Genomic DNA, 72,089 nt, shown 5'->3' with positions numbered 1-72,089 from the left:
AGCTCCTCTTTGTATGTCTGGTAGAATTCGACTGTGAACCCATCTGGACCTGGGCTTTTTTTGGTTGGTAGGCTATTAATTGCTGCCTCAACTTTAGCCCTTGTTATTGGTCTATTCCAGGTTTCAACTTCTTCCTGGTTTAGTCTTGGGATGGTGCAAGTGTCCAGGAATTTATCCATTTCTCCCAGGTATACTGGTTTATGTGCTTACAGTTGTTTGTAGTAATCACTGATGATAGTTTGTATTTCTGTGGAATCAGTGGTGATATCTTCTTTTTCATTTTTTATTGTATCTTTTTGATTCTTCTCTATTTTCTTTTTTATTGATCTGCCTAGCAGTCTATTTTGTTAATCTTTTAAAAAAATCAGCTCCTGGATTTATTGATTTTTTTTAAGAGTTTTAGTTGTCTTGATCTCCTTCAGTTCTGCTCTGATCTTAGTTATTTCTTGTCTTCTGCTAGGTTTTGCGTTTTTTTGATCATGCTCCTCTAACTCTTTCAATTTTGATGATAGGGTGTCAATTTTAGATTTTTCCTTGCTTCTCATGTGGGCATTTATTGCTATAAATTTCCCTATAGACATGTCTTTAAATGTGTCCCAGAGATTCTGGTATGTTGTGTCTTCATTCTCATTGGTTTCAAAAAACATCTTTATTTCTGCCTTCATTTCATTGTTTATCCAGTCAACATTCAAGAGCCAGTTGTTCAGTTTCCATGAAGTTGTGCGGTTCTGAGTTAGTATCTCAATTCTGAGTTCTAATTTGATTGCACTGTGGTCTGAGAGACTGTTTGTTATGATTTCAGTTCTTTTACATTTGCTGAGGAGTGCTTTACTTCCAATTATGTGGTCAATTTTAGAGTAGGTGTGATGTGGTGCTGAGAAGAATGTATATTCTGTGGATTTGGGGTGGAGAGTTCTGTAGATGTCTATTAGGTTTTCTTGGTCCAGATCTGAGTTCAAGTCCTGGATATCCTTGTTAATTTTCTGTCTCATTGATATGTCTATGTTTAAGTCTGCTGCAGCGGAATTCAAAACCACCTTTTTCCCAGGTGTTCTGTCCTAGGAAGGTGGAGATTTATTTATAAGTTCCTGAAGTGCTGCTGCCTTTTTTCAGAGATGCCCTGCCCAACGAGGAGGTAGCCTAGTCACAGTTTGCCAGCAGAGGTGTTGCTGAGCTTCCCTGGGCTCTACCCAGCTTTTGTGTGTACTTCCTTGTGGTTTTGTTTACAGAGGTATAGTTAGAACTGCCTCGGTAATGGCAGTCTGCCTCAGTAATGGTGGACTGCCTCAGTAATGGCAGACTGCCTCGGTAATGGCAGACACCCTTCCCCCAACAGAGCTGGATTGTCCCAGGTCCAGCTGCGCTTGCTGGAAAACTCTCAACGCAGAGAGTTTCAGATTCCTGGTCTTTGTTGGGGTGGGACCCACCAAGCCAGATCACCTGGCTCCCTGTTTTAGCCCCTTTTTTTTATGGTTGAATGGGTAGCTCTGTCTCCCAGGTGTTCCAGGCGCCAGTCGAAATGGCTGCCCAGATTTGTGTGAGTTTTTGTGCAGAGACCTGCTGTACCGGCTAAAACAGCCATGCTGGAAACTCACGGCACTTTTCAGCCAAAATCTCCTGGTCTGTGGGCACCATAATCTCCAAATGAGGTAATAACTCATTTGGAAATGCGGTGATCACTCACCCTCTGCATTGTTCTCATTGGGAACTGCACTCCAGAGCTGTTCCTATTTGGCCATTTTGGATCCTCTGTTTAAAAATATTTTTTATCCAAATTTACATTTTATAAAAAATATGTTAAATTTTGTAAACCTTTTTTACGTTTTCATTTTTAATCCTTGAAACCAGAACTGCAAATTGAGCAGATTATGTGAAAATCTTGATTATATAAATGTAATACTGATCTTTCAGCTGTAAAAGCAAGAAAACTAGATGTAATAGAACAAATATATACTAACCTATAAATTATATATTTATGCTATTACTTATCCAAACACCATCAGACTATAAACAGAAGGCCAGGTGAGTAAACTAATAATTAAATTTAGTAGTTTTGGGCATTTTACTAACATTCAACATATGAAAATTATAGTTTTACACATGTTTCAATTTTACCAATATAAAGGTATATTAATCAAAGTAGGAGATAGAATGTCATTTACTTAGCTTTACATGCAACTTTTTCTGAATGTTTTAATGTAATTTTAATTAGCTTTCTTTTTGCAGATACTTATCTCTGGACTAGAAGAGAATCCTTTGCCTTGCCTGAGTGATCAAACTATTTCAATATGAAACTTTTAAATATGCATGAATATGGTACATGGGCTTCTGTTGGCATGCTTGCTCTAGACCCTGTAAATTTTTAGGATGGGCCTGGCTTTTACTGTGAGTGTGAGTGTGGAATAATTAAAAAGGGGTTTCTCAAGAGCTTCTAGAGGTAGGGGTCTCCACTTCACTCCTTGATGGAGGGGATGGGTGTAGATATTTCTGAGGCAAAGAGATAGCCCAAGAGCTCCTTCTTTGCTCCTATTTGGAAGCCAACAAATAGGTGGGCTTTGTAGGTATGTAGCTTTAAACAAGCCATAGTCCCCGGCAGGGCCAGTCCTCCCCTTATTTTCCCCCTTGCCACCTAACCCCACCACTTTTCTCATTTTCTTTCCAAGATCATGGGTCTCCAACCCAGCTTTTGATTTACGTTCCTCCACTCAAGCAAGCCTCTGGTCCCCTTTCATGCACAGAAGTCAAATTTTCAGTGACTTCTGCCTGCATTTAAAAGTGCAGCTTCACCACCAAGTATGTCTCCATTCTATTTCTGGTCCACTGAGTGGTTTATTTTTTTTCTTTTCTTTATTCGTTTTGAAACAGAGTTTCACTCTGTTATCTAGGCTGGAGTCTAGTGGCACTACATTGGCTCACTGAAACCTCCACCTCCCAGGTTCAAGCAATTCTCCTGCCTCAGCCTCCCAAATAGCTGGGATTACAGGTGTCCTTCACCATGCCTGGCTAATTTTTGTAATTTTAGTAGAGACAGGGTTTCACCATGTTGTTGCTCGAACTCCTGACCCTAAATGATCCGCCTGCCTCGGCCTCTCAAAATGCTGGGATACAGCCACGAATCATCACGCCCAGCTGAGTGGTTTATCTTTTTGAGCATAACCATGTCTTTCAAATTTTATTTTCTATTATTGTGTCTTAAACAGGGGAAAAGGAAGATTAAGGCCTAAATTTATGGTACATTTTATTTCCTAAAACATTGTTTACTAATCAAGATAAACCTTTTTGCACATTTATTTGTGTTTATATTTCTTCATTTGTAAATTTTCGGTTCATAGCCTTTGCTCAATTTTTATTGGCATGTTATTTTATGTGTATTTTTAAAACATGACTGATTTGCAAATTTTCTTTACATATTAAGCTCATTGGCCCTTTACCATATTTTTATAAAACTTTTACCCCAGATTGTCATTTGCCGTTAAATATTGTTTATTATTCATTTAGGTGGACAGATGTTTCTATTATATGCATTTATTTTTACATTATAGCCAAATTATAATATTTTCTTTTTAATTTTCTCAATTTATATTCTATATATTCTATGGTTCTACTGTTACCATCCATATTTTCTTAATGTTTCCGTTTCAATATTAAGAATCTTTAGTGTGAAATATTTTTAATGTCTTCATCCCCCTTTTAAAAAGTAGCAATAAACTAAAGAACCTATCCATTTCTACCTGGAGTGCATGTTCCAAAGCTATATAATGCAGCTGCATTATTCTGATTCCCTACTTTATGACTAATTGAATCCATATCCACAAAAACATTTTGCATAACAGCTGGAGAATTAAAATATTAAACTCTCAGTGCTGATTGCTAATTATTTTCTTTCTTTTTTGGTGAAAGAGCTCAACTCGTCAGAATGTAAAGGCAACGTACAGTACAAAGAGAAACCACATTACTGTGAATTCAATTTGCACACATCATTATTAAAGAAAGACACTAATCATAACTTACAGAAGAAAACAGTGTAGCCTGAATAATTTGCATTTAATCCTTCTTAATGCAAAGAATTTAGAAATGCTCCTGAAGTTTCCACAAAGTGCTCTCCCCATGTGAGAGTTAGCACCTATCTGTTACCTTGCTTTTGTGTGGTTCTTTCACTCAACATAAAGCAAATTACTTAGCTAAATCCAATGGTCCTCTATCAGGTTGATTTTCAGCTACATTACCGTTTCCACCTTTCAAGGTTTTATTTCTCTCTTTCCCAGATTTCCTTTCTTTTACATGGAGTATAATCCAAAAAGTACCAGAATTACAGTCAGAAATCAAGCATTAGAATCCAATTGATCAATTTCCAGCTGTGTCTACTTACATAAACCTTCTGAGCTTTAGTAAAACCACAAAGTTGTTAGAATTTAATTATATGAGATAACATATATAAAAACACTGAGTCTAAAATACTGGGTAATCAGTTGGATTAAAATGTGAATTGCTATTGACTTTTGGAAGGCGCCAGAGTTCAGTCCTAAGCCCTCTGAAATACCTCTTCAAAATCTAACTAGCACCTCTATCCTTCATTACTTCCACCAGAGGGTTCCACCTTTACTAGGAACCCAACTTGGAACAAAATCAACCTGCATTTGGTTTTTTTGTGTTTGTTTTGTTTTGTTTTTGAGATGGAGTATCACTCTGTTGCTCAGGCTAGACTACAGTGGTGCTATCTCAGCTCACTGCAACCTCCACCTCCTGAGTTCAAGCGATTCTCCTGCCTCAGCCTCCTGAGTAGCTGGGACTCCAGGTGCATGCCACCACGCCCAGCTAATTTTTGTATTTTTAGTAGACAGGATTTTGCCATGTTGACCAGGCTGGCTAGTCTTGAACTCCTGACCTCAGGTGATTGACCCATCATGGCCTCCCAAAGTGTTGGAATTACTGGACTGAGCCACCATGCCCAGCTTTTGCATTTGTTGATATTTTGCTTGTTAAATGCTTCTCATTGTGTATGTTCAATCACACCAATTAGATGATCAACCTTTTGAAGGCAGAGGCCATGTCTTCAGTTTTTGCAGTAGTCATTGTAAGCATAAAAGGAGTGAGATACACCATAGGATGCAACATTTTCATTGTTATTTCTTAAATAAATGCTGCAGCATTTTCTTTCCATTTGCAGATTTGATTTAACTGATAAGACAACTTCATCAATCAAAGTCAATTCTGCTTTTTCAAAAACGATTCTGCTTTTTCACTAGCTTCATCAACGTAAAAGTGTACTTTTCATTCTGTGACTACTCAGGGAAAGGGCTAGGCAGACTACGGAGGGGAAGCAGGAGACTGGAAGTAAACCAACCTAGTGAGAGATTGCTAGTGAGCAATGAATGAGAAAAGAGTCAAACAAGCTGTGGAAGGTAAATGGTATATAGGGAATTGGAAGCTGTACCTATTTTTACAGTTCTAATAAATAAGTGACAGCACTCATACTCATTTGCTGATATATCCACATTTTTCTCTATGCAAATTTATATTTTGACCTCTGCACTATATAGGTAGGCCTTCACCCTGCTGTTTTACCACCTGTTGCTTTAGCAGCTGCTAATAAGCAGGAATTTCAGCTTCTATAGCAGCAAGTCAGGGAAGAGAGTAGCAAGAAGAAAGGAAGGAACCAAGAGAAGGGGGTAGGTAGAAAGAAGAAGGGATCTATGGAAAAAGATCGAGGGTAAAGTCAAGGAGAGAAGACTAGAAAGTGTAAGGGAGAATGGGGTAACTGGGGAGTTGGAAAAGTTAAGACTATAAGCATTTTAAAGATCTTTTATTTTGGATTCATAAATTAGTCGCTTTTCAGAGCTACCTACAGTGGTTGAAGGTGACCTCTACCCAAAGTCTGATCAACTCCTTTATATGGAGATAGGTAATACTACAGGAGGTCTTCCAGAAAATAGATTAAAAGGCTGAGGAGTTTCTTCTCCATCATACCCTTGCCCTCTTCTCTACCTGCTGATCTCTCGCCATCCTTTTTCTCTTCCACTTCTCTCCTCAACTCTGCATTTAACCAGGAAGACAAATGCAATGTATTCTTCCTCTCACCCATGACCATTTTCTGAGTTTGAGCACTGAATAAATATATCATAGGGTGAGCTATATTGGGCATAAGCTGTGTAACATACATCCAACTTCCAAGCACTCAAAATCCACATAGTTTGTCCAGGACAAGAGTGGTGAGGGTTGAGGTGGAAATCCATCCACTCTGATTATAAAAGTCAAACCTACTCAGAGAGAAGAGATTGGCTTATCCTGAAAAACTCAACATACACTGTATAAAGTACATATAAAATGATTAACAAAGAAAGGTATAAGAGAAACAAACTGTAAAGTGCATATATAAATAGTCACTTCCAAAGAGAAAGATTTTCCTAGTCTACTGGAAATAGGAATATTCCAAGGAATATCATTCTCAAAGCCAGTGTTACATTTTTTAATTAAAATTAGATTTTTTCCTTTGCCTCATAAGAAGCAACTACACTAGCTGATAGCAAAAATTATAGAATCTAATGCATAACAGAGTGTATACATCAAATACATGGTTATGGAGTTCATGAAATGGTCCCTTCTTTGCCCAGAAATATGAGGCCACATCAGTCAGATTTCACAGATGAACTGTAAGTGATCTAACAAATAGAAATAATAGTATAAAGTGGTAGTATTTAACATATTCTAATCTGGACATGGTAATTATTATTATGAAATACTTTATACAAATACTACAAAGGAGCAAAGTAAAAGGCAATTGATTTCCTCATGCTTAATTTATGCAAAACATCAAGTGAACCTAAATAACTGAGGCTACTTACAATTGTAAGGACTTCTAAGTGCAGAGAACACTAGGACAGTTTGCATGGAAAAACATAAACCCGAATAAAAATGCTGGTAATTTAATATGGTTGACAATTACTGAGTACTTACCCTATATCAAGCAATTTTTGAAGCACTGTGTACATATAGCACCCTTTTTCATCATCAGAATAATCTTATGTGGTAGATACTCTTGATGGCCTTATTTTATAGGTGGGAAAATTAAAGCATAGAGAGAGACTAAGTAATTTGTACAAGGCCACGCAGTAAGTGGTAAAGTCAAACATTGATAGTCTGGCTCTGGAGATCAAGTACTTAACTGCTAAGCTATAGTTCCCACAAGAGAGCTTAGAAGAAGGGGATCAGTTAAAAAGCCACAGTTTAAGAGGAAGAAATAGTGCTTGAAATAATGATAGTTGTTGTAGGAATTTAAATGATTTATAGGAGATGTTGCAAAAGAAGAATCAGTAGGCTTTGATAACTGATTATATATGAAGAGTGAGAAAGAGTTGTTTATGTTGACTGCAGTTTCAAGTAGGAGTAATTTGGTAGTGATATTAACTAACTAGGAAAAGGGAATTGTAACTTTTTTATGAAGAATGATAAGTTCAGCTTTAGCCACATGAAATTGAAATATCTTAAAGATTTACTATGTAGAAATAAAAAACCAGGAGGCAGATTAAAATACCGTCTCGAATCCCCCCTAAAAATGGTAGGTGATACAATTTGGGTGATACATACATACAGAAAATTGATTTTAGGATGGAATCTTTGAAGGGATTTATAATGAGCTGATGAAAGATGAGTCAGAAAGAAACTTTATCAGAATTTATCAGAATGGTAAGAGGAGAATCAGGAGAGCTCAGTCTTTTAGAAACCAAGAAAAAATATTCTAGCAGAAGGAGTTATTCAAAAAATACATAATGCTGCAAAGAATCTAAAGAGAATGAGTTCTGAAAAGATGCCACTGTATTGTTAGAATGGTTTGAAAGGCAGCTCTATTAAAGTGATGAGGACAGAAAACATATCACAAGTCATTGAGAAGAGAGAAATATTAGTGGAGTTAGAGATGATACACCATTTTCAAGACATTCATTTGGTAGAAAATGTGAATGATAAAGGCCAGTATTAGGAAGAAAATTAAGTTAAATAAAGACTTCTTTAAGCTACTGACCCTTTAAGCATACCTGTAGACAGAAATAAATGAGCCAGTAGAGAGGTATTAAAAATAAAATATGGAATAAGTAATTTATTTTCTTTCCTAAGAAGAAGTGAAGGCCAGTCATGGTGGCTCACACTTGTAATCCCAAAACTTTCAGAAGCCAAAGCAGAAGCGTTGCTGAGGCCAGGAGTTTGAGACCAGCCTGGACAACATAGTAAGACCTTGTCTCCATAAAAAAAAATTAAATTAGCCAGGCATGGTGGTGCACATCTGTAGTCTCAGCTATTCTGGAGGCTGAGGAGGGATAGTCACTTGAGTCCAAGAGTTCAGGGTTTCAGGAAGCGATCATCATGCCATGATAGTGCTGTGATTGTGCCACTGCACTGCACTATGTTTACAATTTGGTGAATTGGAACATATGGAACACGTGTTACTGTCACCACAATCTGAGTAATAAGCATATCTATCACCTCCAAATATTTCTTGTGTTCCTTTGGGTTTGTTATTTGTGTGTCTGTTTATTACCTGTAAAATTAGTAGAGAAAAACATAAGGGAAAACCTTCTTGACATTGGCCTGGTCAACACGTTTTTTAATATGACATCAAAAGCACAGGCAAGAAAAGCAAAACTAGACAAGTGGAATTGCATCAAACTAAGATGCTTCTGCACAGCAAAGGAAGCAATCAACAGAGTGAAAAGGCAACCTATGAAATGGGAGAAAACATTTGCAAGCCATGTATCTAAAAAGGGGTTAATTTCCAAAATATATAAGAAACTACTAAAACCCAGGAGTTTATTTAAAAATAACTGAGATTTTGGAACTCAGCCCTCACAGGTTCTAATTCATTAGGCCTTAGTTTTGGCTTAGAAATCTGTATAATGTCATATGTTATTTAACAACAGAGACAGGGTCTGGAAAATGCATTGTTAGACCATTTGTCATGGTGTGAATGCTATAGACAAACCTAAATAGCATAGCTTACCAAACCTAATCTATATGGTAGCTTATTGCTCCTAAGCTCTACAAACCTGTACAGCATGTTACTATACTGAATACTGTAGGCAATTGTAACACAATGGAAAGTATTTATGTATCTAAACCTATCTATAAAAGGTATAAATATTAAAAAGGTACAGTAAGAATATGGTATTATAACCTTATGGAATCACCATTGTGTTGATATATGCATTCTGCCATTTTCTGAAAAGTTACTATGCAATGCATGACTGTATTTAAATAGTTGCTTAAGCACCACAGTTCCACAGTTAAATAGCATTGGTCCTTACCTCTATCAGACCAATGCCTCCTTGTTTTAGCAAATATTTTGATAAATGATCTTAAAACCAAAATCATAGAAATATAGCCCATCAAAGCTGAAATTTCAGAAAGTGAATAAAATGGTTTAAATAAAACACAAAGCAGAAATGACAGGAACAGGCTTCATAATAAGATCATATGCATAAGTAACAAGGAGCCAAATGTTAATAGCCAAGACAATGGGGAAGATGTTTTCAGGGCATATCAGAGAGCTCTTTGGCAGCCCCTTCATTCACAAGCCCAGAGGCCTAGAAGGGAAAAAAAATTGTTTCACGGGTGAGGGCCAGAGCCATAGGGGAAGAGCTGCCCAAGGCTGTGGGAACCCACCTGCCGCATCACTGTCCCCTGGATGTGAGACATGAAGTAAAAGAAAATCATTTCAGAGCCTTAATATTTAATGACTGCCTGTGGCCCCTTTATTTTGGCCAATTTCTCCCATTTTAAATGGGAGCATTTACCCAATGCCTACACCCCCATTGTATCTCAGAAGTAACTAACTTGTTTTTATTTTACAGGCTTATCGGCATAAGGGACTTGCCTTGTCTCAGAGACTTTGGACTTGGACTTTTGAGCTTATGCTAGAATGAGTTAAGAGTTTGGGGGACGCTTGGGAAGGCATGATTGTGTTTTGAAATGTGAGAAATACATGAGATTTGGGAGGGGCTGGGGTGGAATAATATCGTTTGACTCTGCTCTCCACCCAAATCTCATCTCAAATTGTAATTCCCACATGTTGAGGGAAGGACCTGGGGGAAGGTGATTGGATCATATGGGCAGTTTTCCCCATGCTGTTCTCATGATAGTGAGTTCTCATGAGATCTGATGGTTTAAAAGTTTGACACTTCCCTCTTCTTTCTCTCTCTCTTGCCACCACATAAGACATGCCTTGCCTCCCCTTCACCTTCCACCATGATTGTAAATTTCCTGAGGCCTCTCCAGCCATGCAGAACTGTGCGTCAATCAAAACTCTTATCTTTATAAATTACCCAGTCTCCGGTAGCTTTTTATAGTAGTGTGAAAACATAGTAACACAGGCATCAATACAGCAAAAGACATAATGAAGTAGTTAGATCTTGTACCTACTTAAAGTAAAGACATTTGAATTTAAGATAAATACATAAGACAATACTGAATTGAATATTTCACTATTTTTTATTGATATTTGACATTTCAAAATAAGGGCTATAAAATATATCCATATGCTATGGTTGTACACAGTTTGTTTGTCTTCACCAAAGCTCATGTTGAAATTTGATTCCCAGTATGCAGGTGTTGGGAGGTGGGGCCTAGTGGAGGTTTTGGGCTATGGGCACAGATCCCTTATGAATGTCTTGGTGCTGTTCTTGTGATTGTGAGTTCTCATTCTCTTGAAAATGGATTATTTTTCACAGGAATGGATTAGTTCCTGTGAGAGAGAAATGTTAAAAAGCCAGGATGCCCCTCAAATTTTCCTCTCTTCACACATGTCCACTTCCCCTTTGAACTTCTCTATTTGTTTTGATGCAGCATGAAGCCTGGACCATGTCCTTGAACTTCTCAGCCTGCAGAACTGTAGACTAAATAAAACTCTTTTCTCTATAAATTACCCAGTCTAAGGTGTTATTTCACAGCAACAACTAACTAATGCACCATAGAATTACCATGAATGTGACAAAATTGCCATGTAAGTGACAACCACAAATGCAGATGAATATGGAGAGTTGTACTGACAACTCAAATCCCACAAATGGGCACTCACACTAATGACATGACTTTCAGAAATGGCAAACCACCCTAGATAAGTTATAAACAAAACAAAGTAAAATCTTCCCTTGGTTTGCACAGTAGTTACATTTCTGGAAAATTAAAATTGTACAAAATACTTTGCATTTATAAGAAAGTGGTTCTATAATATAGACCCAGATAATTTTAGGTTTTTCTCTATGTGAATGTCAGGGGGAAGCATTTGAAAGTCATGTGGGATATAGGGAAAAAAATCTTTGTGATGTGGGCTTGTCCAAACATATTGCAGAGTATCTAATATCCCTGGCTCCCTGCCCCCATTAAATGCCAGGGCCACATCCACCTCCAGCATTGTAACAAACAAAAAGAAAGCACTCCCCCCATTTTTGCAATCTCCCCTAAAAATGGTACTATCCACCAGGATAACTGCTTCTGCAAAAGTAAACAACAGGCTGCAAGGTCAAGGGCTCTAAGGAACCTAACAGATCACAGAAACCTGAGCAACGGATGAATATGAAAGAATAGGGTTTGGGGAGTTTGTGATGAAAAAAAGAAAATGGTCCCACCTAAAGAAAGACATTTACATTACAAAAACACCTTTTGAAAATTGTACCAGCTAAAGGAATGGCAGCAAGCTGCAGTATTTATTTTTCAAATGGATGGATTTGACTTGTAATACAAGACTAGCCTTTATTTAGCCTAGTGATACATTTGCACTTTAACAAAAAGCAGCCCTTAAACTTCAGAATTTATCATTAAAAAAAAAGGTTTACAAGCATCAGCCTAGAATGAGCTTTTCAAAATGAGGGTGCGATATTTAGGAAATTGTGATCAGCAATGTTTTAATCAATCTGATTAAAATAGATTACAATAGAAAATATCAGAGTACATAAGAGTAAATTTTGTTTTATCAAGTGTTTATTTCAATTGTGTGTGTGCATGTCTGTGCATGAGGATGTATACCAGACATGATATAAACTATCTTGATATTGTTTGGCTCTGTGTCCTCACCAAAATCTCATGTCAAATTGTAATTCCCATGTGTTGGAGAAGGGGCCTAGTGGGAGGTGATAGAATCATGGGGGTGGACATCCCCTTTGCTGTACTTGTGATAGAGTTTTCACGATATCTGGTTGTTTAAAAGTATGTAGCACTTCCCCCCACCTTCTCTCCTGCCACCATGTGAAGACAGCGCTTGCCTCCTCCCCTTCACCTTCTGCTATGATTGTAAGTTTCCTGAGGCCTCCCAGCCATGATTTCTGTACAGCCTGCAGAACTATGAGTCAATTAAACCTCTTTTCTTTGTAAATTACCCAGTCTCAGGTAGTTCTTTCTAGCAGTCTGAAAAAAGGGCTAATCCATATCTTCTGGGAGTCTTAGTAAAAACAACTTTGTAAAACAGAGAGATAAATGGTAAGGTGAGGATTTGGGGTATAGAAGGATCTTTCCCAATAACATTGTAGTCATCTGACATAATGGCCTTTTTTGACATATTTATTAGAAACTAACTTTGGAGTCAAAGAGACCAGGATTTCAGTTCCAGATGTACCTCTCAGGTACGTGACTATAGAAAAGCTGCTTAAACTTTCTTATTCTTTCTTGGTTTCCTTGTCTATGAAATGAAGATAATAATATGTTATAAGATTTTTGAAAATAATTAAAGGAGATAATATATGTAAAATGTATAAACCAAAATAAAATCCTAAGCTCTTCAATCGACTGAACAAACCCCCTCTGGACAAAGGAAAACTCGAATAACTGAATTCCCAGCCATGATGGGAAGGGATGTTGTACTCACCTAATTAAAGCCCCTCCCTTTTGGAGTTTAGGCACAACTGACCAGCATTAACATTGAAATAGAAATCCTAAGACTGACAGAATAGTCTTTGGCAATAAGATACCAAATTGCAACCTGACTCTGGTACAGCATCACATGACAGCTAGCAGACCTTGAAGGAAATCAAAATATTTTACACCAAAATATATTTCTTTGACATATTTTGAAATAGTCTTGCAAAACTATTGTTTGTGGGGGAAATTTAGCATCTATAGAAAATCTCCAGTAATGAAACTAGGCCTCTCCTAGATCTCAGAGAGATTAACTAATAAGAGTATGATAACTTTTAAGGTCCAAAAAAACACATTTGCCATCTGTTCTCTCTGAAGCCTGCTACCTGGAGGCTTCATTGTGTTATAATAAGTAGCTAGTCAGACCTGAGCAGGGTGGGAGAGCCCCCACCACTACCATCAGGAGTCTCAGGCAACCATCAGGTGATTGTCAGGTAGTTATTAAACAGTATCTCTAAAATAATCATTGGTCACAGCCAGTGCCAGGGAAAGGCAGTCTCCCAATGGATAGAAACACTTGAAACCGGTGATCAGCAGCTTCCCAATAAGATCTCAGGAATTAGGTGAGTGGGTTCAAGCATGCTCACTAAGAGGAAAAATGGCAGAGTTTAGCTGGTTTATGATTTTCTAAGAACATTCAACTGGTAAGGGAAGAACACCTCAATGAGCATGTATACAACTCCAGTAAGCACACTGCACAATGCGGCCCCTCTGAGTGCTGGCAGGACACTGTGCATGTGGACAGCCCATCCCAAGGGGAAAATCAGCGAACAAGTAATGCAGACCCTGAAGGCATGCCAACATATAAAACCCCAAGTCAAAGATGAAACCATTAACTCAACTTTCTCAAGTTGCCCACTTGACCCTCTTCCAAGTATACTTTACTTCCTTTTGTTTCTCTGAAACTCTCTTAACAAACTTTCACTCCAGCTCTAAAATTTGCCTCAGTCTCTCACTCTGTCTTATGCCCCCTCTGTCTAATTCTCTCTTCTGAACAAACAAGAATTGAGGCTGTTGCAGATCCATATGGATTCGCTGCTGGTAACAATTACGTAACAAGAACCTTGGCTTCCACAACACTCCTTATTTTAAATCAGGTATTTTTTCCTACTAACGTCAAGTCTTTAGCTTAACTCTTTGAACCAATTGTCAAACAGAAAATCTCTGAACTCACCTATGACCTGTAAGCACCTCCACTTCAAGATGCCCTGCCTTTCTGGGCTGAACCAATGCGTATCTTACATGTATTGATTTATCTTTGCCTGTAACTTCTGTCTCCCTCAAATGTATTAACAAAAGATCACCTCAGGCACTTCCTGAGGACCTCTTGAGACTATTTCCTGGGCCATGGACACTCATATTGGCTTTGAATAAACCTCTTTAACAATTTTATAGGTTTGCTTTTTCTGGTCAACAAATGCTTGGTTTACTATTTGACAAATAGTGAGGACTCAATGGATGACAGCTGAAATTCTTATTTTAGAAATCACTACTGTATAAGCTTTGTCTGGCATGCCAGTAAAATATGAAATGTAAATGTCATGCATTTAAGCTTGTACCAACTATTTCCTTCCTGTTATAGAGAAATTCTTTGAAATGTCTAAAGCTATTATATTTCTATTAGTCATCGACTGCTGTGTAACAAATTACTCTAAAGTTTAATATCTTAAAGCTGAAAACAAGTATTTTATCACATACTTTTCGAGAATCAGGAATTGGGGATCAGCTTAGCTAGGAGTTTCTGACTCAGGGTCTCCCATAAAGTGGCAGTCAAGCTGTTACCAGAGAGTCACTCTCCAAAGGGGCTGAAGTGTCCATTTACAATCACACTTATGAGACTCTTGCCAGGAGGTTTCAATTTCCTGCCATGTGGGCTTTTCCATAGAGCTGCACATGGCATGGTTTTCCCAACAGCATGTCATTTGAGAGAGAGAGAGAGAAAAAACACCAAAAACAGAAGGCTCAGACTCGTATAACTTAGTCTCTGAAATGACATAACATCACTTCTACCATATGCTGTTGGTCACAAATTCTAAGCCTCATACAATTTGTGGGGAGACTGGATAAGGGTATAAATAGCAGGAAACAGAGATCATTATTGGGGGTCATTTTTGAGGTTATCAACAATATTTATTGAATGTTCCTCCTCTTCAAAATTTTTAATGCAAACCTATGAGACTTTCCAGGCATAAGTAATTATCCCTCACTGCCTACGATGAACACTTGAGTCAACATTAACACAAATTTGAGGAGTCATCAATTTTCTTAATGATCCATGACACCAGCTTTTTTAATAAATCATGTTTAACTTTCAGGAAAATTTTGCATAATCTTAGAATGCTATGTTTCTTTAATTAAACTTTGGTAAAGGTATTTTAAATACACCTGTACATCTTCCACTAAGTAATATTTGGTTCTCTCTAGGGAAAAAAAATTGCCTCTAGTTATACTTTATTGCATTCTAAAAACCAATCTCTGAAGGCAGGCTGCTTCTTCTGAGCATGTGACCAGATAGTAATATATGGTTAAGACTTCAAAAGTAAAAATCAATGAGGATGTTCGCTTAGTATAATCCTTTTTAAAAATGATGAAAGTAGAATGTGAAATGTCAATATTCTTAATGCCAAAAATTTGATGAACTATGACAATACATTAAAATAATTGCAAAAGAGAATTTTAATCATAATATAAAAAATGTAATTCCTTATTCAAATAACAGTAATGAAAATAAATAGCCAAAATCAAACTGGAAAATCAATACTTCTCTCTTAAAAAATAAAATTTAAAAACTCACTTATATCCAAGGTGTCATTTAATTTAAAAAAAATGCTTGCACCTATTTTTCAAATTTGACTTTTATTTCTATGTAAACTATTTGTTCAATATCCGTAATTATATATTTCAAATTTGCTCCTGAGTTCATTCATATTTTTAAATTCACAGATCAGTTTTGGCCTTTGGCAAGATAATGTAATTGACCCTTCCCTAATGTAATCTGTATTCTACCCTTTCCCCATGCCTGCTCTTTTATTTTATGATCTCTAGTTTCCACAACTGCCCCATTCAAATATTTTCTGATACTTAACACAGAGGCATAAGTGACTAATAATAATTTTAAAGTGCTACACAGATGTACTACGCCAATGAGATAATACATGTACTCTCCCTCTCACAATTCTTAATGCCAAGTAGGTGATTAATAATTGGTGAGTTTCCCTTTTCTACAATGTTGTCTTTCACTGCTCTTGTAAGTCAAAGTTGCTAATAATATTAACTCATACTTTTAAATAATGCTAACTTCTTGAAAGCCCGTCCCCCCCACACCGTGAAGCACATTTATATTTGCATTATCTAATTTAATTATAACAACAACCATACAAGCTAGGTCGTATTATCATCCCCATTTTACAGATGACAAAACTGAAACTCAAACCTTGCCACAGCCAGTAACTGACAGAGCTATAATCAAGATGAGGTCTCTTTAATTTCTGGATCCATTTTCTACTTTTCTGTCCTTTATCCTGCTATTTACAGAACATCTGCCATGTATGTCTTGAGAGCTTTGCTTATTCTTTGACTCTTCTCCCCTCCTCACTCCCTACTAGTGTTCAAAGTCAACACACACAACACAAGAGCCAGTGTAACTGCAGACACAAAACGAAACAGTGCATATAGTACACCAACATTTTTCAGCCATTTCATTTTTGAAATCATTTGTTGTTTGCAAATCAGTCAACTGTCCCATTTGTGTTTTGTACATGCTCTTAAGGACGAAATAATATATCCTGAATCACAATATCAATGGAAGGGTATGCCATTTGCTGATCCCTGCTCTAGAGGATGGTAGAACAAGATGAAAAGGACCTCAGAATCCCTGAATAACTACTTGCAGCATAGCCACCAATCAGTCTGAACCACTAGTATCGGAATGTGTTGCTATGCAAGAAATTTATTTATTCTGGAAGCCACCATATTGGGGGAGTCGTTTTGTTACAGCAGCTTTAAATTTACCATAACAAATACTATAAGTGAAAGAGAAGGAGAGAATAATTACATAAAGTTTTAATGTGCAATGAAAAAATTTAAGTAAAATCATCCAGTGTGTCAGTATTTTTAGTAGTAGTTAAATAAATTTTGAAAGCCTGGCATATACCTTCCAAGCTGATTGCTACAAATGAGGAAATTAAAAAGTACTAAGAGTGAATGCAACTTCTGAATGTGGCCATCTGTACCACAGTCTCCAGAAACCTGCACTATCAGAAAATTGGAAATCACCTTCATTTATATTATTAAAAAGGATTAAGGCCTCCAGCCCTACTGCTGAATTTCAATTATCAAACAGTGAGAGAGCAGCAACATTTAGGGAAGACAACAGGACTCTCCATTCTTAACACTTAAATCAAATGACAAAAGCAGTGGCCTACTTTGCCTCTATGTGTGGCTGTCCTTGTTAATAAAAGTGTGCTAAAAGATCTCATCAACACAATTCTAGAGGTAATATGCATCAATTACACATGAGAGGGGCACATGAGTCTAGCTAAATTATAGATCTTAAATTGTACCCTTCCATGTTTGTTATTCACTCAACCAGCAAGTTGATAGATTGCTATATAGCTTCTGAATCTAGATCTGATAAATATGTAAACATATTTAATTAGCGAAGAAAATAAATGAAGCAGCCTTTCCTTCTTCATTGAGAAGGGTGCATCACAGAGCAAGTCTGCCTGCATGGCAACAGCTATTTCTTCCACCCTGATAGCATGTAGTTCTTCATGTATAGTGAATCCTAAATCTGACCATACTTCTAAATGTAAAATGCATAATTTTTCGGTATTATTTTCAAAGTTTTCATTTTAGTAAATCTAACATGGGATCTGAAAAGTTGTTTTTAAGAACTAGGTGATTTATATGTCCAATGAAGCACTTATCCCCATACCTAGTTTAGGAATCACTGATCTAGAAAATTACAGTAAATGTTACATAGATTGGCCCAAGCATGATCGTCACACAGAATATTTTCACAACGTTCCAGACAGACACTTACCTATATATAAATGTCTTTGGAAGACAATACTTAAATCAACAAAAGTAGAAAAAGTACTTAAAATTTTACTAATTCAAACCTTCTTCTTTTCCCTATTGATCCTTCACTGTTAGGTGAAGAATTAAGCCTTCAACTTCCTTGGGCTTAAACATGTTAACTTCTTTTTCCCTTGCCCTTTCCATATGAAAGGTTTCTCTAGTTTTACAGCTCAGGTACTTTGAGTTCCTAGAAAGAAGGAACTCTGATTTTTTAATCCCTTTATCTCCAGTGCCCAATTTAACATTTATACTCTCAGACAATAGGAATAATTACAATGTTTACAAGTCATATATCTGGTAAGGGCTAGTATCTGGAATCCATAAAGAACAATTATAACTCAACAATAAAAAAACTCAAATTAAAAATGGACAAATGATTTAATAGATACTTCTCCAAAGAAGATATATGAATGGCCAATAAGCACATGACAGGATACTCACCATCACCGGTTACTAGGAAAATTGAAATGCAAATAAAGCCCATAATGAGATACTACTTCATACCCACTAGGATAGCTATAATCAAAAAACAATACAGAGACAATAATAAGTGTTGACAAGAATGTGAAAAAAATTGGATCTCTTATATACATAGCTGTTGGGAAGATAAATTGATGGAGCTTCTTTGGAAAACAGTCTAGCAAGTTCTTCCAAAGGTCAAACATAGAGTTATCATATAAGTAAGCAATTTCACTCTTGGTTATACAGCCAAGATAAATAAAAATATATGTCCACAGAAAGCTTTGTACATAAATGTTCATAGCAAAATTTTCCATAATAGTCTAAAACTAAACACAGCCCAGATGTCTTTCAATGGGTGAATACTTAACCAAACTGTAGTAGATTCATACCACGGAATATTACTCAGCAATAAAAAGGAATGAAACACACAGCAACTTTCGTGAATCTCAAGGGCATTATGCTAAATAAGAAAAGACAGTGTCAAAAGGTTACATACCTATGTGATTCCATACATTTGACATTCTTTAAAAGATAAAGCTATAGTGATGGAAAACAGATCAGTGGTTGCCAGAGAATATGGATGGAGTGAGGATGTGACTATATAAGACAGTACAGGAGAATTTTTGAGATGATGGAACAATACTGTACTGATTGTGGTGGTGCTTGTACAAATACATACATGTATTAAAATTCATAAAACTGTACACTAAAATGAAAACACCAAAGTAAAAACACACTTCTGTGGATGAAGATGAAATTATTCAAAGTTTGGTTAAGAAAACCTAGAAAGAGAATACAGAAGTACCTACATGCTTGTTCCAATAACAGAAGCAGTTATTAATTGGGCCGTGAACTTGGGAGGCAAGGAACTCAGAAGTTTGAGGTTATAGTGAGCTGTGGTAGTGCCACTGCACTCCAGCCTTGGTCACAGAGTGAGAACCTATCTCAAAAAAATAAATAAATAAACATAGCCAGAGAACAAATAACACTTCAATACTTCCTGAAATAAAGAGATATTTGGAGTCTTTCTCTAAAGAGTAAATGGAGGACCAGCTTTTAGAGCAGAAAAACAGAGACAGATACTGTATAGGATAATGAAATTGCTATAAAGTATAAAAACATTGTTATAAAAAGTTCTTAACAAGGATTCTTCAAACTAGATAATGATAAATTATAAATGTTCATAAGGTGGCAGCTTGGGAACAAGTCACTGGGAATCCTTGATGCCACATTAAATTCCAAAGTAAATTACCAAGATTATGGTTCTAATCAAGATATATTCTCCATGTTTATTCATTCATTCCATTTATATTCAGCACCTATCATATGCCAAGAATTGTTCTAGACATTTGAGATATGTCTTCTATGAACAAAATAAACAAAATACCTGTTTTATATTGCTTACCTTCTAATATATAAGATTAGGGTTAGAAGAATCTGTTAGGCTTTGGTGAGAGTATTTTGGTGAGAGTATTATGTCTTTAGACACAAAATCTTTTGGAAATTAGATATAGATCCAAATTTATAGTACCCATACCTTTGGCCTAGCAGCTTTACTTTGGTGAATCTATCTTGCAGATAAACTCACACAGGATCTAAGGGTATATGATAACTAGAATTATAAGATAACCTCCAATATTCCCACATTTTGGTATACATGCCTTCTGTAATTCTCTCCCTTGAATGTGAGCAAGACCTGTGAATATAATGAGAATCACTCCCTTTTTTACATTTATAGTATCAATCAGATGACTTTAGAGTTAACCTAAAGGAAGATTATACAGATAGATCTGACATTATCACATTAGCCCTGTAAAGGGATTGAGTCTTTCCTGAAATCAAAGAGCTTCAGAGTGTGAGAAGACCTATGGAGGGCACTATGTAGCAGGAAGCTAAGAGTGGCCTCTAGGAGCTGAGCATGGTACCTGGCCAACAACCAGTAAGAAATCAAGGATTTTAGTCACAGAACCACAAAAATAATGATTCCACCATTAACCTGAAGAGGCATGGAAGCAGATCCTCCCCTAGTCAAGGCTACATGAAAACTGTGAAATAATACATCTTTCTTATTTTAAGCTGTGAATTTTGTTATAATTTACTATGCAGCAATAGAAAACTAATACAAGGTATCACAAGGAGAATGTTAAGGACAACACTATTTGTAACAGTGAAATATAAGAGATACTCTAATGTCTAAACTAATAATTTGTTAAATAAATTAGGAAATATTAAGACTATGGCATACCATGATGCCATTCTATAAAGTTCTTTACATCCAAAACATGGAAGTACTAATAAGTACTAATACATACTAACATGTTCTTGACAGTGTGTTATGTTAAAAAAAAAAAAAAAAAAAAAGAAGAGCCATTGACAGAACAACATGTTGAGGCTTACTTAGAAGATGATACCACAAAATCCAGTGCTTTGACACTGGAGGGATTCTCTCTGGAATTTCCTTATTTTACAAAAAAATTCTTTCAAATAAAAAATGCAATTGTCTTAAGACCCCCTCCCTAGGAATTGCATCAAATAACCAGAAAAGATTAACCTCTGGAGAAGAGAAGAGACTGGGAGTCATCAGCAAGTCCAGATAGACTTTTCATCTATTCTTCTGAGGGAGCTCTCTAGTGGAGATGGCGGGAAGGCAAGGGGTGAAACTTCACTGTGAACATAGGTAATACCTGGGGAACTTTATCTGCAAAATAAGGCAACCTTTGTTCACAGTGAAGTTCCACCCCTCGCCTTGTACCACCTCCCCTAGAGCTCAGAGCAACTTTGTCCCATGCCATTGTTCTTTGTGCTCATTCATTTCCCTTGAAAATCACTGATGCCTGCATCCCCAATCTCCCCTTTCCCTATGAAGAAAGGTACTTCTAGACCTCATTGTGTTATTGGGTAATCACATTTCCCACAATTTTCCCCTAGGCACATTAAATTTATTTTGTATGCCTTTTTCTCTTATTAATCTACCTTTTTTTCAGATCAGTTTCAGCAACCTTCAGAGGGAAATTTTACTTTGACCCCCAAAATATGTATCAGACATACCATATTTTGTAATAAAGTAAATATCCACGCTGAGTGTGGTGGCAGACATCTGTAGTCCCAGCTACTCAGGAGGCTGAGATAGGAGGATCACTTAAGTCCAGAAGTTTGAGTCGAGCCTTGGCAGTATAGTACAATTCTATCTCTAATTAAAAAAATAAAAGGAAAGAAAAGGACGGAAGGAAGGAAGGAAGGAAGGAAGGAAGGAAGGAAGGAAGGAAGGAAGGAAGGAAGGAAGGAAGGGAGAGAGAAAGAAGAAAGAGAAAATATCCATATACAAAATACATATTATATCCGTATATATATTTGAATGTACACAGAAAATGTCTGGGAGAAAACACATTAACTCTTTTACAATAGTTATTCCAAAAAAATAGAGCAAGTTTGGTGGGTGAGATAAGAAGTGTTTCAACTTTTATTCTGTACACTTAGGTATTGTTTGAATTTTGTTTCAAAGAATATGCATTCTTTTTGTGTTCAAGTTAGTACAAATGAATAATCTGTGATAGTAGTAGTTGTAAAAGCTACTTTTCCCCCGATATATATCTTTATCTTGGGATTTAACTGCTTTTGAGAACAGCTCACTTTAAAGTATTATGGTTTTGAATATCTGTTTAATGTTTGCAGAGAGTGTAAAGTCTATTTGGGGTCTAAAAATCTACTTTTACATATTGTGAATATGAAAAGCCTGCACTGAAGACTTCAATTACAGAACCATTATCTTTAGTTTCAGGAAAATTACTCACTGTAGCACACTAACATCATTGGTGGCAAGAAACCAAATCATAAGGAGAGTTTTTGAAGAGTGGCATACCCTTATTTGCAGCTGAAATGGAATAGATTAACCTCTAGCATGCAAAGTGTCTGACACTTCACCAATATGAGAAGATAGTAACAGTCAAGAGTCCGACAATCAGAATAATTCCTTCACTTGGGAGGAAATAAGCCTGCTGTGCTGGCACTTACCATAGTGTGCAAAAAGGGTGGGCTCAGGGGAATTGTCTAAATGGGCATTGCAAGTGAACCAAACATAGAGAGTTAAGAGATACCAGTAGGAAAGGGGACAGGAGGTTTTAAGCAATGCACAGTGATAAAGGCTAAAATTAAACCACAGATGAAAACTGAGTTATAGTTAAGCAAATGAAAATATTTCACCCCTAAATATACTTCTTCATTATATTTTGAGATGGTTGTTCCAGGTCCTGCAAATCTAAGTAGCCCTGCACAGCTATCTTTTGTCAAAAAGATTTTCATATGTAGAGAATCTGCATAGATACAGCCAGGCTTTCTCTGAGACTCTCTTTTGTCCAGATCTAGGAAAGATTAACTGAGAGTCTGTCACTTTTAATGTCTGAAAGAAACATTTACCATCTACTCTCTCTGAGGGCTGCTACTACCTTTGCTAGCCAGGCCTCTTCTCTTCTCATAACCTGTCTTACCACTACAACGTGATTTCCCAACAAAACCTGGTTTTGGCCATGTTCTAAGCCCCCATTGTATCTCTAACCTCAAGATGGCATATAAATTTCTGTCCCCCACCTGGGGTTTGAGATAATCACTCTGCAGTTCTCTCGTGCATGTTAATAAATTCGGATGTCCTCTCTCCTATTAATCTGCCTTTTGTGAGTTGATTTTTCAGTGAATCTTCACAGAACTAGGGGGATGTTTTCCCATGGCCCCTACAATAGTCAGGCCAGTGCTACTGCTGGTGCCTTTGTGCAAATTATTAAAAGGCTCCTGTTTCTCCAGGCAATAAATTCCCATGCCAGACTCCATTTCCCTCACTCATCCTAGTGCTTTAATGCCATTAAAAATCTACACAGCAAATAGGCAGTAGTCCTGAGTCGGGCCCAGGAAAGCAAGGAAGAGCTAGGATATGAGAGCCAGAATACGGAATTTAGGCTCCAGTAGGCTCTAGTAGAGTTACCTACATCTGATGCGACATTGTGCTAAGCCAGTCTGAAGCAAGATTGGGGTGAAGCAGGAGTGGTTCTTTACAAGGCCAATGAGATGCTGTATTGGTTAGGATTGACACATAAAATTGACCATCCCAGACTCTATCTGAATCTGTGAGATAATAACCATAAGGAGATAGCTCTGTTACATTTGTACAGCAGTGATTAAAGTGGCCCAAATGAACTGAACAAATGAACTAGTGTTGAACCTAAGAATATCTAGATGTTTGAAATTGTATACAAATAAAAATAAATAAAGCCTGTTTCAACAATTTAAAAAAAATACAGCTTCATCAAGTTGGATCACACTTTTTATCTTATAACTGACACTGTTATATTCCTAAAACAAAATTTTCTGCAGCATTAATGTTGATGTTGTATGCCTGCTTGTCAATAATGAGAAGATGATGAACTAAATAAAGCTTCTTCATTAATCAGACAGCCAATAACACATCCTCCAAGGCATCGAAGTGTCACATTAGTTTTTTCAAATTTGCACATAGTCCATGTCATTTTGTATCATTTTTCATGATACCACATTGATTAATCAATCATTTAATCAAGTACCTTATACGTGCCCAGAAGCATGCTAGATGTTGCAGGTCATCATAGGAAGTAGAGAAAGAAAATCCTGTTATTGAAACACTTGAAAACTAGCTGAGAAGACATAAGACTTACACACTCATAAAGTATATAAAAAATCTGTAAGTATATATTAAAGTCTATGAGGTCAAAAGCAAACAAGATTCTATTTTACAATGTATACAATAAATATTTTCAAAGAGTAAAGAAAGGAGAATTCCTCAGAAAATGTTTCACCAGGACAGATCCTAGATGGCCAATTAGGAGCAGCTCAGGATTGCAGCTCCCAGCAAAAGTACAAAGGGTGAGTGGATGCTGCATTTCCAGATGGATATTTATTGCCCACAGACCAGGAGATTCCCAGGCAAAGGAGCCCCACGGGTCACCAATGTGGCTGTTTGGGCCGGCGCAGCTGTTTTGGCTGGCACCCCGGTGCAGCGGTTCTCCATATAAAATACATGGGTCCAGGTGCCATTTTAGCTGGCTATTGGAGCTTCTAGGAGACAGAGTCGCCCATTAAACTGATTAATAAACGGGCGTGAAAACAGGAAGCCAGGCCAGGAGATTACAGGGCATAAAAGTGCCACGAATCTCAGTGCAGGTCACTGCACGAGAAATCACACAGATCACAGCGTGTTTTCAACAGGTGACTGGAATACCTGGGAGACAGAGTTGACTGTTCAACTAAAAAGAAAAAAAAAGGGGGCTCTGAGGTAGGGAGCCAGGTGATCAGGCTCGGCTGGTCCCACACCCACAAAAAAACAGCAATCTGAAATGCTCTGGATTGAGATCTTCAGAGCAAGCACAGTTGAACCCAGGACAGTCCAGCTCTTTATGGGAGGGCGTCTTCCATTACCGAGGCAGTCCACCACTACAGAGGTAGTTTATCATTGCTGAGGCAGGCCACCATTGCTGAGGAAGCCTGCCATTACAGAAAGAGTCCGTCATTGTAGAGGTGGGCCACCATTGTCGAGGCAGTTCTAACTACACCCGTATAAACAGGACTGTAGGGAAGTTCACATGGCAGCTGGGCGGAGCCCACAGCAGCTCAGCAAAGTCTCTGCAGGCAGACAGTGACTAGGCTGCCTCCTTGCTGGGCAGGGCAGCCCTGAAAAAAGGTAGCAGCACAAAAGAAACTCATAAAAAAGCCCTAACTCCCTGGGACAGAACACCTGGGAAAGTTAAAAAAAGGGGACGGTTTATAAGTTCTGCTGCAGCATACTTAAACGTACCTGCCCAGCAGCTCTGAATGAACAATGGAGCTCACAGCTCAGCACTTGAGCTCTTATAAAGGACAGACTGTCTCTATAAGCAGCTCCCTGACCCCCTTATATCCAAAGAGTCACCTCATAAAGGAGAGCTCAGACTGACATCTGGTGGGTATCTTTCTGGGACAAAGATAGCAGCAGAAGAAACTGGCAGCAACCCTTACTGTTCTGCAGCTGCTGCAGGTGATCACCAGGCAAGCGGGGACTGGAGTGAACCTCAGCAGTCCTACAGCAGAGGGGCCTGAATGTTAGAAGGAAAACTAAGAAACAGAAAGGAATAACTTCATCATCAACAAACTGGACATCCACTCAGAGACCCAATCTGAAAATCAACAACTACAAAGACGACAGGTGAATAAATCCACAAAGATGGGAAAAAAACAGCGCAAAAAGGATGAAAACACCTGAAACCAGAATGCCTCTCCTCCTACAAGGGATCACAACTCCTCACCAGCAAGAAAACAAGGCTGGCTGGAGAATGAGTGTGATGAATTGACAGAATCAGACTTCAGAAGGTGGGTAATAAGAAACTTCTGTGAGCTAAAAGAACATGTTCTAACCCAATGCAAAGAAACTAAGAACCTTGAAAAAAGATTTGACCAAATGCTATGAAGAATAAACAACTTAGAGAGGAATATAAGTGAATTGATGGCGCTGAAAAACACAACATGAGAACTTCGTGAAGCATACACAAGTTTCAATAGCCGAATTGACGAACCAGAAGAAAGAATATCAGAGGTCAAAGATCAACTCAATGATATAAAATGAGAAGGCAAGATTAGAGAAAAAAGGGTAAAAAGGAATGAATGAAGTCTCCAAGAAATATGGGACTATGTGAAAGACCTAATCTATGTTTGATAGGTGTACCTGAATGTGACGGAGAGAATGAATCCAAGCTGGAAAATACTCTTCAGGATATAATCCAGGAAAACTTCCCCAACCTAGAAAGGCAGGCCAATATTCAAGTCCAGGAAATACAGAGACCAGCACAAAGATATTCCTCAAGAAGAGCAACCCCAAGGTACATAATCATCAGATTCACCAGGGTTTAAATGAAGTAGAAAATATAAAGGCAGCCAGAGAGAAAGGTTGAGTTAACCACAAAGGGAAGCCCATCAGACTCACAGCAGATTTCTCAATAGAAACCCTACAAGCTAGAAGAGAGTGGGGACCAATATTCAACCTCCTTAAAGAAAAGAACTTTTAACCCAGAATTTCATATCCAGCCAAACTAAGCTTTGTAAGTGAAGGAAAAATAAAATCCTTTACAAACAAGCAAGTACGCAGAGATTTCATCACCACCAGGCCTGCTTTACAAGAGCTCCTGAAAGAGGCACTAAAGATAGAAAGGAACAACCAGTACAAGCCACTCCAAAAATATACCAAATGGTAAAGAGCATCAACACAATGAAGAAACTGCATTAACTAATGGGCAAAATAGCCAGCTAACATCAAAATGGCAGGATCAAATTCACACATAACAATATTAACCCTAAATGTAAATGGACTAAATGCCCCAATCAAAAGACACAGACTGGCAAACTGGATAAAACGCCAAAACCCATCAATGAACTATATCCAGGAAACCCATCTCACAGGCAAGGATACACAAAGGTTCAAAAATAAAGGAATGGAGGAAGATTTACCAAGCAAATGGAGAGCAAGAGTTACAAATCTCCTCTCTGATAAAATAGACTTTGAAGCAACAAAGATCAAATGAGACAAAGAAGGACACTACATAATGGCAAAAGGACCAATGCAACAAGAAGAGCTAACGATCCTAAATATATATGCACCCAATACAGGAGCACCCAGATACACAAAGCAAGTTCTTAATGACTTGCAAAGAGACTTAGACTCCCACACAATAATAGTGGGAGACTTTAACACCCCATTGTCAATATTAAACAGATCAACCAGACAGAAAATTAACAAGGATATACAGGAATTGAACTCAGACCTGGACAATGCAAACCTAATAGACATTTACAGAACTCTCCACCCCAAATCCACAAAATATACATTCTTCTCAGCACCACATCACACTTACTCTAAAACTGACCACATAACTAGAAGTAAATCACTCCTCAGCAAAGGCAAAAGAATGGAAATCATAACAGTCTCTCAGACCACAGTGAAATAAAGTTAGAACTCAGAATTGAGAAAGTAACTCAGAACCGCACAGCTTCATGGAAACTGAACAACTGGCTCTTGAATGTTGACTGGAAAAACAATGAAATGAAGGCAGAAATAAAGATGTCCTTCAAAACCAATAAGAATTAAGACACAACATACCAGAATCTCTGAGACACATTTAAAGCAGTCTCTAGAGGAAAATATATAGCAATAAATGCCCACATGAGTAGCAAGGAAAGTTCAAAAATCGACACCCTATCATAAAAATTGAAAGAGCTAGAAGACAAGATAAAAAAAACTCAAAACCTAGCAGAAGACAAGAAATAACTAAGATCAGAGCAGAACTGAAGGAGATTGAGACACAAAAAAACCCTTCAAAAATCAATAATTCAGGAGCTGATTTTTTTTTTTTTTTGAGACGGAGTTTCGCTCTTGTTACCCAGGCTGGAGTGCAATGGCGCGATCTCGGCTCACCGCAACCTCCGCCTCCTGGGTTCAGGCAATTCTCCTGCCTCAGCCTCCTGAGTAGCTGGGATTACAGGCACGCACCACTGTGCCCAGCTAATTTTTTGTAATTTTAGTAGAGACGGGGTTTCACCATGTTGACCAGGATGGTCTCGATCTGTTGACCTCGTGATCCACCCGCCTCGGCCTCCCAAAGTGCTGATTTTTTTAAAAGATCAACAAAATAGACCACTAGCCAGATTAATAAACAAAAAAAGAGAGAATAATCAAATAGATGCAATAAAAAATGATAAAGGGGATATCACCACAGATTCCGGAGAAATACAAACCATCATTAGAGATCATTACAAACAACTCTATGCACATAAACTAGTAAACCTGGAAGAAATGGATAAATTCCTGGACACTTGCATCCTCCCAAGCCTAAACCAGAAATAAGTCGAAATCCTGAATAGACCAATAACAAGGACTGAAGTGGAGGCAGCAATTAAGACCCTACCAACCAAAAAAAGCCCAGGCCCAGATGGGTTGACAGCTGAATTCTACCAGACATACAAAGAGGAGCTAATACCATTCCTTCTGAAACTATTCCAAACAATCCACAAAGAGGGAATCCTTCCCAAATCCTTTTATAATACCAACATCACCTTGATACCAAAACCCAGCAGAGACTCAGCAAGAAAAGAAAACTTCAGGCCAATATCCATGATGAACATAGATGCAAAAATCTTCAATAAAATACTGGCAAACAGATTGAAACAGCACATCAAAAAGCTTATCCACCATGATCAAGTAGGCTTCATCCTGGGGATGCAAGGCTGGTTCAACATATACAAGTCTATAAACATAATTCACCACATAAACAGAACCAAAGACAAAAACCACATAATTATTTCAATTGATGCAGCGAAGGCCTTTGACAAAATTCAACACCCCTTTATGCTAAAAACCCTGAATAAAACGAGGTATTGATGGAACGTATCTCAAAATAGTAAAAGCTATTTATGACAAACCAACAGCAAATATCATACTGAATGGGCAAAAACTGGAAGCATTCCCTTTGAAATATGGCACTAGACAAGGATGCCCTCAATCACAACTTCTATTCAGTATAGTACTGGAAGTTCTAGCCAGAGCAATCAGGCAAGAAAAATAAATAAAAGTTATTCAAATAGGAATGGAGGAAGTCAAATTGTCTCTATTTGCATACCACATGACTGTATATCTAGAAGACCCCATCATCTCAGCCCAAAATCTAAAACTGATAAGCAACTTCAGCAGTCTCAGGATACAAAATCAATGTGCAAAAATCACCAGCATTCCTATATCCCAATAGCAGACTTAAAGAGAGCCAAATCAAGAATGAACTACCATTCACAATTGCTACAAAGAGAATAAAATACCTAGGAATACAACTAACAGGGAACATAAAGGACCTCTTCAAGGAGAGCTACAAACCACTGCTCAACGAAATAAGAGAGGACACAAACAGATGGAGAAACATTCCATGTTCATGGTTAGGAAGAATCAATATCGTGAAAATGGCCATACTGCCAAAAGTAATTTACAGATTCAACACTATCCCCATCAGGCTACCAATGACCTTCTTCACAGAACTAGAAAAAACCAGCTTAAACTTCATATGGAACCAAAAGAGAGCCCGCATAGCCAAGTCAATTCTAAGCAAAAAGAACAAAGCAGGAGGTATCACACTACTGGACTTCAAACTATACTACCAAGCTACAGTAATCAAAACAGCATGGTACTGGCACCAAAACAGAGATATAGACCAATGGAACACAACAGAGGCCTCAGAGGCAACACCACACATCTACAACCATTGGATCTTTGACAAACCTGACAAAAATAAGCAATGGGGTAAAGAGTCCAGGTTTAATAAATGGTGTTGGGAAAACTGGCTAGCCGTGTGCTGAAAGCAGAAACTGGACCCCTTCCTGACACCTTACACTAAAATTAACTCCAGATGGATTAAAGACTTAAACATAAGACCTAACCCTATAAAAACCCTAGAAGAAAACCTAGGCAAAATCATTCAGGACATAGGCATAGGCAAGGACTTCATGACCAAAACATCAAAAGCACTGGCAACAAAAGCCAAAATAGACAAATGGGACCTAATCTAACTCCACAGCTTCTGCACAGCAAAAGAAACCATCATTAGAGTGAATCAGCAACCAACAGAATGGGAAAAAATGTTTGCAATCTAACCATCTGACAAAGGGCTAATATCCAGAAGCTACAAAGAACTAAAACAGATTTACAAGAAAAAAACAAAGAAGTCTGCTCAAAAATGGATGAAGTATATGAATGGACACTTTACAAAAGAAGACATACATGAGGCCGACAAACATATGAAAAAATGCTCATCTTCACTGGTCATTAGAGAAATGCAAATCAAAACTACATTGAGATACCATCTCATGCCAGTTAGAATGGCAATCATTAAAAAGTCTGGAGACAACAGATGCTGGAGAGGATGTGGAGAAATAGGAACACTTTTACACTGTTGGTGGGAGTGTAAATTAGTTCAACCATTGTGGAAGACAGTGTGGCAATTCCTCAAGGACCTAAAAATAGAAATTCCATTTGACCTAGCAATCCCATTACTGGGTATATATCCAAAGAATTATAAATCATTCTACTATAAGGACACGTGCACAGGTATGTTCATTGAAGCACTGTTTACAATAGCAAAGACCTGGAACCAACCCAAATGCCCATCGATGATAGACTGGACAGGGAAAATGTAGCAGATATACACCATGGAATATTATGCAGCCATCAAAAACAATGAGTTCGTGTCCTTTGTAGGGACATGGATGAACCTGGAAACCATCATTCTCGGCAAACTGACACAAGAACAGAAAATCAAACACCATATGTTCTCACTCATAGGTGGGTGTTGAACAATGAGTACACATGGACACAGGCAGGGGAGCATCACATACTGGGGTCTGTCTGGGGGAAATAGGGGAGGGACAGTGGGGGGTGGGGACTTGGGGAGATATAGCATGGGGAGAAATGCCAGATATAGGTGATGGGGACGAAGGCAGCAAATTACACTGCTATGTGTGTACCTATGCAACAATCTTGTATGTTCTTCACATGTACCCCAAAACCTAAAATGCAATTAAAAAAAAAGAAAATGTTTCACCATAGAGACAGGACTTAAACTGAGCCTTAAAGATAGTTTGGATGAGCTTCAATGCTTTGTGCTATAAGCCTTTTTGATAGCACAAAAATTGCATAGAAAACTGTATTCTTTCTGTTGTAAACAGAACGTCAGTGTAGCACTTTCATTCATAGAGAACACTAACGTGTTTCTAGCCCTCAGATGCTTTTTGAGGGAAAGAGGAGCAGGACAAGGTTTCAGCTACTGGCACAAAAGGATCACTTGTGCTTTGTTGAAGGAGACAAGTCTAGCTACCACTTCTTTTGGTCATTGAGACTTTATATCAGTCTGGTTCGTTATGGTTATGGCTACGTATGTTTAGCAATGAGATTGTTCAGATTCTCCATTTCTTTGTGACCAAGCCTTCTCTCTCATTTCTGAGGTTATATAACTCATTTAATGAAAGCCTTTGGAGTGTTTTGAAAATTCAATATGCATCCTCTTCTATCTATAATAAAAGTTCTTATTCACTATTTTTTCAAGAGGAAAATAAGACATTTTGAAAAGAATGATCAGTGTATTGCATTCTTCAATTACTTTATAAATAATTAACCCTCTCAATTCTTATATCTTATGACTTTGTAGGGGGAGGCGTGCTCCCTAATTACCTCAGGACATTTTTGCTTGATCATTAAGCAGTTGCTTAAACAAAAAGATGTGCATGTGTTAGAGACATAAATCTTGTGTTAAAATGATTACCAAGGACAATTTGTGACTTTTTATGATGTCCCACTTCTTCAGTCATGCGTTTCCATTTTCAGTGTTCTTTAGCTCTAACTGTACATGCCAGGTAAATCTATACAAAACTAGTATCTTTCTAGGGCTCACTATATGCCCATAGAAATAGAGAATATCATCATTGCAAGAAATATTAGAAATCTTCCCTCATTTTACAGAAGAAATAGATAAAGAGGAGATAACTAGTCATTGACAGAGTCAGAAATGTGAAATTCCTGTCTCTTGACAACATTACTCTACAGAATTTTTTGTTTTGTTTTTAGTAGGGAAAGTTAAATTGAGAAGAATAAAATTTTGGCAACCTAGAAAACACTGCCATTGTTCTCTCAAGCATTATCAGTGACTATAAGCTTTTCAAAACTCCAAAAACCTTGATGCCAGCTTAAGGCTGATTTTTTTTTTCACCACAGCCGAGACACTATGGAACAGTTTCTGAGAATTTTCTACACCCAAGCTCAGTGGTAGAATTCACAGGAGACAACTACATGCTCACCAGATTCTGCAGATTATTCTAAAACATGCTGTACTTCTTCTCATTCTAACTCCCAACTCAGATCCGCATTTACATCTTAATAATATTCCAACATTTTCCATTCCTTACCTACAGGGTTATTGATTAATTGTTGGGGTATACCATACAAATATCAGGGAAAAAAATCCCATAAAGGAAACCTTTAGTAACTGAATGAACACCATGGTTTATTGGCCCAGAAAGGCATTAAAGTCCTAACCATAAAGCTAGATTGAAAAACATCCGGAAAAGGAATACCAAAATTCATGCTTTATCTTAAGATCCAGTATCCAGCACAATGCTCTGTTCATAACAGGTATTCAATAAATATTTATGAACAAAAAAGAGACATTAGATTGGAACATGCACTGGAGTTTGGAGTTAGCATGATTCAAATAGGAAATTATTGAGGTGTGTGGGAGAAATGAAGAAAAATTATAAGAAAAAAACACATAAATAAAACAGCTATCAGATTAAATAAAAAGAATTGAGGATTTCTCTTAGATGGCATTTTGTTTTCTGTTTATTGTGTGTGATAAGAACACTAAATATGAGATCTGCCTTCTTAGCAAATTTCTAAGTGTAGAATACATTGCTGTTGACTATAAGTACAGTGCTGTACAGCAGCACTCTAGATCATCTTGCTTGATGCAAACTTTATGTCCATTGATTAGTAATTCCCCATTTCCCCCTCTCTTCAGCCACTGGCAACCACAATCCCACTCTTTGATTATATGAATTTGACTCTTTCAATATCGCCAATCAGTGAAATCATGCAGAATTTATCTTTCTGTGTCTGGCCTATTTCACATAGCTTAATATCTGCAAAATTTACCCATGTTGTTACACATATGGCCAAATTTCCTTCTTTTCAAAGGCTGAATAGTGTTCAATTGTATTATATAACACATTTTCTTTACCCATTTACCCGTTGATGGATATTTAGGTTCTTACAATATCTGGGCTATAATGAATAGTGCTACAAATGAACAAGAGTGTGCTAATATCTCTTTAAGATCCTGATTTCAGTTATTGGGCACAAATATCCAAAAGTGAGATTTCTGGATCATATGGTAGTTCTATTGTGAATTTTTTAGGAAACTTCATACCTTTTCAATAGTGGCTGCACCATGTTGCATTTCCACAAACAGCAAACAAGGTTTTTATTTTCTCCACATCCTCTCTGATACTTGATACTTCTTTTTTCCCCCCAGAACAGCCATCCCGGCAGGTGTGAGGTAATATCTCACTGTAGTCTTGATTTATATTTCCCTGATGATTAGTCACACTGAAGATTTTATATGACTTTTGGACATTTATATGTCTTCTTTGGAGAAGTCTTGAACTGGATTTAAGATGCTATGAGAGCATATAAACAATTACTAGTGATTGATTGAATTAGGCTATAGCACACAATCCTAGGTTACAGTTATCTAATTTCAAAGTAAGCATGATCTTTAAGAATTATATTTTAAAATAATCATAACTGCAAATGTTTATCAGCTGATACTGTGATTTTAATACATGCAAGAAATTAATTTTGTTTGCCCTTCCCACTCACTCATCATTTGTGAGATTTAGTAAGCACTCAAACCTATCGATAATGCTTCATTATCTACGTCCTTCTTTTCCTGTCCTAGGGGATACTTCTACAAGAGAGAAAGTGAAGAAATTAATGGGAAATACAGAAAATTTTCTGTCATTCATAAACATGTGAAATAATTGCTTAATTCCTAAATATAACTTCCCTAAGGGTCTGAAACAGAAGCTCAGGACATTTTGGGGCCTATTATTTTCCAACATAACACCTTTACATCACAGAAAAAAAATTAATTCAAAGGTATACGAAAGCTTTCTATATTTTAAAATAAGAGGCACATTACTATTTGTTCTGTGACTATAAAAAATTTTCATTAAGGTAGAAAATACAAATAAATCATCAGATAACTATCTCATGGAAAGACCCACCCAAACTATATCTACATTATTTTTTCTCCTCTAGCCATTTTCTCACAGTCTCAGGAATTCTATTGGATGAAGTAGACTGTGCATTTCTCCCCAGTAAGGATGTAGGAGCATTCTTAGAGGGCAGATAAAGTCAATAATGCAAGCTACCACAAGCCATGAAATCTGACCTTTCCCCTTGGCTGACAAAGTTGCTTTATCCTATCTCACAATACATAGAATAGGACTGGAAACCTAAAGAGGTAGCCAAAGGACCCTAAACCAAGCTCTTTTCAAATTTCTATGCTTAACTTTTATTCATAGACTCAATAAAATATTATTGAACACCTATTCTTTGACAGGCAGTGTGGTAGATTTTTACAATTACAATAAATATCTGTATTGAAAGACCAGCTCCCAATATATCAACATGGATTCAAGATCTCTCAAAGTGATCGAGTGGTCAGTGAAAAAGAAAAAAAAGAAAAAGAAACTTTTCTTCACAGCTGGGCCCAGGGGAGATACCACATAAGGCTGCTCCGTGAATGTCTAAAATTCCCCTGAAAAACCAGTTTTTATTAGACTTTTTCAGTAGGGGAGGGGGAGTGAGAGTGAGGCTACACAACAGTGTGGAAATGATCACATCAAAAGAATGCATTTGAAAAACTGGTGCACAAAAATCACAACATGGTGTTATAAAAGCAGAACAATGTAAAGATAACTTTCTGTGTGTCAGCATAGAAACCATACACCTTAGCAAGAATAGAGGTTAAACATAAACTTATAATTATCAGCAAGAATACATTGGGCTCACAGCTGCAGGGGAAACAGGATCTGACACAGGACAACCAGCCTGACCACAAAGCTGCAAGAGGAGGGGGCCTCCATGTAGGCCTGGAGGAGAAGTGGGAGAAGAAAGACTTTCACATCCTTATCTCCACCACAGAGGTTTTTTCTCATGACAGACGCCCCTCATGTGTCCATTTATAGGCTCTCCATAAGGGTCACATTCCCTTTCCAGGGCCATAATCAATATGCCTTTCCTGGGAAAGGAATCTAGGTAATAAGCCCCTCCATTACACATCCGTTTATAGGCAATGAGAAGCTTATTACATGCTGTCATCTGGCAGTCAGGCTACGTGGTTTGTCCCTTACACCAAGTTCCTGTTTTCACGAGACCAGCTCAGCAGAGCCAAAGTTACAAGTTACAGCTCAGCAGAGCCAAAGTTACAAGCTACGTTTTAACTTTTCACATTATTCTTCATTTTCTCAAAAATAATCAATACAGTAAGTAACAAGCATCACAAAGCAAATAACTCATTTTGGGGAAACCAAATTCTAAGAGAATTTACAAGATAAAAATCAACAACAATTTCTTCTTGTTTATTCAGATAGTTCGGGTTTTGCCAATTCTTCCAGAAGCTTGGGGTTGCTCAGCCACCGAGTGGTCCACAATGTCCCCAGCATATCTGTATAGTACTTTAGAGCAATTACTAACAAAATCAATAATGAAGGGGCAGCAGCTAGCCAAAGAAAGTTTTTTCTGTGACTCTATCAGGAAAGGAAAGAATGCTAGTCAGACTGTGCCAACCCATTTCAAATCTGCTTGCTTATATTGCTCATATCCAATTGGCCAAATTGGTGAGAACAATTCAGCTGGTCAAGCCCAATAATATTGGAGACAGAACATATTCTCTTCCAAAAGGTGGGTAGTGAGTATTTGCTGAACAATCATCTGAGCTTACTGATTGGATATCATAGTAGAATGCGAGTATAGAGACTTCTTTAGCTAGGATTGTTAGGAACAAACTCTCTAAGGAGATTTTACATATATATATATATACACACACACACATACATATATATATTTGAAACAGGGCCTTGCTCTGTCACCCAGGCTGGAGTGTAGTGGGGCGATTGTGGCTCACAACAGCCTTGGTCTCCCAGGCTCAAACAGCCCTCTCACCTCAGCCTTCCCAGTGGCAGGGACTAAAGATGTGTGCCACCATGCCTGGATAATTTTGTTCATTTTGTGTAAAGACGAGGTCTCACTATGCTGCCTGGGCTAGTCTCCAGGCTTAATCAATTCTCCCTCTTTGGCCTCCCAAAATGCTGAGATCTCAGGCACGAACCACCATGCCTGGCCTCCAAGGAGGTGATATTTGAGTTGAACTACCAATGATAAGGGGGGTGGGGGGTGGGTAACCATAGAGGAAAGAGTAAGAAGAAGAAACAATAAATTCAAATACTCTGAGACAGGAAAAAGCTGGCTGTATTCAAGAATAAAAAGGTCAGCAGAGTGGCTGAAAGGTAGTGAATTGGGGAAGGAGTAGAGACAGATGAGTGAGAGAAATAGACAATTATGTAAATCTTGTAAGATGTATAGAGAAATTTGTAATTTATTATAAGTGGATATGAGGAGTCATTGGAGATTTGTTTGTTCTTAATGAAAAATTCCAAACATACTTATAAAATGGCAAATTATATAATAACCCCCATAGAGCCATTACCCAGATTGAATAATTATCAATATTTTCTCATATTTACTTCATCTGTCATGTTTCAGTCTACTTAAGCATTTAAACTAAATCTGAGTCTTCATGGTATTTCATCTCCATATACACAATTCAGCATGCATCTCTGAAAAGTATGAATATTTTCTTACATAACCACAATGACGTTGTCACATCTAACTTAGGAAACAATGTTGTTATTGTCATCTAATAACTACACAATAATTATATCTATTTGATTATGTCACAAATACCTTTTCACTACTGCTTTATTTAAAGCAGGATCCAAACAAGTTCCATGCTTTACATTTGTTGTGATTCATTTTCTACCCGAAAGCAGTTACCCCCTCCTTTTCTTCCTGTTATTGACTTATAAAAGTATACAAGTCTATTTTCTCGGTGAATGCCCTGATATAATGGAGTCAATTAATTGTGATGCTGCTAACTTGTCCCACTAACTCCCACATTTTCTTAAATGGAAACCACCTCTTAATTGGATTCAGGTTCCACTTTTAGACAAAATTACTTTATAGACTGTACTGTGTATTCCACATTGAGGGAACACTCAGTTTCTGGGTGTCATTTTTAGTGATCTATCAGCGGGTTCATGTGGTAGCAGCCTGATCCCTCCATTGTAAAGTTCCCCGTAAGTCTTTCATTCAATGCCTCTGTTGGGGCTCAGAAAATAATACCACAAAATGAAGGCCTTAGAAGAAGCCTCGGAAGCAAGTTTTTCTTTGATCTTCTCTTGCTCTCCTGTCCCTCAGTCCCATCCTCTCCTGAGGATAGCCATAGAAACTAGACCCCTTTTTCTTATAGGTGAGTCAGAAAAACCAGAAGCTCTTTTCTCCAGCCAGCCATAAAACTTAAAAATACTGCTTTACTGTTCCCTCCATGTTTCTGTGGAAACTGGTCATAAAGAAATAATCCTACCTATCTTGTTTGGCTGTAGGTCATAAGACCCCCATTCCAGAGAGGGTTCTGCTTCACACCCAGAAGGAAGGAATGCATGCTCAGAGGCCAAGAAGAACCTAGATAGAGAGGCTTTGCTGAGTTTTCCCCTCAATCTATCAGCATTAGATCATACCCTTTTTGTTCAATCATATTTCTACATGGGTGCCCATACTTTGTTGGCATAAGCATTAAAATGGACAATTTCCTCTGTATATCTGGGTCTTCATTCTGAAGACTCCTTTGTATGCCTTTTCCCCTACTAACCTGACTTTCATGAGTTGATTTTTTAATGAACCTTCAGAGGACCAAGTCTTGGCCCCTACACTTCCATCCATCAAAGATAATTACCTAAATCAATGACCTCATAAACATGTTACACAATAGTTATTTTGTAATCTATCATTTCTTTCCCATTTTTGGCTGGAATTCTTCTGAAAAGGAGAACTTTCATTCATCAACTACAGTTACTTTAGAACCCTAAAAAACAGTCATTAGAAGGTGTTAAGCAGTAGAGTGATAAGATCTTATTTACTCTTTAGAAACATGGACTGTGGGCTGAAGGAAGGCAGGAGGTATAAAGGCAAGATGACTAATTAGAGGGCTGCAGCAAAGTCCAGGTGAGAGATGGTGGTGTTTTGGAGTAATATTTTAACATTAGAAATAATAAAAGGTGGTCATAATTAGGATGTGATCTGGAGATAAATCCAAGAAGACTTGGAGGATTGGATGTGAGCTGTGAAGGAAAGAAAAAAAATGAAGAATGTCTCATAGGTAAGCAAGTAGGTGTCAACACCAAGATCAAGAAACACAACATGACCAGCAGTACGGAAGCACACTTTGTGCTCTCTCCTGGACAGTCTTCTCATTCCCAGAGTAACTACCATCTTGAAACCTAAAGGCATATGTTGGTTCTATCTGGTTTTGCTCTTTTATTAATGAAACCATAGATAATGTATTTTGTGTCAACATTATATTTGTGAGATGCATAAATAATACCATTCATTTTCATTACTATGTCGTATCACACTGGCAAATTTTTCTCAATTTATTTATTTATTCTACTGTTCATGCAATTTTCAATCCTGGCTACTTTAGTCTTCTATAGACATTTTTGCAGTTTTTCTATTGAATATATGTATGCATTTCCATGGGTATTTACATAGGAGTGGAATTTCTGTGTTATTAGTATGCATTTATTAAGTTTTATGATTATAGTAGTCCCTTCTTTTTTGTGATTTTGTTTTCTTTAGTTCCATTTGCACGTGGTCACAGTCCAGAAACATTACATGGAAAATTACATAAATAAACAATTAATAGGTTTTAAATTGTATGCTGTTTTGAATAACTTGATAAAATCTCACATCGTCCTGCTCTATCATGCCTGGGATGTGAATCATCCCTTTGTCCAGCATATTCAAGCTATAGATGGTATCTGGCTGTTAGCCATCAACATCATCTGCTCCTGACATCCAACCATCGACACCACGATGGTTTGATAATTCAGTATTACCCCTTCTTGTGATGTATTGTCAGAAGTTCAATAGTAGCCTAACGCTATGTCAAAATACATACATCATTTACTCCACTTCATCTGATAATAATGTAGGCATTTTATCATCTCACATCATCACAAGAAGAAAAGGGATTAATATAGTACAGTAAGATATTTTGAAGAGAAACCACATTACATAACTTTTATTACAGTATATTGTTATAATTGTCCTATTTGATTATTATTGTTTTTAATCTCTTACTGTGCTTAATTTATAAATTAAACTTTGTTATACATATGTGCATATAGGAAAAATCATAGTATATGTAGTATACATAGGACTCATGTTATCCAGCATCCACTGGGGGGTCACAGAACATATTCCACCTGGGTAATGGGGGACTTCTGTACTATTAAACAGCTTTTCAAAGTGATTATATCAATTGCTATGGTTTGAATGTCCCCCCAGAGAAAGCATGTGTTGGAAACAGTCCCCAAAGCAACAGTGCTGGGAGGTTGAGCCTGATGACAGAAGATTAGGCCATGAGAGCTCTGCCCTCATGAATGGACTAATTTTGCTACCATGAGAGCAGGTTCCTTATAAAATAATGAGTCCTATCTTCTCTTGCTCTCTGTCTCTCTCTCTCTCACACACACACACACACACACACTTTGCCTTCTACCATGGAATGACACAGCAAGAAAGCCCTCACCAGGCACCAGCTTCTTAATATTGGACTTCTCAGCCTTCAGAACAGGGAGCAAATATATTTATTATTTTTCAAATTAAAAAAAATGCATTACTTAGCTCTAAGAATTCAGTAACTGCATTGTAATTAGGCAGCATGGAAAGAATAGTCAGTAATTGAAGGAGTCCTAACAATACTACCTGTAAAACTCAAAATAACTATACCCCTTTCAGGTGTAGGTGCCTGTCTTTGGTTGCAATTTTTTTTACAAATGACCAAATAGATAAGGCTGAGCAAATGCATTTCTGTTCTTCATAAATTACCCAGTCTATGGTATTCTGTTATAACAGCATAAAATGAACAAAGATGGGAATTGACACCTTTGCTAGCATAGTATGAAAACACTAGTGCTCTATATTCTTACCAGACCTTTTCTTCTGTCTTTGTTTCTGTTGTTTTGTTGTTGTTGTTTACTTTAGGTCATTCTACTCATTATTTGGTATTGTATTGTGGTTTTGATTTGCGTTCCCCAATGACTAATGAAGTTAAGCAACTTTTCTTATTTTTATTGGTCATTGGATATCCTCTATTGTAAAATATCTGTTTAAATCTTTTGCCCATTTTTCTATTTCTAGCACTCTCTTTATTAATTTGTGAGAGTTCTTTATATATTCATAATAATAGTCATTTGTTAGTTATGTTGTCTCACAAATATCTCTCATTTAGTGAGTTACTTCTTAATTCTCTGAATGGAAATTTTTAAATAAAAATTATAAATTTGAACATAGTACAATTTGTCATTTTTTTCTGGTTAGCTTCTTTAAGAAATCTTTGCCTACTTCAAGATAAAAAAGATATTTTATTTTTTCCTCTAAAACATTTCATTGATTTATCTTTCACCTATAATACATCTGGAATTGATTTTTGTGTATGGTGTAAGGAAAGAGTCAAGATTCAGTTTTTCCCACTTACATGTCTAATTGAGCTAACAACATTTATTTAAAAGAGCATCTTACCCCTAATGCACTACAGTTTCACTTTGTCATTAATCAAGTAACTGCATACAAGGAAGATTTTTTTTTTACTGTATTCTGTTCTATTGGATAGTTTATCCATTCTTATACTTGGTTTAATCACTACAGTTTTCCACTATAGTTTTATAATAGGTCCTAATATCTGATACTGTATTTCTATAACTTTGTTCTTTTTCTTTATAATTATCTTGGCTATTCCTTAGAGATGTAAATTTAAGAGTTATTGGCCTTGAAATGGTGTTGGAAGTTCTGCGACTGCTTGTAATGCCCAAGGAGACAATGATGATAGAGAAGAAGGCACAGGATACAGCCTAAGTATTTAACAGTTATAAGTCATATAAAAGAGGATGATCAAGCAAATAAGACTTGATTTGGTTATATGACTTATAACCAAAAGTACTATCAGTGTGGTAGAAAGAAACCAGGTAAATGTAGTGTCACGAAATCCAAGAGAAGAAATTGCTTCAAAAAGGAAGAAATGGTCAGTCATGGCAAATGTATTTGAAAGGATAAGATAATGGAGAACTGGCCATTGGATTTGGCAATATATAGATCTCTGATGGCTCTGATAAAAGCTGTTTCAGGAGAGCCTTGGAGATTAAAAAAAAAATTCTACTACAATTACTTGAAGAGAGAATTGGAAGCAAAATTCATATTGCTGATATTAAAATGATGTAATAAACTTAAAATCGTTAAAGAATGATTCTAATGCAAAACATAACAAATATGAAAGAGCTCAGGAAGCTCACAAACAAACTATGTATATGTTTTGTCTCACATTGAGCAAATAATAATGGTAACATTTCATATCTGGAGTGGAGCAAGAGGCCTAACCATTGGGACTCCAATATATGGAGTTAGGATATTCAGACAATAAACATCCTATGTCATACACTTATTGAATTAAACCAGTTGTTCTCAATATGTGGCCTGAGAACAACTGGTGATTATTGAGACCCTTGCAGAAGGTCTACGAAATAAAGACAATTGCCATCAAAATATTAAGGCATTATTTGTCATTTTTATTTTTGTTCGGTCACATGTGTACCATGGAGTTTTCCAGAGGCTACCTGATGTGTCGTCTATTAAGCCAGACATTGTAGAGATTTGCAAAAGTGTAAAATAATGACACTCTTCTCACTAAAATTATTTTTGTTTTGGAAAAGACAGATACTTTTTATAAAATGTGTATTTTAATATGTAATATATGTAAAAATATGATTAATATTATTTTAAAATAAATCAATTGATAGTTTTTCAAATTTCTCAACTTCAGTCTCAAATATGACATAAACTAAACAAAAGCTCTTGGGGAGTCCTCAACAATGTTAAGAGTATAAAGGAGTTCTGACATCAAAAGGACTGAGAATCACTGAGTTAACAATTTAAGTATTTTTTTAATTGAAAATATAAAGTACTAGAAGAAAACATATAATGATGAGATGGGAAAGAACTTTTAAAACAACAATACAAAAACAATATTAAACATTTGCTGATCATTAATAATGTGTTACATGTTTTATATAGTTTCTCATCAAATCTCACAAAAACCTTATGGCATATGCATAATTATTATTTCCATTAATAGATAGAAAACTAAAACATAAACAGGTTAGCCCATTGTCAGAGTTGGCAAGTGGAAGACTGGGGTTATGAACCCAGACCCACATTCCTAACTGCTATTTTACATTGCTTCTCTTTACTTTACCATTTCTCCATCCAGCATATATTTTACACATAAACAATTTAAATTTAAATCTAAAAAATGTGAGAATTTGAAGAAGATTTGCTGCCCAATCATTTTGTTTATTTGTTTGTTTATTTAATTAGAGCCAGGGTCTCATTATGCTGCCAAGTCTGGAGTGAAGTGGTTATTCACAAGAATGATACTAGTGCCTGGAACCCCTGGCTTCAAGCGATTCTCTTGCCTCACCTTCCAGACTCGCTGGGAGTAGAGGCATTAACCACTGCACCTAGTTCCATTGCCTTATCTTAAACGATAAAGCCACTCAGGCTATATCTACAGATAACTATTATCTGCAAGGGAAACATGAACAAATTGTGACATGCCTTTTGCCATGGATTCCACCTCTAAGCAACCCCTAAATACAATGCCTTCTGAATGGATTGGGTTAAAGAGGAAGAATAAAGCACATTCACATGAATAGCCCTAACTATGTCTTTACCCTGACAGATCTCAGAGAAATGAGAAATTGCTTTCATCTTTGGATCTTTTGTTATTGTTGCTGTTTTTATAGTGAAAAGGAATAAAAAGACAAGTTATATTCAATGAAAGAAGACATACTCACTCATTCATTAAACATGCTTGGAAATACAAGTCTTGATTGATCTTGTGGGCAGCAGCAAAACTAAGGAAATTGACATGGGTATGTTTACAAAGTGTTCAATGTGTGAATAGTCAGCTTAGTCCCTCAACACTATTGTGACCATAAAGTAAAGTCAAATAGTAAAGTTAGTTAAGCTACTGACACTCAATGATGAATCACTTTAGTAGTACCTTTTCTGAAACAATGGTAGAAAATATAATACAGGCCGAGCACGGTGGCTCAAGCCTGTAATTCCAGCACTTTGGGAGGCCGAGGCGGGTAGATCACAAGGTCAAGAGATCGAGACCATCCTGGTCAACATGGTGAAACCCCGTCTCTACTAAAAATACAAAAAATTAGCTGGACATGGTGGCGTGTGCCTGTAATCCCAGCTGCTCAGGAGGCTGAGGCAGGAGAATCGCCTGAACCTAGGAGGCAGAGGTTGCGGTGAGCCGAGATCGCGCCATTGCACTCCAGCCTGGGTAACAAGAGCGAAACTCCGTTTCAAAAAAAAAAAAAAAAGAAAGAAAGAAAATATAATACAATATACATACTAAAAGAATCACACTTTTTAGAGTATTTATGGTATTTTACCTTACCAAAATGATGAGGAAGTTATCAAAGATGTCTAAGCCAAACTCTGACAGTCAAATTAAGAATTTTGCATTTCTTACAGATGTATAAATAGCAGGAAGGAAAGGAAAAGGCCTTTCACCAAGGCTCTTTGCTTTCCAAAGGGAACATTTTTATATTATATTATTATTAAGATTTTTTAATCTCTAATAAATTGTTAACTATTTGTTAAAAAATAATGAGTTTTGGTATTGAAGAAGATCAGGATATACCATCCCATAATATGCCACATTGGCTTAAGAATAATTTTGAGCTGAAGGCAATTGAGAATCAACAGATGCAAGAAGATGGCTCTTCCCACCCCTTATCTAGTTAAAAGTCGGGTGTTAAATTTCTCCTCATAAAGGTGTCTCCCTCTTGTATCAAAAAAAAAAAAAAGAAGAAGAAGAAGAAAGACAGGGAGTCAATACCAAAATGGAAAAATTTCAGCGAGTTATGGCATGAGTCAAAAGTAATGAAATGAAGGAAGTATAGAATGCTCCCTTAAGAAGTGTGTTAGGGAAATGAAGACTGCCACCTAAGGGAGAAGCTGGGTCAAGCAAAGGTTTACTATTTTCTTTGCTTGCTTTATTTACTGGGGTCTGAAGGTGAATAACTTGAACTTCTTTGCTGGCTGAAAGAAAAAAGTAGAGAAAGAAGGGTAGGAGTACAGCAGACAGATTTGAAAATTGACAAATTGAGATGCTGATGAAGAGATGGGATGACTGGGTTGTTCAGAGGAAATAGGATGAAGGGAACAGATCAGCCTTGGAAAGGAATCAGGTAGGTAGAACTCTACATGAATTTGTGGAAAGGAGGGGGAGAATCACTGAGGTCCTTTGTCTTCTATGGTGCAGGAGTTTAAATAATTTTAACATATTGACATGATAGGGGTGGGAGGAAATAAGGTCCTGAACAAAGTTATAAGTTTGGAAACAACAATACTGAAGACTTGAAAAGAAAGATCGCTAAGGACAAAAAATATTTCTAGAATTCTGGCACCATGGAAAATCTGATTGTAGAGACAGTGATACCACCAAAGGATCATACTGGCTCTATAGCAATGGTCTCTAACCAAAATGGAAACTCAAAAATGACAGATAAAGAATTCAAAGCATTGATTGTAAGGAAGCTCAACAATATATAAGATAAGCTTGGAAATCAACACAAAGAAACTTCTAAGTCAATCCAAAAAATGAAGGAAGAGATAAACATTTTAAATAGAAATAAATCAGAGTTTCTTGAATTGAATAGCTGCCTTAAAAATCTGCAAAATACGGCCAGGCACTGTGGCCTATGCCTGTACTTCCAGCACCTTGGGAGGTCAAGGTAGGTCTATCACCTGAAGTCAGGAGTTCTAGACCAGCCTAGCCAACATGGTGAAAACCCGTCTCTACCAAAAATACAAAAATTAGCTGGGCATGCTGGCAGGTTCTTGTAATCCCAGCTACTCAGGAGGCTGAGGTGGGAGAATTGCTTGAACCTGGGAGGCGGAAGTTGCAGTGAGCCAAGATTGTGCCATCACACTCCAGCCTGGGAAACAGAGTGAGATTCTGTCTCAAAAAAAAAAAAATTTTTTTTCAAAATAAAATTGAAAACTTTATCAGTAGACTGTACCAAGCAGAAGAAAGAATTTCAGAACTTGAAGGCCAGTCTTTCAAACTAATCCCATTGGACAAAAATTTAAAAAGAAACGATTTTTAAAAAATGAACAGTTTTTGAGGAATATGGGATTATGCAAAGTGACCAAACCTACAAATAACTGGCATTCCTGTGAAGAAAGAGGAAAAGTAAAACACCTAGAAAACATACTTGAAAGAATAATCAAAGAAAATTTCCCTAATCTTACTAGAGAGGTAAACTTCCAGATACAAGAAATCTAGCACCTGCAATACAATATGCAAAATGAATATTACCAAGGCATATAGTCACCAGACTGTCCAAGGTCAATGATAAAGAAAAATCTTAAGGGCAGCAAGGTAAAAAGTCACACCAAATACAAATGGAACCCCACCAAGCTAACAGCAGACTTCTCAGTAGCAACTTTACAAGCCTGGAGAGATTGTGGGCCTATTTTCAGCATTTTTAAAGAAAAGAAATTCCAACAAAGAATTTGATATTCTGTCAAACTGAGCTTCATAAGTGGAGAGATAAAAACTTTCACAGACAAGCAAGTGCTAAGGGAATTTGCTATCCCCTAGACCAGCCTTACAAAAAATCCTAAAAGAATTCTAAACATGAAAACAAAAGAACAATACCTCCTACCATAAAAACACACTTAAGTACATAGCCCACAGACTCTATAAAGCTACCACACAATAGAATCTAAAAAGCAAGTGGCTAACAACTTCATGATTGGATCGAAGCCTCACATATTATTAACCTTGAATGTAAATGGTCCAAATGCCCCCACAAGGCATAGATTTGAAAGCTGGATATATAAACAAGACCCATCCATCTGCTGTCTTCAAGAGATACATCTCACATATAATGACACCTACAGGCTAAAAGTAAAGGGCTGTAGAGAGATATATCATGCAAATGGAAAAAGAAAAAAAGATCAGGGATTGCTATTCTTATATAACATAAAACAGATTTTAAACCAACAATAGTAAAAATGGACAAAAAAGGGCATTACATAATGATAAAGAGTTCACTTCAACAAGAAGAATGAACTATCTTAAATATATATTCACCAATACTGGACCACCCAGATTCATAAAACAACTACTTTTTGACCTACAAAAAGACTTAGACAGCTACACCGTAATAGTTGCAGACTTCAAAACCCCACTACCAGTGTTAGACAGATCTCCAACACGAGAAACTAACAAAGAAATTCTAGACTTAAATTCAACATTTGGTCAATTGGACCTAATAGACATCTACAGAGCATTCCACACATCAATCAGAGAATATACATTTTTTCTTATCTTCACATGGAACATAGTCAAAGATTGACCATATGCTTCCAAAGTTTTTGAATAGTGCTGCAATAAACATGGGTGTGTAGGTATGTCTTCAACATACTAATTTCCTTTCTTTGGGGTATATACCCAGCAGTGGGATTGCTGCATCATATGGTAGCTCTATTTTTAGTTTCTTGAGGAACCTCTAAACTGTTCTCTTAGTGGCTGTGTTAATTTATATTCCGACCAACAGTGTACAAGGGCTCCCCTTTATCCATATCCTCACCAGCATTTATCACTGCCTGTCTTTAGAATAAAAACAATTTTACCTGGGAGGAGATGAAAATTTGGTGTTCCTGTGAGGGAGATGATTGGTGAATGCTTCCATTCATCCATCTTACTCCACCCCCTCCACTACCAACATTTATCATTCTGGAGTGGTGAGAACATTCACAATTCTCTCTCTGGCTATTTGGAAATATACAATATAATATTGCATACTATAGTAATCTTAGTTCACAGTAGAACATCAAAACTTACTCCTCCTCTTTAACTATAATTTCATACCTTCTCACCAATCTTTCCCTATTCCCCTTCTCCATCCACTACCCAGTCTATAGAAGCCACTTTTCTACTTTCTGACTATTGAGATCAACTTTTTTAGATTCCACATGAGTGGGACCATGCAGTATTTGTCTTTTTGTGCCTGTCTTATATCACTCAACATAATATCATTCAAATCCATCCAAGTTGCCATGAATGACAGTATTTCATTCCTTTCATGACTGAGTAGTATTCAATTGTGTGTGTGTGTGTGACATTTTCTTTGTTAATTCATTTGTGATGGACACAAAGGTTGATTCCGTATTTTGACTATTATAAATAGTGCTGCAAGAAACACAGGAGTGCAGATATCTTGTGTGTGTGTGTGTGTGTGTGTGTGTGTGTGTGTGATAATGTCTCACTTTGTCACCAGGCTGGAGTGCAGTAGTGCAAACATGGCTCACTGCAGCCTTGATATCCCAGCCCAAGCAATCCTCCCACCTTAGCCCTGTCAAGTAGCTGGCATTACAGTTGCACACCCCTATGTCTGGCTTTGTTTTTTTTAAAGGTGAGGTTCGCCATGTTGCCCAGTCTGGTTTCAAACTTCTGAGCTCAGGTGATCCACCCACCTCAGTCTCCCAAAGTACTGAGATTACAGTCATAGCCACCACACTTGGCTGCAGATATCTCTTTGACATACTGATTTCATTTCCTTTGCATATATGCCCAGTGGTGAGATGGTAGTTCTCTTTTTAATATTTTGAGGAACCTCTATACAGTTTTCTCTGATGGCTACATTAATTTACATACCCACCAACCATGTATTAAGTCTTCCCTTTCCTCCACACATTAACTAGAATTTGTTATCTTTCGTAACTTTGATAATAACCATTCTAATTGAGGTAGGGTGGTAACTCACTGTGGGTTTGATTGCTTTTCCCTGATGGTTAGTGATATTAAGTATTTTTTCGTATATCTGTTGCCCCTTTGCATGTCTTCTTTTGATCAATGTCTTTTTTTCATTTTTAAATCAAATTTATTTTTGCTATTAAGTTTTTGGAGTTTCTTATATATTCTGGAATTAACTACTGGTGAGACACATAATTTACAAATGTTTTCTCTCATTCTGTATGTTGTTTCTTCACTCTGTTGACTGTTTCCTTTGCTGTATAGACGCTTTTTAACTTGATATAATTTCATTTGCCTATTTTTGCTTTTGTCACCTTTTTGAGGTCTTAGCCAAAATATTATTGCTCAGTCCAATGTCAAGAAACATTTTCCCTATTTTTTCTTTTAGCAGATTTATAGTTTCAGTCTTTAATCCATTTTGAGTTAATTTTTTATATAGTGAGAGACAAGGATCTAACTTCATTCTTCTGAATGAGAATATCCAGTTTTCCCAGCATCATTTACTGAAGAGACTATTCTTTCCTCAATGTATATTCTTGTTGCCTTTGTGGAGTATCAGTTGGCTCTAAGTGTGTGGATTTATTTATGTGTTCTGTATTTTGTTCTGTTGGTCTACATGTTTATTTTTATGCTAGTACCATGAGGTTTTAGTAACTATACCTCTTGTAGTATATTTTGAAATCAGGTAGTGTGATGCCTGAAGCTTAGTTCTTTCTGCTAAAGATTGCTTTGGCTACTCAGCATTTTTTGTGGTTCCATATGAATTTTAGAATAGTTGTTTCTACTTCTGTGAAGAATGTCATTGGTATTTTGATAGATATTGCATTGAATCTATAGATTGCTTTGAGTAATATGGCCATTTTCACAATGTTAATTATTCTTATCCATGAACATTAAATATCTTTTCATTTGTGTCCTCTTTAATTTTTTTCATCATTGTTGTATAAAATTTACTATAGAGTCATTTTATCTACTTGGTTAAGCTTATTCCTATATATCTTATTTTTGTAGTTATTTTAAATGTGATTGGTTTTCTGATTTCTTTTTCAGACACTTTGCTATTCATATATAGAAATGCTGTAAGTTTTTGAACGTTAATTCTGTATCCTATAACTTTACTAAATTTATTTATGCATTCTAACAGGTTTTTTTATTATTTTACTTTAAGTTTTGGAATACATGTGCAGAATGTGCAGGTTTATTACATAGGTATATACATGCCATGGTGGTTTGCTGCACCTATCAACCCGTCATCTATGTTTTAAGCCCCACATGCATTAGGTATTTGTCCTAATGCTCTCCCTCCCCTTGTCCCCCATCCCCCAACAGGCCCTTGTGTGTGTTGTTCCCCTCCCTGTGTTCCTGTTTTCTCATTGTTCAACTCCTACTTATGACTGAGATCATGTGGTGTTTGGTTTTCTGTTCCTGTGTTTGTTTGCTGAGAATGATGGCTTCCAGATTCATCCATGTCCAACCATTGTGGAAGATAGTGTGGCAATTTCTCAAGGATCTAGAACCAGAAATAGCATTTGACCTAACAGTGCTTTGTGTGTGTGTGTGTGGAATCTTTAGGATTTTCTGTATATAAAATTTTGTCATCTTCAAACAGGGAATATTTGACTCCTTCCTTTTGAGTTTGGACACCCTTTATTTCTTTCTCTTGCCTAATTGCTCTGGCTAGAACTTCCAGTATCATGCTGAATAAAGCTTTTGTAACTAGGCATCCTTGTTTTGTTTCACATGCTTGAAAAAATGTTTTCAAATTTCCCCATTCTGTATGATAGCGGAAGTGGGTTTGTCATATATGGCCTTTATTGTGTTAATGTACATTCTTTCTATATTTAGTTTGTTGAAAGCTTTTATTATAAAGAGATGTTGAGCTTTATCGAATGTTTTCTTTTTCTCTATCTTTTGAAATAATCATATGGGTTTTTTCTTTGATTCTGTTTATGTGATATATCATGTTTATTGATTTGCATGTGTTGAGCTATCCTTGTATCCCTGGGATGAATCCCACTTGGTCATGGTGAATATTTTTAATGTGCTGCTGAATTAGGGTTTGCTAGTATTTTGTTGAAGATTTTTACAACTTAAGAATTTCTTCCTCTTCAATTTAATTTCTTGGAACTTTGAAAAAATTGGTATTAGTTCTTTAAATGTTTGGAAGAATGCAGCAGTCAAGCCATCAGATCCTGGGCTTTTCTTTGATAAAAGACTTTTTATTACTGATTCAATCTTGTCACTTGTTATTGGTCTGTTTAAGCTTTATATTTTTTCATAGTTAAAACTTAAACGGTTGTATACGTCCAGAAATTTATCTCTGTCTTCTAAGTTGTTGGCATAACTTGGTTCACCTCTTTAGTTTGTTCATCTGCATGTCTGTATTACTTCTGGGTAAATTTATTTGACCTCTCCAGTCTCACTTTTCTCATCTATAAAATAGTCATAACAGTGGTGTTTACTCTAAGTTGTTGGAAAGACCATATGAATTATGTAAATTGCTTAATACTGTGCCTCATACATAGTATTACTTTTGAACTATTATAAAGATTATTTTAAGTTTTATTAGGAAAGGCAAAAACAAGGGTATGACATTTAAATTGGGTTGCTGGAATGTAGTAAAAGTGGTGGACTGCAAGGCTGAGGGAGGAGTTGAATAAGTGTTCTACATCATTGTTTAAATTGTCTTGTTTCACCCAAAATAATAAAGCACTTCTAGAATCAACTATTGATACCAAAATGAGTAAGTGATCATTACACTAATATAGCTAAAATTGTTAAGTTATCAGACTGTATCTAACAGGAGAATTTATTAAATGAGAGAAGAAACATTACTAGGTCATATATTTTATTTTTCCCTTTGAACTAAGCATAAACACTTTTCCATTCTTTCTCAAACATATTTACTCACACATGTAAAATTATCATATTACAATTCTATTAATATGGGCTGAAAATTAAAATCATCTGAAATCTACCTATTTATCTGGACTCACATACGTTCTTGGTAGAACCAGTGTGTATGTACTTAAAAACCATATACTTACATTAGTTAGAAAGTTCATCTTATATATCAGAGTAATAATGTTTTTTATTTATTTTAGAGACAGTGCCTCGCTATTGCCCAGGCTAGAGTGCAATGGCATGATCATAGCTCACTGCAGTCTTGAACTCCTAGGATCAAGGGATCCTCTTATCTCAGCCTCCCAGGTAGCTAGGTCTACAGGTACCTACCATCATGCCAGGCTAATTTCCTAATTTTTGTAGAGATGACGGTCTCATTATATTGCCCAGGCTGGTCTCAAACTCCTGGCCTCAAGCAATCGTCTTGCACTATTGCATCAGTCTCCCAAAGTGCTGGGATTACAGATGTGAGAAAATGCACTTGGCTCATAATAGCCTTTTAGAAGAGAGGATTAAATCTATACAGGAAAAAAGGGTTTTTAGTGATACTAATTAAGTTACTACTGCTATTTCCCTTGATTTGATAAATAGTCCATATATTATGTGAAAAGCTGATGCAGGTACTTAAATAAAGGAACATCTGCTCTATTTTATGACTAAAACAGGTAGTCATGGCAACAACAAATGTAGAAGTGCTCTAAGAGCTCAAAAGATGCACTCCAAACACGCATTTGCTCATTGCACACATCTACATACCCAACACAATGACAAACCATTAACTGACAAGTAAAAATTCTGTTTAGCTAATTATTTTTGATCATAGAGACCATCAGACACAGACTGAAATGAGCAATTTCATTTTTCTCAGTTCGTAGGCTTCATTTACAACTGAATACACCTCTATTATATATTATTACTGTGCTAATAGTTTGTATAAATAAGTAACTCATGAGAAAAATTTTTGGGTTTTTTTAATAAAAGAAAAAGAATTAACTCAGTTAGTATTTGCAGACCGTGGGTTATAATCAGTCCAAGCATTTGTCTTCTTTTTTTTTAATATTGCCATAGCATTTTTATTGCCATTATAAACAGTAGATATTTGGTTTTTGTTTGTTTTTCCATAAGTTATTGGGGTACAGCTGGTATTTGGTTACTTGAGTAAGTTCTTTAGTGGTGATTTGTGAGATCTTGGTGCGCCTATCACCTGAGCATTATACAGTGCACCTATTTGTAGTCTTTTACCCGTTGCCCCCACCACTCATCCCCGCAAATCTCCAAAGTCTGTTGTATGATTCTTATGCCTTTTCGTCCTCATAGCTTAGCTCCCACCTATCAGTGAGAACATATGATGTTTCGTTTACCATTCCTGAGCTACTTCACTTGGAGTAATAGTCTCCAGTCTCATTCAGGACACTGAAAATCCTACTTCATTCACTTTTATGGCTGAGTAGTATTTCACTCAGCCATAAAATACATACCACAGTTTCTGTATCTCCTTACTGATTGATGGGCATTTGGGTTGGTTCCATGATTTTGCCATTTTTAACTGTGCTGCTATACACATGCATGTGCAAGTTATCTTTTTCAAATAATGACTTCTTTACCTCTGGGTAGATACCCAGTACTAGGATTGCTGGATCAAATGGTAGTTCTCTTTTTAGTTCTTTAAGGAATCTACACACTGTTTTCCATAGTGGCTGTGCTAATTTAAATTCCCAACAGCATTGTAGAAGTAGTCCCTGTTCACCACATCCATGCCAACATCTACTGTTTTTTGATTTTTTTATTATGGCCATTCTCGCAGGAGTGAGGTGGTATCACGTTGTGGTTTTTATTTGCATTTCCCTGATCATTAGTGATGTTGAGCATTTTTTCATGTGTGTTGGCCATTTGTATACCTCATTTGAGAAGTGTCTACTCATTTCTTTAGCTGACTTTTTGATGAGATTGTTTTTTTCTTACTGATGTATTTCAGTTTGTTCTAGATTCTGGATATTAGTCCTTTGCCAGATATACAGACTGTGAAGATCTTCTCCCACTCTGTGGGTTGTCTGTTTACTTTGCTGATTGTTCCTTTTGCCATGCAAAAGCTCTTAGTTTAATTAGGTCCCAGCTACTTATCTTCATTTTATTGCATTTGCTTTTGGGGTTCTTGGTCATGAATTCCTTGTCTAAGCCAATGTCTAAGCCAAAATGGTCATGAAATCCTTGTCTAAGCCAAAACCCGTCGGTTTTTCCAATGTTATCATCTAGAATTTTTAGAGTTTTGGGTCTTAGTTTTAAGTCCTTTATCCACCTTGAGTTGATTTTTGTACAAGGTGAGAGATGAGGATCCAGTTTCATTCTCCTACTGGTGGCTAGCCAATTGTCCCAGCACCATTTTTTGAACAGGGTGTCCTTTTCCTGCTTCATGTTTTATTTGCTTTGTGGAAATTCAGTTGACTGTATGTATTTGGGTTTATTTCTGGGTTCTCTATTCTGTTCCATTGTTCTACTTGACTATCTTTATGCCAGTACCATGCTGTTTTGGTGGCTATGGCCTTATAGTATAGTTTGAAATCAGGTAGTATGATGCCTCCAGATTTGTTCTTTTTGTTTAGTCTTGTTTGGCTATGCAGACAGACACTTTTTGGTTCCATATGAATTTTAGAATTGTTTTTTGCTAATTCTGTGAAGAATGATGGTGGTATTTTAATGGGGATTGCATTGAATTTGTAGATTGCTTTTGGCAATATGGTCATTTTCAGAATATTGATTCTATCCATTCATGAGCATTCTAGATTTCTTTCAGCAGTGTTTTGTAGTTTTTCTTGTAAAGGTCTTTCAATTCCTTTGTTTGGTATATTCCTAAGTATTTTATTTTTTTGCAGCTATTGTAAAAAGGGTTGAGTTCTTTATTTGATTCTCTTCTTGGTCTCTGTTGGTGTATAGAAAAGTCACTCATTTCTGTACATTAATCTTGTATCTGGAAACTGCACTGAATTATTTTATCAGTTCTAGCTTTCTGGAGGAGTCCTTAGGGTTTTTAAGGGGAACGATCATATTGACAGCAAACAGTGAGAGTTAGACTTATTGTTTACCAATTTGGATGCCCTTTATTTCTTTCTCTTGTCTGATTGCTCTCGCAGTACTGTGCTTTTCCAGTACTATGTTGAAGAGGAGTGGTGAGAGTGGGCACCTGTCTTGTTCCAGTTCTCAGAGGGAATGCTTTCAACTTTTCCTCATTCAGTATTATGTTGGCTGTGGGTTTGTCATAGATGGCTTTTATTACATTAAGATATCTCCCGTGCATGCTGATTTTGCTGAGGGGTTTGATCATAAAGGACGCTGAATTTTGTTGAATGCTTTTTCAGCATCTATTGAGATGATTATGTGATTTTTGTTTTTAATTCTATTTATGTGGTGTTTCACATTTATTGACTTGTACATGTTAAACCATCCCTTTATCCTTGGTATGAAACCCATGTACTCATGGTAGATTATCTTTTTGATATATTGTTGGATTAAGTTAGCTAGTATTTTGTTAAGGATTTTAGCCTCTACATTCATCAAGGATATCAGTCTGTAGTTTTCTTTTTTTGGTTATGCACTTTCTTGGCTTGGTGATGCTGGCTTCATAGAATGAGTTAGGGAGGGTTCCTTCTTTCTCTGTCTTGTAGAATAGTGTCAAAAGGATTGGTTCCAATTCTTCTTTGAATGTATGGGAGAATTCTGCTGTGAATCAATCTGGTCCTGGATTTTTGTTTGTTGTTGTTGGTGGTGGTGGTGGCGGTAATTTTTAAATTACCGTTTCAATCTCACTGCTTGTTATTGGTCTGTTCAGGTATATAATTCTTCCTGATTTAAGCTAGGAAGGTTGCATTATTCTAGGAATTTACCCATATCTTCTAGGTTTTCTAGTTTATGTGTATAAAGGTCTTCATAGTAGCCTTGAATGATCTTTTGTATTTCAATTGTGTCAGTTGTAATATCTCCTATTTCCTTTCTCAGTGAGATTATTTGGATTTTCTCTCTTCTTTTCTTGGTTAATCTTGCTAATGGCCTATATATTTTATTTATCTTTTCAAAAAACCAGGTTTTGTTACATTTATCCATTGCATTTTTTTATTTCAATTTTGTGTAGTTCTGCTCTGATCTTGGTTATTTCCTTTCTTCTTCTGGGATTGGGTTTGGTTTATTCTTGTTTCTCCAGTTCCTTGAGGTGTGACCTTAGATTGTTTGTGCTCTTTCAGACTTTTTGATGTAGTCATTTAGGGCTATGAACTTTCCTCTTAGCACCACCTTTGCTGTATCCCAGAGGTTTTGATGGGTTGTGTTGTTATTGTCATTCAGTTCAAATAATTTTTAAATTTCCATATTGATTTTGTTTTTGATCCAATGCTCATTCAACATATGCAAATCTATAAATGTAATCCATCATACAAAGAGAACCAAAGACAAAAACCACATGATTATCTCAATAGATGCGGAGAAGGCCTTTGAAAAAATTCAACAGCCTTTATGATAAAAACCTTCAATAAACTAGGTATCAATGGAACATATCTCAAATTAATAAAAGCTATTTATGACAAACCCACAGCCAATATCATACTAAACAGGTAAAAACTAAAAGCATCAATTTTGAAATCTGGCACTAGACAGGATGCCCTCTCTTACCACTCCTATTCAATATAGTATTGGAAGTTCTGGCCAGAGCAATCAGGTAAGAAAAAGAAATAAAGGGTATTCAACTAGTAAAAGAGGAAATCATATTGTCTCTATTTGTAAATGACATGATTGTATATTTAGAAGACCCCATTATCTCAGCCGAAAATCTCCTTAAGATGATAAGCAACTTCAGCAAAGTCTCAGGATACAAAACCAATGTGCAGAAATCCCAAGCATTCCTATACACCAATAACAGACAAACAGATGGCCAAATCATGAGCGAACTCCCATTCACAATTGCTACAAAGAGAATAAAATACCTGGGAATACAACTAACAACGGATGTGAAGGACCTGTTCCAGGAGAACTACAAACCACTGCTCAAGGAAATAAGAGAAAATACAAACAGGTGGAAAAACATTCCATGCTCCTGGTGAAGAAGAATCAGTATTGTGAAAATGGCCATACTGCCCAAAGTAATTTACAGATTCAGTGCTATCCCTATCAAGCTACCTATGATCCTCTTCACAGAACTGGAAAAAACTACTTCAAACTTTATAAGTAGAGCCTGCATATCCAAGACAATCCTAAGCAAAAAGAACAAAGCTGGAAGCATTATGCTATCTGACTTCTAACTATACTACAAGGCTACAGCAATCAAAACAGCATGGCACTGGTACCAAAACAGAGATATAGACCAATGGAACAGATAGAGGCCTTGGAAGCAACACCACACATCTACAACCATGTGATCTTTGTCAAACCTGACAAAAACAAGCAATGTAGAAATGATTCCCTGTTTAATAAATGGTGTTGGAAAAACTGGCTAGCCATGTGCAAAAAAACCCCTTCCTTACACCTTACATTAAAATTAACTTCAGATGGATTAAAAACTTAAACATAAGACCTAACACCATAAATATCCTAGAAGAAAACCTAGGCAATACCATTCAGGACATAGGCATAGGCAAGGTCTTCATGACTAAAACACCATAAGTAATGGAAACAAAAGCCAAAATAGACAAATAGAATCTAATTAAACTTAAGAGTTTCTGCACAGTCAAAGAAATAATCATCAGACTGAGCCAGCAACCAACAGAATGGGAAAAATTTTTTGCAATCTACCCATCTGACAAAGGGCTCTTATCTAGAATCTACAAAGAACTAAAGCAGATTTACAAGAAAAAAACAAACCCATTCAAAAGTGGATGAAGGATATGAACAGACACTTTTCAAAAGAAGACATTTATGATGAGGCCAACAAACATATGAAAAAATGCTCATCATCACTGATCATTAGAGAAATGCAAATCAAACCCACATTGAGATATCATCTCACACCAATTCCAATGGCAATCATTAAAAAATCTGGAGAAAACAGATGCTGGAGTCAATGTGGAGAAATAGGAACACTTTTACACTGTTGGCGGAAGTGTAAATTAGTTCAACCATTGTGGAAGACAGTGTGGCAATTCTTCAAGGACCTAGAAATAGAAATTCCATTTGACCCAGCAATCCCATTACTTGGTTTATATCCAAAGGATTATAAATTGTTCTATTATAAAGACACATGCACACGTATGTTCCTTGCAGGACTGTTTACAATAGCAAAGACTTGGAACCAACCCAAATGCCCATCAATGACAGACTGGATAAAGAAAATGTGGCACATATACACCATGGAATACTATGCAGCCACAACAAATGATGAGTTCGTGTCCTTTGTAGGTACATGGATGAATCTAGAAACCATCATTCTTAGCAAACTGACTCAAGAACAGAAAAGTAAACACCACATGTTCTCACTCATAAGTGGGCGCTGAACAATGAGAACACATGGGCACAGGGAGAGGAATATCACACTTTGGAGTCTGTTGGGGGGAGGGGGACTAGAGGAGGGACAGTAGGGGGCAGGGAGGTTGGGGAGGGATACAGTGGGAGAAATGCCTGATGTAGGTGATGGGGGGATGGAGACAGCAAACCACCATCACATGTGTGTATCTATTGCAACAATCCTGCAAGATCTGCACATGTACCCCAGAACTTAAAGTACAATTTAAAAAAAAAAAGAAATCTTCATACTATTTTACATAGAGGTTTTAATAGTTCACATTTCCACCAGAAGTGTATAAGCATTCCCTTTTCACCACATCCACACTAACATCTATTGTTTTTTGACTTTTTAATAACGGTCATTCTTGCAGGGATAAAATGGTATATCATTGTGGTTTTACTTTGCATTCTTCTAATTATTAGTGATGTTGAGCATCTTTTCATATGTTTGCTGGTCATCTGTATATCTTCGTTTGAGAAATGACTATGTCATTTGCCCACTTTTTGATGGAATTGTTTTTTTCTTGCATATTTGGTTGAATTCCTTGCAGATTCTGTATATTAGTCCTGTGTCAGATAAATATTTTGTAAAGGTTTTTTCTCATTCTGTGAATTGTCGGTTTACTCTGACAATTGTTTCTTCTGCTGAACAGAAGTGTTTTAGTTTAATTAGTCCCATTCATTAATTTTATTATGTTTTCTTTTTTGCAATTGCTCTTGGGGTCTTTCGTCATAAATTATTTGCCTAGGGCAATGTCTGGAAGAATTTTTCCTAAGTTATCTTCTAGATTGCTTTTATGATTTCAGGTCTTAGTTTTAAGTTTTTACTCCCTCTTGAGTTAATTTTTGTATAAGGTGAGAGGAATCCATTTTTATTTTCCTACATGTGGCTATCTAGCTTTTCTAACACCATTTATTAAATAGGGTGTCCTTTCTATTATTTTTGTTTTTGTATGCTTTTGTGGGAATGCTCCCATGTGAGACCCCCAAGTTTTGGGTCACACCATATGGTTGAGCTTGATCCCGGATACAGGCCCCCTGTTGGAGGTAGTCGAGCTATGGGGAAGAAGGACTTCAAGAAGGCTTATGTGATATACAAAAAATAACATGAGTTATTACTCTATTGTGCTGAGGTGATGGGAGGTGAAGTCCATGTGACCAGGAAAATATAGCATTAACTATATCTTTTGCCACAGAAGAATCGTCAAGTAACTCTTTACGGGAGAAGTCAACAGCATGAATTTCTTGTTGTAATTTAAAAACATCCAGAGACAGGTTGTCATGACACCATATTCCCTGAAGATGTGCCTTGACTAATGGCCATTGCCAGGAGGAATCATTGTAAGGACCATTAGTTACACAAATATAATTATAATCCACATGACAACGAAGTGCCATACGATTCTGAATATTATAAATTTTGTCACCTAAAATGTTTACAGTTTGTTCCAAAGCATCAAGTTTTTTGTCAATGTCCAGTTGAGTACCCATAGAAAGAGAAATATTTTTAGCAAGGCAATTAACATAAGTTGCAGTCTGAACACTGTGAGCTAAACTAACAGCAGCCGTGGCAACAGTCGCAACCACAGACACAATGGCCAAAATGCTAGCAATGAATATACTAATAAAACGTTTAGGACGGACCATAAGGTCTAAGACCTGGTGTAAGATTTGCAGGCCTCTGAGTGTATTCCTTCTCAATGTGCTTCAGTTGATGAAGCATCTGACTTCTCAACCCTCCAGACTCCGTCTGTTCTTTCTTCTTCTCTTCTGCGCACCCCCCTTTCCAGGTTGGGACCCTCTTGCTGGCCAAGAGCCTCCCGGCAGATGTGCCGGCCCCACATGCTTTGACAAAGATCAGTTGGTCATACGTATTTAGCTTCATTTCTGAGTTCTTTATTCTATTCCATTGGTCTGTGTATCTAGTTTTATACCAGTACCATGCTATTTTGGTAACTGTAACCTTATAGTATAACTTTTTTTAAGCCAATAGGAACTATCTCTCTTTTTATTTTTATTGTACTGTAAGTTCTAGGGTACATAAGCAGATCTTGCAGGATTTTTGCATAGGCACACACATGCCATGGTGGTTTGCTGCCTCCATCCCCCAGTCACCTATATCAGGCATTTCTCCCAAACTCCCCACCCACTGCTGTCCCTCCCCCTAGTACAAGATCAGGCATCATACTTTAAGCATTCTTTAATCCATCTGGAGTTAATTTTAGTGTAAGATGTAAGGAAGGGGTCCAATTTCAGCTTTCTGCACATGGCAATTAGAATTTTTTTTTTTTTATTTTTTATTGCATTTTAGGTTTTGGGGTACATGAGCAGAACATGCAAGACAGTTGTGTAGGTACACACATGGCAGTGTGTTTTGCTTCCTTTCTCCCCTTCACCCACATTTGGCATTTCTCCCCAGGCTATCCCTCCCCACCTCCCCCTCCCACTGGCCCTCCCCTTTTCCCCCCAATAGACCCCAGTGTTTAGTACTCCCCTCCCTGTGTCCATGTGTTCTCATTTTTCATCACCCGCCTATGAGTGAGAATATGCGGTGTTTCATTTTCTGTTCTTGTGTCAGGTTGCTGAGGATGATGTTTTCCAGATTCATCCATGTCCCTACAAACGACACAAACTCATCATTTCTGATTGCTGCATAATATTCCATGGTGTATATGTGCCACATTTTTCCAATCCAGTCTATTATCAGTGGGCATTTGGGTTGATTCCAGGTCTTTGCTATTGTAAACGGTGCTGCAATGAACATTCGTGTACATGTGTCCTTATAGTAGAACGATTTATAGTCCTTTGGATATATACCCAGCAATGGGATTGCTGGGTCAAATGGAATTTCTATTTCTAAGGCCTTGAGGAATCGCCACACTGTCTTCCACAATGGTTGGACTAATTTACACTCCCACCAACAGTGTAAAAGTGTTCCTTTTTCTCCACATCCTCTCCAGCATCTGTTGTCTCCAGATTTTTTAATGATCGCCATTCTAACTGGCGTGAGATGGTATCTCAATGTGGTTTTGATTTGCATCTCTCTGATGACCAGTGATGATGAGCATTTTTTCATATGATTGTTGTTCTCATATATGTCTTCTTTCATAAAGTGTCTGTTCATATCCTTTGCCCACTTTTGAATGGGCTTGTTTTTTTTCCTGTAAATCTGTTTGAGTTCTTTGTAAATTCTGGATATCAGCCCTTTGTCAGATGGGTAAACTGCAAAAATTTTTTCCCATTCTGTTGGTTGCCGATCCACTCTAGTGACTGTTTCTTTTGCCATGCAGAAGCTGTGGAGTTTCATTAGGTCCCATTTATCTATTTTGGCTTTTGTTGCCAATGCTTTTGGTGTTTTGGTCATGAAGTCCTTGCCTACTCCTATGTCCTGGATTGTTTTGCCTAGATTTCCTTCTAGGGTTTTTATGGTGCCAGGTCTTATGTTTAAGTCTTTAATCCATCTGGAGTTAATTTTAGTGTAAGGTGTCAGGAAGGGGTCCAGTTTCTGCTTTCTGCACATGTCTAGCCAGTTTTCCCAACACCATTTATTAAACAGGGATTCCTTTCCCCATTGCTTGTTTTTGTCAGGTTTATCAAAGATTGTATGGTTGTAGATATGTTGTGTTGCCTCCGATGCCTCTGTTTTGTTCCATTGGTCTATATCTCTGTTTTGGTACCAGTACCATGCTGTTTTGATTACTGTAGCCTTGTAGTATAGTTTGAAATCCGGTAGTGTGATGCCCCCCGCTGTGTTCTTTTTGCTTAGAATTGACTTGGCTATGTGGGCTCTCTTTTGGTTCCATATGAAGTTCATGGTGGTTTTTTCCAGTTCTGTGAAGAAAGTCAATGGTAGCTTGATGGGGATAGCGTTGATTCTGTAAATTACTTTGGGCAGTATAGCCATTTTCACGATATTAATTCTTCCTAACCATGAACATGGAATGTTTCTCCATCTGTTTGTGTCCTCTCTTATTTCGTTGAGCAGTGGTTTGTAGTTCTCCTTAAAGAGGTCCCTTACGTTCCTTGTGAGTTGTGTTCCAAGGTATTTTATTCTTTTTGTAGCAATTGCGAATGGCAGTTCGCTCTTGATTTGGCTTTATTTAAGTCTGTTATTGGTGTAGACGAATGCTTGTGATTTTTGCACATTGATTTTATATCCTGAGACTTTGCTGAAGTTGCTTATCAGTTTCAGGAGTTTTTGGGCTGAGGCGATGGGGTCTTCTAGGTATACTATCATGTCGTCTGCAAATAGAGACAATTTGGCTTCCACCTTTCCTATTTGAATACCCTTTATTTCCTTTTCTTGCCTGATTGCTCTGGCTAGAACTTCCAGTACTATATTGAATAGGAGTGGTGAAAGAGGGCATCCTTGTCTAGTGCTGGATTTCAAAGGGAATGCTTCCAGTTTTTGCAATTAGAATTTTTAAGAGAGATTATATTTAGTCTGTATATCAATTTTGCTATTTTTTGCAATATTGAGTCTTTCAATTCATGGTGATTAGTTGTCTCTACATTTACATAGGTGTTCTTTAATTCCTTTCAATTTTTTTTATAATGTTCAGTGCATATATCTCACATACCCTTGTTTAAATTTATTTTTAAGTATTTTATTCTTTTTGATGCTATTGTAAATAGAATTGTTTTTTCATTTCATTTTTGGATTGTTCATTATTACTGTATAGAAATACAACTAATTTTGTATATTGATCTTGGATTCTGAAACTTTGCTGAACTTGTTTATCAATGCTATAGTGTTTTGTGTGTTGGGAGTATTTTTAACAATTTTCTCTGTATAAGATTATACAGAGAATGGGAATAATTTTACTTCTTCCTTTCCAATCTATATGCCTTTTGTTTCTTTTTTCTTACCAAATTGCTAAAATATATGTTTTTAAAATATACTTTAAATGTCAAACTTCGTTCAGGTAATTTGGAGACTAACTGTATTTTATAATAATGCAGGAGGGATATTTTCTCCTAATTCTGTTGAAATACTATTTTTCTCTGGTTACAGTGTACATCTATATGCTATACCTTAAATTAATACCTATGTAACTGAGACTATTTTAAACAGCTTATTTTTAATGCTTCTTCCAAGTAGTAGGTATTTAACTGTTTTAAAATGATTATCTAAAAAAATGAAAGTTATATTTGTCATTTTGATTTAAAGGATGATATTATCACAAACATAGAAACTTTTGAATATTACTGATTCAACTTCTCAGCTTGAGGCTAGACATTGATGAAGATCTCTGACCTTTAGTTTTGTGACTGAATGAGAAATCCTAATTGCCCATTTAATATGAAGAAGAAACTTCAGCACCTCCAGATGCAGTTTAGCAAATAAATAAATAAATGAATAAATAAAATAAAATTCCTTTGTAAGACAAGGTTGATACATGGATTAGGCGTCTTTCCAACTTCTTTTTATCAAGTAATTGTTTTCAATATTATAGTCCAGAAGGGGCTTTCATGTTGGCAACATACCATGTTCCTGATAAATTAGTTTAATTTTTCATTAGTAATGTAGTAAGTTAATTTTCTTAGATATGGAATTAATCGAGCAATAAATCTCCAAATAAGGTAAATTGCAACATTTATATATGCATACTTTCTTTGAGACACTTTATCAAGACCTCTGTTGAAATTATCAATTGTCAGATTATAAAACTTTCAATTCCAAGTTTGTTTATTGAGTCAAAAAATCCATTACTTGGGAAGTTCTAAAATAGCAATTTTATACCAAGTTTGTGATTACTGGGTGGGAATTACCAATTTCTAGGCCAGAAATAAAGTTTCAACAGCATCGTAATATTGAATATGTTTATTGTATACAAAAGCACCTGCATTGTGTCTTAATGGAGCTCATAAATTATTAATATATTATTCTTGGAAATGTACTTAATGTGCCTTATTATTCTCACAAAATGTTCAATTAACATAAATTCAACAATTATTATAATATGCTTACTATTCATTTCCTGTGAGCTATGATACAGTCAGTAATATATTTTTGTTATTAATAGCTTGTAGATCACAATAAAGGAGAAACCTGTGCCTAAGTAAATAAATATATATATGTGAATGTAGCATGGTCTTATTTGAAGTTTGTAATTTATTATTCATTGATGTCCAAAATAGTAAATTTAAATAATTGCTTAGAAAGATGGTATTTTAAGGACACATTACTGAACACATAATAGTTTACCTGCTGTCGTAAGTTTCATATATAATTAAATATCCAATATTGAATAGGATTAGTAAAAAATATTGCAAAATAAGCAAAATACTCTTACATACAATTAAGTTCTTAAACAAGCCAAAGATACAAGTACAAAGAAAAAGCATTACCACTACAGGTTTAGCTTATATTTCTAATATATATTATGATTTAAAACTATGTAAAGTACACATTAAATTTTTCTTCTGTGAGCATTCTTGTTCATTTATAGTATTAAAATATTTCTTAATCATATGCCTTAAATATATATTAAAACTAGAAGTTTGATTTAGAAATAAGCAAGCAGGCTTGTATTTAACTGTTCCAACAAAGTAGAACTTAGATTAAAAATGTTTAACAGAATTAAGAAAAGTTTACAAAATACATTCCTGAAATAAGTCAATCTGACATTTGATTATTAGATTTAAAATATTCTCCTGAAACGTACAATCTAATTAAGAGGAAAAAAATATTTTGACAATAGGTATATTAAAAACTCAATATGATGGCCTTCAAACTAATTTTACACTATTTTAATGAGTCAGAACTGAAGAAAAATGAATGCTAATTAAAAAAAATACTTTTGCTTATTTGCTTAGGAATGCCTTTTTCTCCAATTAGTTCAAATAAATCCTTCTAAATTTCAAGATGTAAACACCAGAGAACTTGGATGAATGCCCAGGAACAAGGGTCACCTCTAGCGCCTGAATTTATGAGGACTATGTTTATAATTCCACAGAAAAACATAGTACAAGAAAAATATATTTTGGAAAAGAAGAAAGAATCTGCTTTCAAGATAACACTTCATCTATAAATCATAAATTTTCTGTTATGAATTCAAAAATGAGCTTTAATACTTTGTGTAAATTGCTCAGATCAATTAACAAATACTTACAGGGGTTGGTGACTCTAATAATGAACAGAGACCTTAATTTAAATCAATACATGTTTTTGTCTAATCTCTGCTAAATTCTGCTTTCATCCTGATTTAATCCTATAATGAACAGCCATTAAACTGTTATACTTGACATTCAAAACTTTTTATAATGTTACAATTCTAACTATTCAATCTTTTTCTAGTCCTCAGCATACACTATTTTCTCTGACTAGACCATTAAGGTACCAGGATTGGTACTGCCTCTGCCACTGTCTTCATTTAGAGTGTTTATCTTGCTCAAATCCTACTCATCTTTCAAGTCTAGTTTAGAACTCACTTCTATGAAACTTTTCTCAATTACTCCATTCCTTATTGAGTTCATTTTTTGAATTCCAGTAGAACTTAGTGTGTAGTATATAATTTAGTCTTTTTCTATAAGGACTTATATTGGGATAATGACTTTATGTACATTCAATGAATGTTAACTGACTATGCCTCCAAAATGCACCGGCACTGTGCTAGGCACTCATGATAGAAAAGTGCATGAGATATAAACCCTTTCCTCAAGAAGCCCACAATGTCTACCCAGGGAAGGCAGGCAGACACAAAAAACGTGAGAAGTAACATTAAAGGGTTATAAGCAAAGTACTGTGACAACATAGAGGAACAATCAGTTAATTCTGCCTTACAGAAAAATGTAGAGCATGACAGAGGTATTATAGGAGATTCAACATAAGCTTGGCTAACATGGATATATAAGTTTTCTGAGTTAGTAAGAGGGGAAAAGGTAATGTACGATGATTTCTACTTCTAAGTATGACCTACCAGATGCACCCATCTTCTACCTCATGCAAAAAACAACCGTAAAACACAAACATTCAGGAAATTGCAAGTAGTCCAGTATGACAGAGCAGCATTTCGCAAAATGTGTTCCATGAGAAAGTTTTATGCAGGATGTTAAACGATTGTCTTCAAAATTTGGTTTCATATGGCAGGAGGCAGAGCAAGATACCTTTCACCAATGGTCCTCCCCATAGAAACATCAAGTTGAAAAAATGTTCACACAAAAAACCACTTCCATAAGAGCCAAAAAATCAGGTAAGCAGTCACAGTACCTGATTTTTAACTTCATATTACCAAAAGAAGACTAAAGAGGGTCAGAAAAATAGTTTTAAAATGTGGATACCACCACTCTCTCATCACCCAGCAGCGGTTATGGGGCACGGAGAAAGGATCTGTGGCACTTGGTGGAGGGAGAGCTCAGTGATTGTGAGACTTTGCATTGAAACTCAGTTCTGCCATGACACAGAGGAAAGCAACACTGGGCAGAACTCAGCCAGCACCCAAAGAAGGAGCACTTCAACTAGCCCTAGCCAGAGGGGAATCATCCATCCTAGCAGTCAGAACCTCATTTCCAGCAAGCCTCACCACCACTGACTAAAAGGTTCTGGGGTCTGAAGTAAACTTGAAAGGCAGTCTAGGCCACAGGACTGCCATCCTTGGGCAATTCCTATTGCTCTGCTGGACTTGGAACAAGTGGTCTGGATGGAAATGCAATCTAGTGAGACACCAGTTGGGGTAACAAAGAGTGTGCTGTGCTACCCCTCACCCAACCACAAGGGGCCCAGCTTGCACCTTCAGGATGGACTCAATCCCTCTGTTTGAGGAGAGGAGAGCTAAAAGTAACAAGGACTTTGTCTTGCATCTTGTATACCAGCTCAGCAACAGTAGCATAGGGCACAGGGTCCTGAGGCCTCTATTCTAAGACCTAGATCCCAGACAACATTTCTAGACACTCCCTGGGCCACAAGGGAATCTACTGCCTTGAAGTGAAGGATCCAATCCTGACACAGTTCATCACCTGCTGACTAAAGAACCCTTAGGCCCTGAATAATCAGCAGTGATATCCAGGCTGTACTTCAACTTGGGCATTCGGTAAGACTCAGAGATGTACTGATTCAAGTGCGACCCAGCACATTCTCAACTGTGGTGGCTATGGGAAGAGGCTCATGCTTTATAAAAAGAGAGAGAAGAGTAAGGGAGACATTGTCCTACAAATTAGGTACCAGCTCAGCCACAGTGAGGTAGAATATCAAGTAGGGTCTGGGGTCCTGATTCCAGGCCTTGCCTCTTGCATAGCATTTCTGGACATCTCCTGGGCCAGAGGAGAGCCCACTTTCCTGAAGCATGAGGCTCATGCCTGGCAGCATTTATCACAAACTGAAGAGCCCTTGGGACTAGAGTGAACATCAGTCGTAGTCAGGTAGTACTCACTGTGGACCTAAAGTGATAGTGACCAAGGGAAGAGACTCTTCTGCTTGTGGAAAGAGAAGAGAAGATGGGGAAGAACTTTGCCATGTGCCCTGAGTGTCATCTAAGTAGCAATACAACACAGCACCAGGTAGATTCTCAAGATTTCCATCTCCAGGCCCTGGCTCCCGGATAACATCTCTAGACCCACCTGGGACTTGTGGGGAACTCACTATTCTGAAGGGAAGGATACAAGACTGGGTGGCTTAGTGACCCACTGATTGTAGAGCAGTAGGGCTTTGAGAGTGAACATAGGTGGTATCCAGGCAATGGTTACATCAGATCTTGTGAAAGACCCACTATCAAACTGGCTTCAGGTCTGACCTACTGTAGTCAAAGTGGTGGTGGCCACAGGGCTGCTTGGGTCACCACTCCACCAGTTCCAGGCAGCCCGGCACACAGAGAGAAACTCTGTTAAGGAGAATGTAAAGAAAGAGAACAAGAGTCTCCACCTAGTAATCCAGAGAATTCTTCTTGATCTTATTCAAGACCACCAAGGAGTTACCACCACAAGTCTGTAAGAGACACAGCACTACTGAGCTTGTGGTTACCCTTAATGTAAATACAGCTGCAGAGACCAAAAACTTAGATTAAGACACTCAAGTCCCTTCTAATACCTGGGAAGCCTTCTCAAGAAGGATGGGTCCAAACAAGTCCAGACTGCAAAGACTACAATATAGACTTAACTCTTCAGTGCATCAAGATACCTACAAATATCCACAAGCATCAAGATGATCGAAGAAAGCGTGACCTCACCAAAGTAACTAAGTAAGATACCAAGCATCAAATCTGTGAAGACAGAGGTATGTAATCTTCAACAGAAAACTCAAAATAGTTGTACTGAGAAAATTCAACATAATTCAAGGTAACACAGAGAAGAATTTTTTTTTTTTTTAGACAGAGTCTCTCCCTGTTGCCCAGGGTGGAGTACAGTGGTGTGATCTCAGCTCCCTGCAACCTCCGCTTCCCAGGTTCAAGTGACTCTCTTGCCTCAGCCTTCTGAGAAGCTGGGATTATAGGCGTGCACCACCATGGCCAGCTAATTTTTGTATTTTTAGTGGAGATGAGGTTTCACCATGTTGACCAGGCTGGTCTCAATCTTCTGGCCTCAAGTGATCTGCCCACCTCAGCCTCCAAAAATGCTGAGATTACAGGCATGAGTCACCATGCCCAGTCAAAATTCAGAATCTTATCAGATAAATTTAACAAAGAGATTAAAACAAATAAAAAGAATCAAGGAGAAATTCTGCAGTTGAAAAATCCAAATGACAAACTGAAGAATGTGTCAAAGTCTCTTAATAATAGAATTGATCAAACAGAAGAATTAGTGAGCTTAAGGATAGCCTATTTGAACAAACACTATTTGAACAAAGCAAAATAAATAATAATAATAATAAAGCATGCCTACAGTATCCAGAATATAGCCATAAAAGGGAAAATCTGATGTATTGGCCTTAAAGAGCAGGTAGAAGTAGAAATAGTAGTAAACATTTTATTGAAAGGGATTATAACAGAGAACCTCCCAAACCTAGAGAAAGATATCAATATTCAAGTTCAAGAAAATTATAGAACACCAAGCAGATTTAACCCAAGAAATACTGCCACAAGACAATTAATAATCAAACTGCCAAAGGTAAAGAATTAAAAAAGGATTCTAAAAGCAGCAAGAGAAAATAAATAAATGACATACAGTGTAGATCTAATACATCTGGCAGCAGACATTTTAGTAAAGATTACAGGCTAGGAGAGAGTGACATAACATATTTAAAGTGCTGAAGGACAAATCTTTCATCCTGGAATAGTATAACCAGCAAAATTCTTCTTCAAGCATCAAGGGAAAATAAAGATTTTTCCAAACAAACAAAAACTGAGGGCTTTCCTTAACATCAGATCGTCCTGCAACAAATACTAAAAGGAGTTTTTCAATCTAAAAAGAAAGAATGATAATCAGCAATAAGTAATTGCCTAAAGATATAAAACTCACTGGTAATAGTACATACTAAGAAAATCACAAAATACTATAGCACTGTAATTGTGATGTAGAAACTACTCATATCTTCAATAGAAGGACTAAAAATAGATGAACCTATTAAAACTAAAAACTGCGACAATGTTTAAAGACATAGATAGAACAATAAGATATAAATGGAAACAACAAAAAGTTTAAGTTGGGGGGTTAAGGTCTAGAGGTTTTATTAATTTCCTCTTTGCTTGTTTGTTCGTTTATACAATTAGTGTTGTCATTAGTTTAAAATAATGTGTTATAAGATGTTATTTGCATACCTCATGGTAACCTCAAATCAAAAAATCCAAACCAGGTACATTAAAAATAAAAAGCAAGAAATTAAAGCATACTTAGGAGAAAATCACTTTCACTAAAAAGAAGACAGGGAGGAAAGAAAGAAAGTAGAGGAGACAATGAAAGAACCAGAAAACAAAGAAAAACAAAATGACAGGAGTAAGTCCTTACTTATCAATATTAATATTGAATGTAAATGAACTAAATAGAAAGAGTGGCTCTGAATCTGTTGCCTACAAGAAACACCTCACTTATGAAGACACACATAGACAGAAAATAAAGAAATAGAAGAATATATTTCATGCAAATAGAAACCAAAAGAAAAAAGAAAAGCAGCACACCATAGATTTCAAAATAAATAAATAAAGAGACAAAGAAGGGAATTATATCATGATAAGGGCATCATTTCAGCAAGAGGATATAACAATTGTAAATACATATACACACATGGTAACACTGAAGCACACTGACATATAAGGCAAATATTATTAGAGCTAAACAGAAAGACAGACCCTAACACAATAATAGCTGGAGATTTCAACACCACACTTTCAGCATTGAACAGATAATCCACACAGGAAATCAACTAACATTGGACTCAATCTATCAGCCAAATGGAACTAACATATTTACAAAATATTTCATCCAATGGATATAAAATATGCATTCTTCTCCTTGGCACATGGATCACTGTCAAAAATAGACACACGTTTGGCCATAAAACAAGTTTTAAGTCCTTCAAAAATTTTAAATAATCAAGTATTTGCTCTGGCCAAAGTAGGATTGAGACTAGAAATCAATAACGAACACATTGAGGCAAGGCATGATGGCTCATGCCTGTAATCCTAGCACTTTGGGAGGCCAAGGCAGGAGAATTGCCTAAGCTCAGGAGTTCGATACCAGTCTGGGCAACATGGCAAAACCCCATCTCTACAAAAAATACAAACATCAGCTGGGCATGGCAGCGCACACCCATAGTCCCAGCTACTTGGGGGGATGAGAAAGAAGGATCACTTGAACCTGGAAGGTTGAGGTTGCAGTGAGCTAATATCATGCTGGTAAACTACAGCCTGAGTGATAACGTGAGACCCTGTCTCAAACAAAATGCATGGAAATTACACAATATGCTCCTGAAAGACCGGTAGGTTAATAAAGGAATTAACAAGAAAATTGAAAATTTCTTGAAACAAATGATAATGAAAATACAGCTTACCAAAGTCTATGAGATACAGCAAAAGAACCACTAAAAGATGGTTATAGCCATAAGTTCCAACACTATAAAAGTAATAAACCTTCAAATAAATAACCAAACAATGCACCTAAAAGAACTACAAAAAGAAGAGCAAACTAACCCAAAATTAGTAGATAAAAATAAACAAAGATCAGAAAAGAGGCCAAGCACAGTGGCTCACGCCTGTAATCCCAGCACTTTGGGAGGCCAAGGTGGGTGGATCACCTGAGGTCAGGAGTTTGAGACCAGCCTGACCAACATAGAGAAACCCCGTCTCTACTAAAAATACAAAAAATTAGTTGGGCGTGGTAGTGCATGCCTGTAATCCCAGCTACTCAGGAGGCTGAGGCAGGAGAATTGCTTGAACCTGGGAGGTGGAGGTTGCGGTGACCCGAGATTGTGCCATTGCACTCCAGCCTGGGCAACAAGAGCAAAACTCCATCTCAAAAAAGAAAAGAAATAAATGAAATTAAAACAAAGAAAAAATATAAAAGATCAATGAAATAAAAAGTTTGTTTTTTGAAAAGATAAACAAAATTGGCAAACACTTAGCCAGACTAAAAAAAAAAAAGAGCAAAGACCCAAATAAATAAAATCAGAGATGAAAAAGGAGCCATTACAACTCATACTACAGCTATGCAAAGGATCATTAGTGATTACTATGAGCAACTATATCCAAAAATTGAAAAATTTAGAGGAAATAGATAAATTTTTAGGTACATACAACCTAGCAAAATTGAAAGATGAAGAAATCTAAAACCTAAAAGGACAAATAAATAGTAATAAAATCAAAGCCATGATAATAAACTCTCCCAGTAAAGAAAAGCCCAGGATGCAATAGCTTCACTGTCAAATTTTACCTAAAATTTAAAGAACTAATACCAATTTTACTCAAACTATTCTAATAAATAGAAGAGAGAATGTGTCCAAAATCACTCTATGAGGCCAGTATTACCCTTATACCAAAACAAGAAAAAGATACATTAAAAAAATTGAACTACATATCTCTGATAAATATTGATGCAAAAATCCTCAAAAAATATTGCCATACCAAATTAAACAAAACATTCAAAAGATAATTCATCATGATCAAGTGCGACTTATCCCTGGGAGGCAAGGATGATTCAATATATAGAGGTCAATGTGATATATCATATCAACAGAATGAGGAATAAAAACCTTCTGATCATTTCAATTGATTATGAGAAAGCATATGATAAAATTCAACATCTCTCCATAATAAAAACCCTTAAAAAACTAAGTATAGAAGAAACATACCTGAGAATAACAAAAGCCATATGTGACAGACCCACAGCTAGTATCATACTGAATGGAAAAAAAAAATCAAAAAACTAAATTCCTTTTCTCTAACATTTGGAACAAGCACTCTCATTTTCACCTCTGTTATTCAACACAGTACAGGAAGTCCTAGCTAGAGCAATCAGACAAGAGAAAGAAAAAAAAGGCATCCACATTAAAAAGGAAGTCAAATTATCCTTGTTTACAGATGA

Source organism: Callithrix jacchus, chromosome X, assembly GCF_049354715.1.
Source record: "Callithrix jacchus isolate 240 chromosome X, calJac240_pri, whole genome shotgun sequence".
Taxonomy (NCBI): domain Eukaryota; kingdom Metazoa; phylum Chordata; class Mammalia; order Primates; family Cebidae; genus Callithrix; species Callithrix jacchus.
Note: the sequence above shows the minus strand (reverse complement) of the source record.